The sequence below is a fragment of the Gadus macrocephalus genome, chromosome 18 (genome assembly GCF_031168955.1).
Source record: "Gadus macrocephalus chromosome 18, ASM3116895v1".
Classification (NCBI taxonomy): domain Eukaryota; kingdom Metazoa; phylum Chordata; class Actinopteri; order Gadiformes; family Gadidae; genus Gadus; species Gadus macrocephalus.
This window is the reverse complement of record NC_082399.1, coordinates 15,637,519-15,698,466: the sequence shown is the minus strand read 5'-3', so window position 1 is coordinate 15,698,466 and position 60,948 is coordinate 15,637,519. Positions and strand designations below refer to the sequence as shown.

The 60,948-nt window shown below is 44.9% G+C and overlaps 3 protein-coding genes across 6 annotated transcripts; 1 reads left to right on the top strand and 2 right to left on the bottom strand.

Moving 5' to 3' along the window:
* Positions 1 to 447: 447 nt before the first annotated feature.
* On the bottom strand, positions 448 to 28,908 carry LOC132446223 (integrin alpha-X-like). Of its 3 annotated transcripts, none has more exons than XM_060036388.1 (30): positions 28,764 to 28,908; positions 27,474 to 27,588; positions 18,810 to 18,907; positions 18,202 to 18,272; positions 17,906 to 18,020; positions 17,541 to 17,668; positions 16,951 to 17,096; positions 16,499 to 16,649; positions 15,944 to 16,094; positions 15,418 to 15,488; positions 15,153 to 15,276; positions 14,455 to 14,633; positions 13,730 to 13,882; positions 12,713 to 12,925; positions 12,481 to 12,614; positions 9,090 to 9,235; positions 8,576 to 8,715; positions 7,251 to 7,376; positions 6,910 to 6,977; positions 6,193 to 6,334; positions 5,584 to 5,682; positions 5,253 to 5,332; positions 4,996 to 5,082; positions 3,765 to 3,834; positions 3,128 to 3,226; positions 2,521 to 2,601; positions 2,180 to 2,290; positions 1,592 to 1,705; positions 1,401 to 1,511; positions 448 to 884 (listed from the first exon to the last, which is right to left on the bottom strand). In XM_060036388.1, the coding sequence occupies exons 1-30, from the start codon at positions 28,798 to 28,800 to the stop codon at positions 774 to 776; spliced, it is 3,471 nt and encodes a 1,156-aa protein (XP_059892371.1). In that variant the 5' UTR covers positions 28,801 to 28,908; the 3' UTR covers positions 448 to 773. The 3 variants fall into 3 exon arrangements, with proteins under 3 accessions (XP_059892371.1, XP_059892373.1, XP_059892372.1); XM_060036390.1 differs by having other exon boundaries at positions 14,488 to 14,633; XM_060036389.1 differs by lacking the exons at positions 448 to 884; positions 1,401 to 1,511; positions 1,592 to 1,705; positions 2,180 to 2,290; positions 2,521 to 2,601 and adding an exon at positions 2,922 to 3,054 and having other exon boundaries at positions 3,089 to 3,226.
* Positions 28,909 to 33,589: 4,681 nt separating this feature from the next.
* Positions 33,590 to 38,483, top strand: LOC132446156 (fructose-bisphosphate aldolase A). Its single transcript, XM_060036300.1, has 7 exons — positions 33,590 to 33,740; positions 34,938 to 35,056; positions 35,371 to 35,637; positions 35,889 to 36,049; positions 36,258 to 36,516; positions 37,556 to 37,755; positions 38,248 to 38,483. The coding sequence occupies exons 2-7, from the start codon at positions 34,945 to 34,947 to the stop codon at positions 38,338 to 38,340; spliced, it is 1,092 nt and encodes a 363-aa protein (XP_059892283.1). The 5' UTR covers positions 33,590 to 33,740; positions 34,938 to 34,944; the 3' UTR covers positions 38,341 to 38,483.
* A 2,212-nt stretch (positions 38,484 to 40,695) lies between these two features.
* LOC132446157 (chymotrypsinogen B-like) lies at positions 40,696 to 55,193 on the bottom strand. Of its 2 annotated transcripts, XM_060036301.1 has the most exons (6): positions 54,851 to 55,193; positions 54,655 to 54,669; positions 53,533 to 53,710; positions 52,855 to 53,123; positions 51,179 to 51,315; positions 40,696 to 41,406 (listed from the first exon to the last, which is right to left on the bottom strand). In XM_060036301.1, the coding sequence occupies exons 1-6, from the start codon at positions 54,903 to 54,905 to the stop codon at positions 41,107 to 41,109; spliced, it is 954 nt and encodes a 317-aa protein (XP_059892284.1). In that variant the 5' UTR covers positions 54,906 to 55,193; the 3' UTR covers positions 40,696 to 41,106. The 2 variants fall into 2 exon arrangements, with proteins under 2 accessions (XP_059892284.1, XP_059892286.1); XM_060036303.1 differs by lacking the exons at positions 54,655 to 54,669; positions 54,851 to 55,193 and adding an exon at positions 54,193 to 54,223.
* Between the last annotated feature and the right edge of the window lie 5,755 nt (positions 55,194 to 60,948).

The following is a 60,948-nucleotide window of genomic DNA, read 5'->3' as shown; positions in this document are numbered from 1 at the left end:
AAAAGATGGGGTCCTTGAATGATATTGACTAAGATGGTGTTCAAAACCCGCCCCTTTCTTTGACCTTTTCCAATCGCCACGAGGTCACAAAAAACCCTGTGGTCAGATGATCGTCATGACGAGTGGCAGCGAATACACACTGGTAGACGAGGTGTCGTGGCAAAAGGATCGAGGATCGTGGCAAAATGCTCCGTGATCCACGACCAGAACTGCTGCTCTTTCGTCATTTGCTTTAAAGGTGACATCATACCACCAGGTGTGAGTGTGATTAGCCGTTACAAGCCGTTATGAAAATCTGCCTCTTCTGACCTCCCAAATGGGTGTGTCCACCTAGATGTATGCTAATGCTAGGGCTAATCACACTCATACCTGGTGGTATAATATGCCATTTTTAAATCGTATTGGCCCGGGACCAAATGAGTTGTCAATCAACATTCAAACAGGCAATAAAATATATATTTTTATTCCATTTATTAACACAACAAATGTATTAAATGCGGGGGATGATTTATTTTTTGTTATAGTGTATTTACATTTGGCCAATTATTTGTTGACCTGTCTGGCCAAAAGGAACGAATGGTAGTTCTACATGTAAAAAGAAATAGTTCATAATTACAATGGTTTTCAAAAAGAGTTTTATCCTAAAGGTGTAATCATTAGGTTTTATATGTGTACAATAAACAAAATCATTAATAATATGGGATGTGGGGAGGGAATCATGGGACTGAAGCATTCAAATGAGCATCTTAGCATGGAAGGGTGGTCTGCCTGGTTCACGGTGCTTCGCCACCATCTCCGCCACCATCTCCGCCACCATCTCCACCTTCCCCAGAAGCGCCAGCTTCTTCAATCATCTGTTTGTATTGACTCTTGAAGAAGCCAGCCTGAAAACAGCAGACAGAATCATTCAGGTACCCATCAAGAGAGGACCTCGTGATGACAACCCAATAACCCTCTATAATCCCTCAAAACGACTCAGAAGATGATTCATTCCCGTCTCATTATCACATTGGATGATCATGGCCACTAGGGAGAAGTGTTGTGTAAATACAACTGTATGACAAGCCCTAACATAATCAACAATAATCTGCCCATAGTTAACCAACTTAATGTAAAAACTATAAATCAGATCTCCTTTGTATTCATAGTTGTATTTATGTAATAGTCGTTTTTGGAGCAGTTTATATTTACTAAGTAATTTAGCAGATCTCAAGTGAATTCGGATATTGGGCATTAAGGAGCAGGTAAGGGTTAAGACCTGTTGCTCAGGGAAGCCATGGTCATTTGGGATTACATCAAGTATCTTCCAGCTGGAAGTTGAACAACTTTCCAAGACTACTGTCCTGAACTCAAGCTCTTTCTGCTGGGATCGGCCCATCCACACAAAGTCTTGAGGTCACCTTATATAGAGCGGCCGTAATGATGGCCAGCAGGAGCAGTCCTCCGAAGGTGCCTCCAACGATCTCTTTAGTGAAATTTGCTACCGGGTACACCTCCACCTCAGTGACGATCTGAGGAGTCACATGACGTGAAGGTTCTAATCAGAGACCCTGGACCAGCAGGACTGAGTTGAGACCAGAGCGAGAGTTACCTTTCGGATGGGAGGGGTGTGTTTAGACTCGGTGGAAAAGAAAATGTATGTGTCCTCATCGTATTCCAGGGTGGCTGTGCTTATGAGGAGGAACTTAGCCGACTGAATACCGATCTGTAAAAAAAAGCATAGACCAGTGAAATAGTAAGCTGGTTCGGGAATAGCCAAAACATAGGAAGGAAAAGTCTTTATGGAAACTATATCTTCTATATATATACCTTCTTCAAACCCTCACCGTTCTCCATGACAAACCTCTACCTTATTCAATCTCTCCCCGGTCTCCATGTCAACCCTCCACCGTATTCAAACCCTCACCGGTCCCCAAGACGACCCTCTACCTTATTCAAACCCTCCCCGGTCTCCGTGACAACCCTCTACCCTATCCAAACCCTCCCCGGTCTCCATGACAACCCTCTACCTTATTCAAACCCTCCCCGGTCTCCGTGAGAACCCTCTACCCTATCCAAACCCTCCACGGTCTCCGTGACAACCCTCTACCCTATCCAAACCCTCCCCGGTCTCTATGACAACCCTCTACCCTATCCAAACCCTCCACGGTCTCCGTGACAGACTCCTCCCCCAACCTACCTGTGCGATCCACCCAGAGCTGAGGTTGCCGTTGATGGTGAAGGTGCTGCTCTGCGCCCGACCCATGAACATGTTGCACCTGAACACCAGACAGCTCGCCACCGAGCAGTCCTGACACACACATCACCAAACCACACATCAACACACAGAATAACACAAACCATGCACAACCACATCCACAATGCCATTATCACAACCGCACACAACAGAGCGTAAAACACACACAACCCATCATGTACAGAAACAACACACTACCAGCCGCGACCTGCGGCGCCACGGACAAACACACACAACCCGTTATTGACAGAACCAAAGACGCCAGCGCACAGGGACATACATACCACTGTGAGGCTCTGCTGAACCTCCGCCAGAAAGTCTGGACGGGCCGCCGGCTCCACGCCGTCTCGCCGGCACTCTGGAACCTAGAAACAGCTTCAGAGTCAGAGTCTCTCTAGGAACCACCTGCTCACCCGGGGGGCGACTCAAGCTACTTCAACACAACACCACCTTCTAATGGATTTAACTTTGTTTGAGCCGCCTGGTTGAGATGAAAACATCACGTCGTCATCAGGGGTGAACTGGCTGAGGGGGCAGCATTAACAAACCAACCACCACATCAAGGTTCAGAGGAGATAGAATCACTTTCTGAATCCCTTCAGGGATCACAGCAGCAAGTAATACACACAAAATAGATGCGTGTGTGTATGTGTGTGTTTTGAAGAGACTTTTTCTTTATAATTTTTATGACAATACTTAATTTTAAAGTTGAGTTTGACCTTTTATATTTATCAAGCTAAATAATGTAATTGTATATTGACATATATGGCGTGTGTGTCTGTAAGTATATATGTGTGTGTGTGTGTGTGTGTGTGTGTGTGTGTGTGTGTGTGTGTGTGTGTGTGTGTGTAGGAGTCTGCTGAGTGGTGGAGTCTGTGCTCCGTCAGCCACCTGGAGGTCTTCCCTCTCCTGCCAGATGTGTTTGCCTCCGAGCCGCACAGGAACCTTGATCAGCACCGTCACATTAAAAGCCCTCGCAAAGTTTAACACCTGAGAGAGAGACAGAGGCAGACACAGAGAGAGAGAGGGACAGACAGAGAGAGAGACAGAGGCAGACACAGAGAGAGAGAGAGAGGCAGACACAGAGAGAGTTGAGAGGGGCAGACAGGTAGAGAGAGAGAGAGAGACAGGCAGACAGAGAGAGACAGAGGCAGACACAGAGAGAGAGAGATAGAGAGAGAGACGGACAGAAAGACAGACAGAGATACAGACAGACAGACAGACAGACAGAGAAAAGAGAGAGAGATAGACGGATAGAGAGAGAGAGAAGCAGACAGAAAGAGAGATAGAGAGGCAGACATGGATGAAGGTGGAGAAATGATTAACAGAGAGAATGAGAAAGGGAGAGGTAATATGGAGATGGGTTATGAGGGACAATGATGAGAGAGACAGCGGTAGATGGAAGAGAGTGATAGTTGAGATGAAAAGCAAAGATCACAAAGCGATTGCATGTTAAAGAGGATCAATTATCTGAAATAATTTAATCTTAATTTCATAGTGCTTTAAATAGTTTTACAGCTGCGTTTACCGTTACTGGATTCACCACTGGTTTGTGTAAATCCTTTCTTCCGAAGGTGAAGTTGGTGTAACTGAGTGAGCTAAATAAGGAGAGAGTGAGTCAGTTAATACACAGCCCTTGGATATTATTCTGCAGCTACTCCAATCTGTACTGGATGGTATGTTCAGTAATGTTATGTTCAATGACATATGTTGTTAGTATGTTCAGTGATGTATGTTGTTAATATGTTTAGTGATGTACTGTATGTTCGGTGATGTTATGATCAGAGATGTATGTTGGTATGTTCAGTCTGTTCAGTATTTTCAGAACATAACATCACTGAACATATTAACATCACTTAACATAGGAAACACATGTATAACCGAACATAGGAACAACATACATATGTTGTTCCTATGTTCAGTTATGCATGTTGTTAATATGTTCAGTGATGTTACGTTCTGTGATGTATGTTAATACAATGTTCAGAGATGAATGTTGTTAGTATGTTCAGTGATGTATGGAGGTTACTCCACATGTTCAACCAGATGTTTGGAAGGATAGGAGCTGAGGACTTTCTTTGTCTTTTTGGTATTATTCTGTCATGGAAAAATGTTTTTCATAATATCACAAATGATATGACTTGACTGAATACACCTTGGTGGCTTGACTGGAACATCAGAGAGGAAGAGAGCTACTTCCCCTCTCATGGACCGGTACAGATGGAAGTAAAAGTACCTGTGTGTGAGCACAAGACTGAGTGTGTGTGTGCATTAGTGTGTGTTGGTGTTGGGTGCCTGGTTGTAATTCATAAAGGGGGGTTTGTTATTTATCTTTAACGGCTTTTGCTGTGTTTTACTGTTGTGTCAGTGGAGCCACAGCCTCCATTAGACATCGGCCTATTGCTTGTGGAGATGTGAGAAAGACGCGACTGCTGTGCACATGCACAAGCCCAGTTATGAAATACATAACTGTATTTGCTACATGCTAATTTGTTATCTTTGAGATGGAATTATCTTTTATTTAAGGAACAACTCAACACACTCCACCCCATAATTTTGGTGACCTTGGGTGTCTTGAAAGGCGCCTCTAAATTAAATGTATTATTATTATTATTATTATTATTATAATGTGTTAACATTAAAGCTGACTTCTTGCCCGAGCTATCTTCAGCTATGGTCAATTCTTCCCTCTCAAGATCGGTCGAGCCCTTCGTCTTTGTTTCATCCAAAAAACGTGTGTTGCATTCGTGCAAACCCACCTGGCGATGGAAAGGAATATGCTGTACTTCACGTCGATCTCCTCCATCTGGTTCAGTACACTCTGCTGTGAGTGATCCAGGTTTCCACTAAACAGACCCCACAAAACGTAAAAGAAAGGTTACAAAGTAAACGTGCTTCTACGGCCCTTGACTCCTCATCTGCTGCCATCAGACGGGGGACTCAGTGCAGGACCTGAGGAGGTCTGCGTGGCCTGGAGGGCGGAGGTTGGAGGTGAGTGTGCGTGTGTGTGAGCTACCTGTTGGCCTTGGCTGTGATCCGAATCTTGTGGCTCAGCCGACTGTTGGAGTCGATGCCGTAGGACACGGTGAACACAGCCTGATGGGCAGACAGTCTGCGTCAACAATCATGTGAATGAATCAGTAGCATGATCCTCCCATGACCAGAAAGACCCTGTGAGGATCAGCCTCCACACTAACTAACACAATAACCACCTAACTAGCTAACTGACGTACTCACTGACCGGCTAATTATCCAACTGACTGACATACTCAATGACAGATCACTCAATGACCTAAGGGACTAACTGGTGGATTGACTGGGTGGTCGGAGTGATGGCGGCGGCGGACCTTAGCGTTGGTCTTGAGGATGGGTCTGTAGACCCAGCAGCTGCTCCGTCCGGGAGTCAGGCCATTCTCACTGTCCACCGAGCTGCACTCCACCCGCCCCTGAGGGGGAAAGACACATCAGCCTCCTCCGGCCCACGGCTTCCCCTGCACTCTGATGGTTCATACTGAGTGTACATGGACATTTAGGGTTTGCTTTTAAGACCAGGGCTGATCACAGGCACACACTGAGTGCAGTATGAACACATTATTCAGATCTACAAAAAGAAATGAAACACATGACCAGCTCAATTTCAGTTCAAAAAGACACACACACAATTACAAGCCTTTCAAATCCGACCCCAATAGTAAATCTGACCCCATAGTGAATTTTAACAGGCAAAATGTTACTTTTGAACTACGTTCCAATGTTGTTATTTAAAATCACCGTGATCTGCCGCAGTTCTTATTATGTGAGTACAGAGACTTGTTTAGATGATGCCGGATCAACTTCTACTTGTTGTGTTGCTTGGTGGGCTGTTTCTGTCTACGGTCTCATGGCTCTTTGCTCTCCTTCGCTGCTCATACAAACAGAGGGATGCTCAAACCAGAACCAAAATGCTATGCACGCACCTGCAGGGTGCTGAACTTCCTGAAGGACAGTCCTGCGGGGTAGGTCAGAACCACCTGGCTGTTGTACGAGTCTTCTCCCAGGTTGGTGAGGGACGTCGTCACGTTCAGTAAGTCATCGATGCCGACCCGAACGGCAGAGGAGCTGGTGTAGGGGAGAAAGGAGGATTACGAAACAACTACTTAACCAGCTATCAAGCCGTCTTGACCATGCTAGCCAGCCTACTGTGTGAATGGACCGCATTTATACAGCGCTTGTCTAACCAGGGGCCAGACAAAGCACTTTACAATATTGCTTAACATTCACTCATTCAAGCAACAGACGGCGGTCTCAGACATGAAACACAGCCAGCTCGTCGGGAGCAGTGAGGTGCCTTGCTAACTTGGGACACCTCCACACACACAGGATCAAACTAGCAACCTTTCGGTTACCAGCCAACCCGCTGTAACTCCAGAGCCACATGCCGCCTTAGCGTGGGTTCCTTCACAGACTGGATTCAGCGGGATGTGCCGCACAAAACAAACGTTTCCATGTCATTTTGCAAGAGAATTTTGATAGCCGTTTAATTTCTAAGGATCTTTCTTCTCTTATTTTGCTTTTGAAAATGTTCTCTTCACTTTGTGTTTCAGATCTCAACACATTGTCTTCACCTCGCCTACATCCTCTAAACATCACACATCCTTCTCACCTACACGTTATAACAGCTCAGGTTGACTCACCCACTGAAGTTGAAACCGACTTTGAGTTCATCCACACACGCATTTTCGCAGTTGATCTTGAAGCTCAGCTGTGTGAGATTGAAGATATTAGAAGATTAGAAGATATGTGTTGGTATGAACCATGGTCACACTTCTGTTCTTACGTTGACAGTGTTAACCACGGGGAACCAGGCGGCCGTTTATCTAAAACACCTCATCTCCCACGTAATTATGCCCCCGTGTGTTCAGTTCATGGGTTCAGAAAACAAGAGGACTTCAAAATGTTAGGGCCACCCTATCTCATACACGGAACCAGTCAATAATGAGACAGAGCGTTGGAATGGAGATGGAGAGGAGCCTACTGGATGGTAGCTGGTGGTGAGGGCTAGCTGGGACAGACTGGGCCTGAGGTTGTCCTTTGAGGGGAGGCCGACGAACGAGAAGGTCAGCTCATTGTACAAGTCGTTCAGAGAGTCATCGGGACAGGGCTGCAATATAAGGGACAATACACAGTTACAACCTGCTACTTTAGACCGCCGCTGGAACCATTCACTCTGCTCCCGCCCTCCCAACACTTTTCTGCCACTCAGAAGTGATGCATAACACGCACTGTGAGTGACAGGCAAGATGGATTCCCCGAACCAATAAGGGAAGAGATGCCCTGATAGTCCAGAATTAGTCTGGCATCAGGATCTCCTACGGAAACTCAATTCCTTTGGAGTCAGTAAAAACATGTTGCTCACTTTCTATTGCCCCTATCGAGAGCACCTGTACATTCTCCATAACCTGTTGGTTCCACTCCATTAGCCTCCAAAACAGAAACCGCCTGGAGAGTACGGCCAGGGTCTGCTCTAAGATCATTGGACTTTCAACAAGAACTCTCTCCTCCATCTATGACCAGCAAACACTCCGGTTAGCCAACAGGATCATGCAGGACCCCTCACACACTCTACACTTGAGTGGCTCCCCTCAGGTCGCTGACTTCACTGCCCCGGCTGCAGGACACAGAGGGGAAAAGCAACCTTTGTTCCCAAGGGTGATCACCTCCTCAACTCCTCCTAAACCCCCCTACCGGGCTTGTGCCCGCCCCACACCGACTGTTGAAGCCGTAGACTCTGTTTTGCCCTCTCCCTCCCATTAACTGTTCACACTATAACTACCTCGCTGCAATTCATCTCATAATTGTATTCTCACCAGTATGGTATTCATTAATTGATTGCACTTTATATTTCTGTCATCTGTCACACTTTTTACACTTTAAAGAGTCAGTTCTTCATTTATAAACATACACTGTACATATTTTATATTTTTGTGTATTCTTCTGTGTATTCGTCTGTCGTCTGTTTTGTTTTGTTTTTATGTTTGGACCCAACCTTGTCCTTTTTAATACTGCTGCTCTATGTGCCTTCAATTGCCCCCTGGGGACAAATAAAGTTTTTTGAATTGAATTTACTTGAAATTATATACCCTTTACTTTACTACTGCTCAATTTAAAATGTATTAAGAGATTTATTACAAAAGGTATTACACAAGACAGCACAGAGCAGCCAAGTACCAATTGATTAGCTTACCTGATTGACCTCTAAATAGTTTAAATAGGTCATTTGGACCAGTTTCCCCTGGTGCTCCCATTGCACCTCACTAACTAACTACCAGTTAACAGCACGGTGCTTAGGGAACCACGTACCTCAATGACCACTCGGTAGGTGTAACAGCTTCGTTGCTGGTTGAGAGTGAAAGACTCGCCCAGCGCGCGCACATTCGGGAAAAAGTAGGCTCGCTTTCGGGTGCCGTCCAGTGACAGAGTGAAATTGATCCCGGCTTGTACTGGAAGACCAATTTGATTGTCACTACGTCCTAGATGGCATTATCAAAGTTAGTTAACAAGACACATTCCCCCTTCACCCCTCCTCCTTTTACCTCATATGATTTGAATTTGAAGTACGTTGGAAAAGTGTGAAGATGTGGCAGATTTATAGTTTGTGTGTTTCTGCCAATCCCATGAGTGCATATAATCTTGCATGAGAAATAAATCCATGGGAAATAAAACAAGGGTTAACGCACAAATCCCTGGCAGTGTAAGGGCCAGCTCTACCAGGTGAGCTAGACAGGGAATTTAACCGCCATCCCTGGCAGTGTTAATGCTTGCTCTACTAGCTGAGCTACAAACTACCACAGGTTTAGATGAGAGGTTCAGAAACCTGTCTGTAGGACCGAAAGTGGGCCGCTCATTGTGAAGCAGACTTCAGCGGAGACGTTCACCGGGGTGAGGCAGTCAGAGGGGCTGGGTGGTATCTGGGCCGGAGTGAAGGTCACTTGAGCTTCCACCATCACAATGGGTTTGGACCTGAGAGAAAGGAGGCACAATTTTTTTTTCACATATTTCAAACAATATTTCCTACAAATTAGATAATCTGGATCACGTTCAAAATCAAATTTACTGTAAATAATTTGAAGTGGCAGTCCAGCGATTTAACATTTCATCAGAACGAGGTTCATCAGAATGAGTCTACAATAGTTTCCCAGATTGACATGTTTTGCATCACCTTCCTACGTCATCAGTGGGCAGAAGGAAGAGCATATTGACCACAAGCGTTGTGCACAAGTACGGAGGTGTTATGCATTCATTTGAGAAAATTAGTTAACTATCTTTTCTGAGATAAGATTTCATGGCGATACAAATTCTGCTGTTTTTTCTGAATTAACGCGATCCCTTACTTTTCTACTTCTAATTAGAATTCTAATTTATTGACGCAAACATGTCCCGCCTGTTTATTTTAATCCAGTTCTATTTTGGTTTATGTTTGTGACGTTGGGAGATACTCGTGTCCTTAAGTAATATTGATGGTATTGTTATTAGTTTGTCGACTTTGCACACCTCAGGACTTTGGGGTTGTTCAGACGGAAAGCCTGTTGTGATCTGATGTTGTGATCTGACGCTCACAACAGTTACACAACAACGTTGCAAAAAAATTAGTTGGAGTGGGTTGTAACCATGGCGATAACACCTCCCCCCCAACTCTTTCCTAAACTCTCAGCCCTAAACGCAGTTTATTTTTGGATTTTGGGGGGTTTCAAAAAGACGTAAGGTCTGCCGCAGAGTCTGATCTTTGGATTCTAAGATCTGAACTTTGCATCACTGGCATGATCTGGTGTGTAAATAAACCGAGGATTCTGAATTCAACTCAGAATTATTTGTTAGAACGTTACAATACTATCAGAGCTTTGTTTTGCAGTGTCTCATGAGAGAAACACAGTGAGAGTAAACATGTCATGTTGGTGTTGGGGACGTATATTGTGAGAGACAAGAGCTGTATTGAAATGAACGATTTCACACATAGCTAAATATTACTTTACTGTTTTAATACAAACTGCGACTTTTGACACTTCCAAAATGATCTTTTAAATAATATGTTATTTGTTATTTGCCATTGATTACAGTACATACATTTTCCTAAATAATTTCCCGTGAGGGAAACAAAACTGGTGGACTTGGGCTCACTATGTACTCTGGCTCTGAGTGTGCTCCTCTGCAGCGCAAGAGAGAGGATCTTGCTGGGGCTCAAGGCACCTGCACTTTAAAGGAGACATATTATACCACCAGGGCCCTGTACCACGAAGCTCGCTTAGAGGGTTAGCGAGGTATGTTGAGCTCCAAGCCTGGGTTAGTTGTACCACGAAAGTCGATCTCTTTTAGCGTCGCTGTATCACCATGGTGACTTATGCTCGCAACCAAACCTGGTCGGGAGCAGTTTTTCGGCTTAGTCTAGCCGGAGATCGGCTACTTAAATCGGCGTGCGCAGCTTCCTAGCCCCTCCTCTGACAATGGCGTCACCATTTGTGGGTGTTCCCGTGGACCCCGGCGCACTTCTCGTACAGGCGTCTCTCCGGAGACAAGGGTTTTACGGGACAGAACCGATCCCTTGGCATTGTCTGACGATATTCAGATTTCAGACTTTATTGTCATTGTGCAAACAACGAAATTGGGGTTCTACATGAGAGATACAGATTCTCATCAGAGGGTGTTCGTTATTTGATCGTCCTTTTGGACCTTATGTAGACAATGATTACTGTTGCGCATTGTGTCTCAGTGACAGAGTGCTAGAGTGGAGGTAGCGCGTCAGTCTTGAATTTCTGCGCGGGGGGTTCGACTCCCAAGTGACGCGAATTTATGTGAAGCTTAAAAAGTCCTAATTCTCATGCATATGGAATACTTATTCACTAAAGCTTATGGAATTATATTTTTGTGCTTATTTCGAACTTGAACCCATATTTTCAAGGCCGTGCTGGCACCACATCTATGGGGGTAAAATGCATGATGATAGACCGGAGAATTTGAACCCCGGTCGCTGGCGTTCGGGTCTTATACTAATCCACTACGCTACAGCCGCTACCTCTCAGCGGTCGAAAACATGCGATACATTTCTTAAATAGGGTGTATTTAAAGTGAATTCCCTAAATGATAGAATAAGGCAGGATGGACGTTGCTTATGCATTTTTAAATCATCATCATTCTATTTGGATTAATGGCGAACAATTCTGCATTTGGCATAGTTATTTTACAGACAATATGCAGAATCTTTTCACTTATACTCATATAGACTGCTTGATCTATCGTAAAGGTGAGAAAAATGACGCAAAAAACGCCCCTTTCACGTGAACGCGCACTGAACCTAAAGCGGAAAACCTGGTTCTACTAATTTAATCTAAAGTGAGCTTCGTGGTACCATTTAACTCTGATTGCGAGTTGCGGCTCTGTCGAGCCAGGTTTTCCCAAGAAAGCCTGGGTATGTTCAGCGAGCTTCGTGGTATAGGGCACAGGTGTGAGTGGGATTAGCCTTACAAGTCGTTTTGAAAATCTGCCCCATATGACATCACTAGTGGGTGTGTCTACCTAGATCTATGCTGGATAGATCAGTCTACCAGCCTACCCAGTGTACTGACGTAACCGTTGCCCATCTATCAATAACAGATCTAGTTGGACACGCCCACTAGTAATGTCATAGGGGGCAGATTTTCAAAACGGATTGTTAGGCTAATCACACTAACCCCTGGTGGTATAATATGTCCCCTTCAACACGCTGTATCTGAATGCTACCAATATAGACACCACTGGGTGCAGAGCAAGAGGGCATCTGGTACAGCTCATTAAAATGCGCCAGAACGAGTTGTTGGGTGTAGGGTGGAGCCTTATGCAACAGATGGAGAGTTATTTGACAGGGTTGGCCTGTAAAACCATCTCCAACACTTAAAGTGATACCATGTTAACCTGCCGCCAGGGCTCTCTCCATCAAATCCATAAGAAAAGACAAAGTTTGGCGGCATGATGAAGTGGTATGGAATCAGTTTTGTGTCGGGGAGTCTTTCAGGCGTAAATGAGGCCCCCCTGAGTGGGCAAATTTATCCTGAATCCCATTTTACAATCATAAATAACAAAAGATTAAATAATAATAATTTCTTAAATATAAAAGATCCCCCCCTTTCCCGCTACCTCAACGGGACCTTCATCTGTCGACCATTTAAGGTGCAGAAATGACCAAACTCTTTTTTCTATTATAATCATTCAATGCAAACACACAAGACTGAAAGTACCTGAGTAGGAACACTTTGCCCTTTGACCCTACGGCTAAATCAGGGAGTCCGTCCCCACTGAGGTCAGAGGAGGACTGGCTGATGGACAGGCCGAAGAACTGCAGTCCCGGCTGGATGTCTGAGCCTGCAACCCTCTACAGAGAGACCGGGACAATCCAGTAGATATTACCAGAGGGAAGGGTCACATTTCAGAAGATGCACGTCAGAACATGACAGAGGTCTGGGTTTCCACCTGCGAGATCCTGGGGTTTATGGTGCCTCTCATGTCGCCGTGGAAGATGTACACGCTGCCTTGGCCCTGGTTCTCCAGCGGGGCCCCGACGGCCAGGTCATAGACCCCGTCCTGGTTGAGGTCAGGGAGGGGAGCCATGGAGGATCCGAACCTCCCTCTCTCCCCCGCTTGTCCTCGCAGGACGACCGGCTCCTCAAACTGGCAGTCCACTCTCTGGCAGGGACACACGGGTCAGACTGAATCTAGACTCCCATTGGCTGATGGTAATTAGACTAATGGCGCATTTCCACTGCAGGGTGCGGAACGGATCGGATCGCAAAGGTGCGGGTCGGATCGCGTTTCCACCGCCAAAAGTGGGCGTGACCCGGACTTTGCCGTACCCGTTCCGACCCCATTCTAGGGACTCCTCCGTTGCGGTACCCAAAACGAGACCAGACGCCTGAAAGGGTACCCTGGAATTCTAGCTACACCCCCCCTCCGTTGGTTGGTCGACAGAATCGTCACTTCCGGGTGACGCGGGGATAAAAACAAACAAACAGTAGCCTCGAGGTATTATTCTTTACAATTAACATGTCGCGTAAAAAGCTTGCTTGGGCGAACAAGGAGGTGGAGACGTTCGTCTGCATTCTTGCGGAGGAAGACGTTGTTTACGATGTTTACGTAGCTGCCGCGGCGATCGACATCCGGGCTACCACCAAGGGTACTGTCGGCAGTGGAAACGCGACCTCGGAACTGAGCTGGGCTATACCGCCCCCTCCCTACCGCACCTTTGCGATCCGATCCGTTCCGCACCCTGCAGTGGAAATGGGGCATAAAGCCCCATTGGCTGATGGTACTTAGGCTATACAACCCCCCATTGGCTCATTGTAATAAGACTACACCCCCCATTGGCTTATGGTGGCTTATGGTAATTAGACTAATCACCCCATTGATTGATGGTAATTAGACTTTACAACCCATTGGCTGATTGTAATTAGACTAAACAGCCCATTGGCTGATGGTAGGGGGGTTACTCACAGAGGCGGTGAGGGGGCAGACGTACACCCGGCCCTCCCAGTCCTCCTCCATGTGCAGAGGGGCGGCGATGAGGACCACTTTGGTGAACATCTGACGGGTGGGATTCACTGCCATGGTCACTATCTCCGCCCCAAAATACTCACCAATCTGAGACTGATTGAAACCAAGCAAAAGCAATAATGATGTTAATAATAATAATAATAATAATAATAATTGGGAGCAATATTGTAGCGACCGTGGTGTTCAGGGTTCCGCAAGGGATCCTGGGGGGGGGGGGGGTTTGGACCAATTCAAGTTGGGCCTCTGGCGCCCTCCTAGGTCATTTGCGGCGGAGACATTGTGTGGGGTTTGTTTATCTCTGTGGGTGGGTTAGCGTTGCTGTTACTGAGTTGTTGTTCCCGACACCGTGACCGAGACGTTCATGTTGGTTGGTTGTTTTTGGTGTGTTTTGGTGTGTCATGTGTGTGTTCAATGAAGGTGTCGGAGTCGTGCGGTGTAAGGGGCGCGAGAGTCGAATGACCGCTTAACTTGGGCTCCCGTCTCATCCTACCCGCGCTGCTCGTCGAAATAGTAATAAGCTTCCCCATTGTATAGCCCTTGTCAAACACCGGGATAACACAGATTACAGTTAAAAAGCATGAGACTAAATAAAAAAATATTATAAAGGTTTTCTAAAAGCATTTGTACTTGTAAAGTACAAAAAGTACAAATGCTGCATGCTGGACCTTTGTTTGGACAGAGATTTCCTGCTGACAGACCTGCCATGGAGAGGGGTCAACCTTCTGGCCTTTAGAGATGTCCAAAGATTTAGGATAGACAAACACTACTCCTCTGTGAAGGTATCTCGGCGCCCCTACAATGGTTAGAGGTCCACTTCTGGTATGAGCAACAGCCATGGAGTAGCCTGGATGGACCCCAAAAAAATAAAAAAGTACCAAACATTAGAACAGCCGGCTAGCTCATTAGGACAGAATGCTAGCTTGTTAAGATAGCTTGCTAGCTCATTACGAAAGCTTACTAGCTTGTTAAGATATCTTGCTAGCTTGTTAGAATAATCTGCTTGTTCCTCCAAGAAAAAGAAAAAAGATTGAAATTGGAGATATGAGACTTATTTTAGATAGAAATCTGAAATAGTCCCATTTCAGAGTCATTGTAAAACGAACACAGGTGCTACATCCCTTAACACTAATTATGATCTGCTCCTTTTTTGTAACAGGGCAATAGTAATAGACTTCAGGGACGGGATTCAATAGGTATATCTACAGTGATTCGCCTCACGCTTCTTACTTATTCTCTAGCTAAGAACCCAGAAGGTCATGATTGGTCAGATCCTGAACAGCCTTGAATGGCGCTGAAGAAGCTAAACTTTCTCACTGGTTCAAACTCCACATTGATCCTTTCACTGTTTCTTAGTGTTTCTTACCTAGATAGCTGTCTTTCTCCACAAACTGTTCGTCCTGTGGAAATGTAAGCTGACCATCAGATGAGTAGCCCTGAAAGCCCCCACTCCAATCATACGCTCCGACAGATGCCATCTGAAACCCACCCTGGAAAGTATGAAGAAGCATTAGGTCACTATTCGGGACATACTCTATGTATAACTAACCTCTCAGCAATGTGGAGTTGAATTAAGGTTGTTAATGTGTGGAAAAGATTCTTAGTGTTGGTCGATTGAAAGACTTGTTCACCCCCGGGACGAAGGCTGCGCTGTACCCTTCCTGGGCCATCTCCATTATCAAAGAGTCACCTGTCTGAGTTCCTAAAGGGAAGACGTATCAGAGTCATGCACCCTCTGGCTTAGCAGCCTTTGAAAACATAGGCCTTCCTGGATGTTCCTCTGATGATCAACATTTAAAACATCTATGATGGCCATAACTCCAACCAACATAGGCCTATGCATCATGCATCAGATGTCTTTGGTTCTGTGTTATGGACTGTATCTTATGGACACACATACTGTAAGTCTTGATGGGACTCAGTAAACTACTCTCATGACCCTCTCTGGCATATACCAGAACTGTGACTGATGGATTTCTTTGTATCATTTTTCCTCACCATTTCTATCATCAGCTCTTCATCAAAGAGTTTAGTTGGTGTTAAATAACTGACATGATGAGAATTCGGGAGAATGATCACGCAAAATTATCATCAAATATTGCAATTTTAATAAATACCTGAGATGTATTTTGAGTTTTAGGTGGAGAGACTTCGTACCTTCAATAGAGAAGATGCTTTCCTCCAGTGTGTCCCTGATTTTGTCCAGGGCGTCAAAGTTGCTAACGCGGAACACGTGTGTTTTGGGTGGTCTAGACGCGATCTTCTCCAACTCTGCTTTTGCACGATACTGGTCGAAGGCTCTCCCCACCTATCCATAGAAAACAAAGATTAGAACTTTATCAGCCACGCAGAAAAATGTCATTATCATTGCATTATTTTTTACTGTCTTGATAAAAATAGACGTTAGAAACTGTCTTTTCTGATTGGCTTGTCCAGGCTCGGTAGGCGGGGATACAATCACAACCCTAAATAGCTGTTGAGGCACCTTTAAGGATCCCCACTCTCAGAATGTGTACCGCTTCAACTGTTAACGCTGCATTAGCCACTGAAGCCCCCCATGTTTTAGCTTCCCGTCCATCTACCATCAGCGCAGTGCTGAAGTGCCACTGAGAAAGGTAGGGTGTGCAGTGCAGCCTGGTAACATCACCCATTATGCTTTTGTTTCTGAATGCTTTGCACTTATTAACAATAACCATTTTAAAAGTGTCTTACCCCGATTGTAAATCGAACGATGCCCTTTGCCTCCGCGCCATTGACTGCGCGATCTAAATTTGAGAAGTCCTGTGACGCGCCATCGGTAATCACGATCAAAACCTTCTTTGAGCTTCTCCTAGACCCTCTGGTTGGTGAGAAGACTTGTGTACTTTGGAAACAAAATGACCAGTGGAGTGAATATTTGTTACCATACTCAAGGTTTTCCATGTTAAATGTAACCTTAACGTTGCCAGGATGTTACATTTCAACAAGTTAGAAGCCTAGAAGTTTCTTGTGATTTTTCTTCTCAATTCTTTTAACGCATTAAAACACAATATTATTACAATATTTATAAACAATGTTACTTTATTATTTTTGCAAGATCAACCAATGAGTGATGGCTGCACCAGGCTGTGACATCGGGTCCAATGGTTCTGTTAAGATAGAAACAATGATGATGATGGACTTACACAACATGCTCGATGGCTCGTGCCGTGTTCGTTCCTCCACCTTGTTGTGTTATTGACAGGATTTTACTTTCCAAAGACTTGGAGAGGTCAAAATTATCAAAATGATAATAAGTTATAGGAGTTCCTGAGTACTCGGTGATGGCGAACTGAAATGAAGACATAGACATTTATTAAAAATTAAAGCTATTGCCATACAATGACAAAGCCGTCCCTGGTCCACTTATTTCAGGCTGATATACAATGCCGAAAAATTGTCTAATAATATTATGCCCATCAAAACTAGATAACAATATTGGCAATGAATGGTGGGAACTGGGAACTGAAAAACCAATAGTGGAAAGTAAAAAAACAATAGACTCCCTTGACACCACCTAACTCAGAGTAGGTAGCCTATACTGGTCGTTGTAGGTGCACCATTAAAGGCAGAGTGATCCGATGCAAGTATCTCTGCAGCACCAAGCCTCTCTGGCCACCCATAGATTCAGGGCTTGGATAATATCACGCTATGTAATACATGGGTGTCATTGTGTGGTTACACATTGACACTGCGGTGGACCTCGAGAAGTGTTCTTATAGACATCCGTCCCTACCCGTGTGCCTCCAGCGCGTAAGGAGCTGACCAAACGCTTGACAAAGACCTTCATGGCGTTGAAGTCCCGAACATCTACGCTGCCAGAGCCGTCGAGCAGAAAGGCGATGTCCGAAAGGCCAGGACAATCTGTCAATCCAATGAAACCCATGAAATGTGAATGATTCATTTCAGTTTACTGAATTTAATTATGTTTAATTGTGGTATGTTTGTTGAATAACAATATGAATATTTTGCAATGGACAATTCATAAGAGAACATCGTCCTAAAGTGAGCCTCAAATCATCCTGTACACATCATAAACCTTTCCTCTATGAAGCGCTTAATGCTAGGAAGTTTCAGCATCAGCATAGCTGACATGTTTACCCTTTAGAATTGATGGTCTTTGCAATGCAGCTCTATTTTGAGAGTTAATCTTCAAGCATAATCCGTTGTATGTGTTGATAGTCTTGCATTCTCTTGTAAGGGTTGGACCGCATGCCTAAACAAAGGAGAAATACGGTTACAAATAGTGTGATCATTTTTGGAACAATTAAACAATACAACAATGTTTCTTCTCTAAACATCTAACTGTAGACGTTTGAACACTTGCCAATACTTTTTTGCCATCGATGGTTGTTTTTTAAAACAACCATTTAATGTTTAATACATGGACCCCTCACCAAAGTATTTTCAGAGGCTGGGTCCTTCGTCAACGTCAAACCAAGAGACATATTGACGGCGAACACTGGAACTGGAATCAAAAGCACAAGGATAGAAAATTGAAGCTGTGATGACTAAGTGATACCAACATAGGATTGACAGAGAAGAGGTGGAGCAGAACATTAACACTGCCAGGGTGCAGGGTCGAATCCCGACTAGCTCAACTGGTAGAGCATGGTATTGAAACTGCCAAGGTTACGGGTTTGATTCTCATGCTCAGAATGCATTCACTTAAGGTATTGTAATATACTTTGGATGAAAGCATCCACTCAATACCTTTTAATTAAAAAAGTTGTATAAAGTGTAGCATCATGTGGATGTTGCCTTGTGATAAGTTTTTCCGAGGACCAAGATGATAAGCAAGCCTACATAACCTGAATGACAGTAAAAGTAACAGTTAATTAAGTATTGAGACCTTCATCAATAACTCATTTCACTTTTAACTTTTGACCCAGGTCCTATTGGGTCCAATTTACATACAGGCCGCACGTAAAAACACCACTTTTTCATTCAGTCCTGTTCAACAAATGAAAGGTAGCATGTATGATTGTGAATAGAGTGTGATTACCTGAGAGAGGGATGGGTTGACAATTCTTATTAGTGCATTTGTAGATTCTGCCTCTTTGCGTTGGGGATGTCTGCAACAGTGGCTCGCTCACCAGTAAGCTTATCAGGGAGAGGGAGATGTTAATATGTTACTATAGGACCAGTATAGAACATATAAGTTGAAAGCGCATGTGGGATTAGTTTAGCTTGATATGAACAAGGGCGTGGCGTTGCAACCCTCAACACTAACAGGGAGCACCGCTGCTCTCGCCCTTAAACCTCTACGAAGAACTGAACAGGAACCTTGCACCTCTAGGAGCCTTAAACCTCTAGGAGCCTCAAACCTCTAGGAACCTTAAATCTCTAGGAGCCTCAAACCTCTAGGAGCCTTAAACCTCTAGGACCCTCAAACCTCTAGGAGCCTTAAACCTCTAGGAGCCTCAAACCTCTAGGAGCCTTAAACCTCTAGGAGCCTTAAACCTCTAGGACCAAAGTCCCCAGGAGCACGAGACTGACTGAACAGGAACCTTCAATCTCTACCGCAAAAAACTTCAGCATGATAAAGTAGGCCTACAAAATCTACATTATAGGCCTACAATTGTTTTTATCCATCGGGCGTTTAACCTTGACCATAAGTTATAGCCATGGGAATTTCGGCAACAAACTTTTGGAGGCTCGATTAACTTAATATGTATCTTTTGACCAGTCCAACGGGGAGATATAGGTGTTATCAATCCAATATAAATATAATACCCAAACCCTCAAATAACGCTAGATATCGACTGACGGACCGTGAATAACTAACGAGATCCAAACATGAGTATGTAGAACAGACTATTGCTTATTTATCAGCCTGTTCTCCAACCTAAACGACAGAATAGACTGTTGGTGTGACCCAAAATGGTCCATATGAGCTCTCACTTGTACAGCGCCCCTATCGCCTGTTTGAAGAAACAGCAACATGAATGTCACGTATGTCAAGGTTTTGCCAAAACAAAATGGATGACATTAGATTTATTCTGTGGACATTTTTAGATAGTTTCTAACTTTGCTATTATAATTACAATTACAATTAGGGCAATTAGCAGACGCTTTTATCCGAAGCGACTAACATCGTTTTTTCTTGCGATAAACGGGTATTTTCATTTGGTAATCTTCAGTGAATGTATACAATGTCTAGCCTGTTAGTTAATGCAACGTGTTCTATCGTTGCCATGGTGATTCAAATGGATGCCGCTATCCCTGAAACGACTCAGCTTCCTGTTGATTAAATCAACGTCTTTGCGTCGATGAGTCGGCTGAGCTGAGTTGAGTTCAGTGTTATTATATGTAACTGGTGATGTTCTTTCAAATATTTTTCTCGAGTAACCGGGGGGGACATTTATTCTTTTTGGGACAGACTAGGAAGTGTTTTTGTTCCTGGCACTAAAAATTTACTTTAGGAGGTTTTTCTAATATTAATATGAGTTCCCCTAGCCTGCATATGGTCCCCCAGTAGATAGAAATGGCATTAGGTGTAAAACTAATTTGCCCGTCATAGGTAAAATAATTGAAAAAGTTGTTTACCAACAACTCAGCAACTATTTAACCGTAAATGACCTCTTTGATAACTTTCAATCAGGCTTTCGCCCCTTACATAGCACTGAAACGGCCCTTATCAAAGTCCTAAATGACATCCATTTAAATACAGATTCCGGAAAAATGTCAGTTTTAGTTTTACTAGATCTTAGTGCTGCTTTTGATACTGTAGACCATAATATTTTAATAGACAGACTCGAAAATTGGGTTGGGCTTTCAGGCACTGTCTTAAATTGGTTTAGATCCTATCTACAGGACAGAAACTACTATGTCTCCATTGGCAATTTTGTATTTAGTCAAATTAAAATGACGTGTGGAGTTCCCCAAGGATCAATCCTGGGCCCTCTTCTATTCAATCTCTACATGCTTCCATTAGGACACATTCTAAAAAACAACAAAATTGCGTACCACAACTATGCGGATGACACTCAAATTTATATAGCCCTGTCACCAAACGACTATAGTCCCATCGACAATCTCCGTCAATGCATTGAACAGATAAACAGCTGGATGAGACATAATTTCCTCCAGCTTAACAAAGATAAAACTGAGATAATTGTCTTTGGTGCAAATGACAAAAGATCAAAAGTCAGTGCCTACCTTGATTCTCTCTCTCTTCAAACTCAAAACCAGGTTAGAAATCTTGGTGTAATTCTAGACTCTGATCTAAATTTCAACAGCCACATAAACTCAATAACCAAATCAGCCTACTATCACCTGAAAAATATAGCAAGAATTAGAGGCTTCATGTCTAAACAAGACCTTGAAAAGCTCATCTATGCATTTATTTCGAGTAGGCTTGATTATTGTAATGGTCTTTTGACAGGCCTTTCTAAAGGAGCTGTTCGTAAATTGCAACTTGTTCAAAACGCTGCTGCTAGAGTCCTAACAAAAACAAAAAAATTTGAACATATTACACCTATTCTCAGATCTCTACACTGGTTACCAGTCTGTCAGAGGATTGAATTCAAAGTACTCCTAATAGTCTATAAATCGCTAAATGGTCTCGGGCCAAAATACATGTCAGACCTCCTTTCACCTTATACTCCAGCTAGACCCCTAAGGTCAGCTGGGACCAGTCTATTAATCACTCCAAGAGTGAAAACAAAACACGGTGAAGCAGCTTTTAGTTATTCTGCCTCGTGCAAGTGGAATAAACTCCCTGATGAACTAAAACAAGCCGAAACTCTAAGTACCTTCAAAACCAGGCTTAAAACCTTCATGTTCTCCAGTGCCTTCGACTAAACACTAGCACTTTGTTTCACTCTTTTATTTTCGACTACAACACTAGCACTTTGATTCACTCCTTTATTTTGAGCTATATTCTTATTTATTTTTTATCTTTTATCTTTATATACCCTCTATTTTTATTACTTTTTATCTTTTATGCTCATTTGTATTCTCTTATCTATTCTCCCTGTTTTGTATTTCTTATGCTCTATGTAAAGCACTTTGAATTGCCATTGTTGTATGAAATGTGCTATACAAATAAAATTGCCTTGCCTTGCCTTGCCTAAAACGAGCACTAGCCATCCTGCTCTGCATTTGAAAAAAGGAATTGATCGCGATTGTCCCCCGCCGGAGCCACGATGCCGGTTGCCTCAGCAGCACTGGCGGGGCACCCTCCCGCCGCCGCGGGGCACCACCGCCGCGGAACAGGCCCCGCGGCTCCGGCGGGAAACAATCGCGGTCAACAATCCCTTTCTCCTCCATGTCGCGGTTCAGTCTTCTTCAGATTGATGTGGAAGTGGAAGAACCAGAGACGTCGGAGAACCTGATGCCGTCGTTTGAGATTCATAATATCGTCTGGAGGCGCTTTAGTTCGTCTGGAGGCGCGTACAGCTTTATATATATATTTATAATGCAATGTATAATATGATGTTATTTAGATATAGAGCTCCAGGACTCCCGCTGGAGTACGGGAGTCCTGTTGTAGAATATTTACAGAACACGGCAAAAGATGTGTGTGCCTCGCCATTGCGATACATCCACTGTAAACACGCATGGTACCGTGGCCGCAAGCTGCTCTGGGCAACACCCCCACCATCCACCTTGACCGGCTCTAAAAAACGGCATGTTTGTGGAAAGCTCCTTGTGGGACTGGCTGTTATTCTGCACCAAGGCTGAATTTCTTGAACGTCTTCAAATACTGTATTAAGGGCCCACTAAAGCTAAGGCCACACTGCACGCGTTACTCGGGTTAAAAAACGCGCATAACGCGCCTAACTTGACGCTTGATCATTGTGTGTCACAAAAATGGTTCAACGCGCCTGTGGCTGCGCTGGATTTAGGAGTGTGTGTTTGGGTGCATGATAGAGTTTAGATCAAGTTAGATTAAATAATCTCGGATGTAAATAACAATAATCGGGTTAAATAACTTCACATGGTGTGTCTGGTATGTTTCCAGCATTCGTAGTGTTGATCAGCAGAGAAATAGTCCGCCAAGACGTTGAGGTTGCTTAGCAACCAGAGACGCTGTCCATGCAAGTGAATGGAGCGTTCACTCTTTGTCATAACTATCAAACCAAGCATCCTTCACATTCACCGAGCGAACACTATGAAAGTAAAATGCACATTTCTCGCTAAAAATGTTTACATAAATGCTTTTAATGGCGTAACTATGTTACTATTTCCACCCATAGAAGAAAGAAGTCCGCCATATGCTTCAGTGCAAGCGTCACTACTCTCTGCCAGTGACGTTGGGTCAAGCTCCACACTGGTTGGCTATCGTGGCTAAGCGTCACGCGTAGGCACGTCAAAAGTTAAAAATGTTTAACTTTGCGCGTTGGTGCGGTGGGCTCTTTGGTGCGTTTACGTGCGTCATTATGTGCGTATGCCGCGTCTAACGCCACTAACGCGCCGCTTTAACACATGTAACGCGTCTACGCACCTACTCCAATGGTTGCCTATGCAAAAATGCAGATTTTCAACGCCAACGCGCGTGCAGTGTGGCCTTACCTTAACACCAATAAATAAGCATCCATAAAGTAGCATGCCATTGGACCTTTAATGTACACACCTTTAATGTACACGCATCTTATCCTAGCAATCTTTGTTGTATACAGAGGATGGGTTAACCTAGCGATTGTTAGTGCTTGGCACTTGGTTCTATGAACATCCTTACTGTACCGACAGCTGCTTTTGTTTCCCTTTCTTCTGAAAATGTACTTTTTGTAAGTTGCTTTGGATAAGAGCATCTGCTAAATGCCCTAAATGTAAATGTAATCATGTCAGAAAAATCCAACTTCAAAGGTTTTTGAAGCATGAATGCAATAAATAAAGTTAAAGGCAGAGGAAAAACATTCTAAAAGGCGTCTGCTATTAATCAGATCATTAATTTTTTTTCTTTACTAAAATATTTAAATAATAAACTATAAATCGAGCCCTACAGGAATGATTGGTCTGCGACCTTGGGGTCAAGGACACATGGGAGTGAGCTAGGGTCTCTTTTATATGAACAAGGAAACCTGGAATTTTAAATACTAGCCCTACAGGAATTGATTCATTCCTCAAATGCGCCATTGAAACACATTGGAAATAAAAGGAGTTGCAATAAATGAATCCAAAGTCATTGAAAGAGATAGGAACTTGGCCATTAGACCTATTCACCAGGGGGCGCTGTGGGGTCGCTCTGGGAAAATCTTGAGTAACTGCAAATAGCGGATCCGAAGTCAAACCCTAAACTGAGGATTCTGTGGTACAACAAATTGGTTCTATAAAATCTGGAATCTCTGGGATGGACATTTTCAGAGACATTAACTTCCGGGTCGGCCCACAAAAACACGTCGGTCCAGTCCGTCGCAGAGAATAAGAAACATCATCCGTGGGTCGCTCTAAAATCTACGTACTCATCTGAATAGAAAAATTCAACCTGATTTTCAAGTTAAACTAAATGTTTTCATAACATGTACCATTCAAATATATTTTTTGGCGGAAGCAAAAAATAACATAAACTTCTGTTGTTCCCCACAAAAACACTTCTGTCTAGTTCGTCCCAAAGAAGAATAAATGTCCTCCCTGGGTTACTCGAGTATCTACGTTTATATTGAAATTAACTTATATTACTTAAAATAACACTGAACATAACAGCTCAGATAATTCCACAGCGCAACGATTCAAGTAACGTGCAAGCTGCGTTGTTTCAGGGATTGAGGGGTCTATATTAATGACCATGGCAAGTGGCAACGATAATGTTGCATTAACTAACAAAATAAACATCATATACATTCACTGACTGAAGATTAACCAAAATAAAATGCTAATTTATTGCCGGCGTTACACCGAATTCTGCGACCCACTGAAGAGTGTGACCGCAGGGGGCGCTGTTGCATATTTTTTGCAATATGCACGAGTTTGAAGCATAGACAGGCATGACAAAAACATAAATAAAACATAAGATCTCCCCCCCAACCAATTACCTTTTAATTAAAGGTGCTAATAAATACATTTATTTTGATTTGATTAGCATTTTACAGACCCATACAATGATAGGGCGTTTAGTACGGTCCTTCACCGTTGCTACTTTACCCATAAAAAACTTCAGTCAGTGTTAAATTGTGCTGATTTACCTTTGAGCATTTCCTATTATAGGCTACTGTGTAAAACGCTGCTTAGAATTAATGTTAGTATCAAGAAAAGAAAGACAAACCGGTGGGGGGGAGATCTTATGTTTTATTTATCTTTTTGTTATAATGCAAACTTGCATGTTGCAGAAAATGTGCAACAGTGCCCCCTGGGTTCACACTTTTCGGTGGGTCGCGGGATTAGGTATAACACCGGAAATGTTGCATTTGAATTCCGAAACTATGATACAATTTACCGTTTTCCACTGACAGTGTAAAAAAAGTCTTCCATTTTGTTTGGCGAAGAGCACCTTTACATATGTGACGTGTTGCTGTTTACTCGGCCCGGTGATAGGGGTCGCTGGACCAGCGGACTCTCACATTGGTAGTTTTGGGTCGTATTGACGAACGGCTTGTTCTGTCATTTAGGTTGGAGATCAAGGTGTTATACATAGGCTAGCTCTAAGTAGGGAGGCAGACAAATGAGGAGGAACATTTATATCTTGGCCCCTGCACTTCTGAAATGATCCCGACTGTGTTTTTTCCATTGCCATATTGTAACTGTTTTTTCTATTGCCATTTGTTAAGTGTTTTATTTATTGTCATAATAATTGTCACTATTATGAAATAAGGTTAAATATCTTTGATACTCAAAGAACATCGATGGGGCACTTTTAGTCTGTGTATCGTAGGCCTAATTTAAAAAACAACAACTAAGTTACCTGATATCAGTCATTCAAAAATAAAGCGGTTTTACAAGGATGTAGTTGTATATACAGTACATTTCTTATTCCTGTGTGCAAAGTCAGCCCGCATGTGCTTCTGGGTCCTGATCCTTTGGACACCCAGGGCCTGCTCTCTGGCCCCGGGGCCCTGACCCCTGAGGCCACTTGATACGCTACAACTTCAACAACGCCAAACCTCCTCAGATGTATTTACTTTCTTTCCTTTAGTTTATATTTACACTTACAATTAGGGCATTTAGCAGACGCTTTTATCCAACGCGACTTACATCGGTTAATACACCCATTGACACACCGACGGCAGAGTCAACCATGCAAGGCGACAGCCAGCTCGTCAGGAGCAGTTAGGGTTAAGTGTCTTGCTCAGGGACACATAAACACACAGCTAGGAGGAGCTGGGGATCGAACTAGCAACCTTTCGGTTACAAGACAACCGCTCTACCTCCTGAGCGAAGCCGAATCTTATACCCTTATAAGGGTATTCCTTTATACCCTTGTAAAGAAATAAGAAGCTTGATTTATTCTCTGAAGTAATGATCCACTATCCTCTCTACTGCACTTATTCACACAGGTTGGAGGCAGGGGGCTTCACGATCATGTGTGGAAGGGGACACACCCTACTTTTAGATTTCTGATTCAGTGATCGGTGTTAGAACATTTTCACTAAATAATTGGATTAGACCTTCGGACCCTACATCTTATGTCGTTCCTGTACAATCACAAATAAAAAACAGAAACACGTTGAGGCTCACTACCATGTGTAACTTATTATTAATTTATTGGAGGACGAATTGAAACTTTTGATATAATGAATCAAGATTTTGGGGTTGGCTTTAGATAATCAGGTGATCCTGAACACCATTACTTAACAAACGCCCTAGCCTACAGATGCCTTCATCATACCAATTACTACTTTGACTACTGTCCCACTTATATTATTCACAAAAAACCCATGCTCCATGCTTTGGTTGTTAACAGCCCATGTTTGAGAAACAAACCTCATTTGACTGTATTGAAATGCAGGGGAATAAATAGTACATACATCATATTTTTTTTGTTTTGATTATGGTTCAGCATTTGTTCAGTGTTTGGTTAATTAGGGTTAGGGTTAGCTTAATCTAAGAGATTCAGACATATTTCGACAAGGGTAAAATCTTTAGACCAGGGTTAGTTCTATAGACAGGGTTAGATTTTTAGACCAGGGTTCGATCTGTAGACCAGGAAAACCTTAGACAGGGTTAGATATTTACACCAGGGTTAGATTTATAGACCAGGATTAGATCTTTAGACCAGGGTTAGATCTGTAGACCAGGGTTAGAACCTTAGACAGGGTTAGATATTTAGACCAGGGTTAGATTTATAGACCAGGATTAGATCTTTAGACCAGGGTTAGATCTTTAGACCAGGGTTACAACCTTAGACAGGGTTAGATAATTAGACCAAGGTTAGATTTATAGACCAGGATTAGATCTTTAGACCAGGGTTAGATCTGTAGACCAGGGTTAGAACCTTAGACAGGGTTAGATATTTATACCAGGGTTAGATTTATAGACCAGGATTATATGTTTAGACCAGGGCTAGTTCTTTAAACAGGGTTCAATCTTTAGACCAGGGATAGTTCAATAGAAAGGGTTATAGTTGGATCCTAAAACAGGGTTAGATATTTAGATCAGGGTTATATGTATAGACAGGGTTATAGTTAGATCTTAAGACAGTGTCAGATCTTTAGACCAGGGTTAGTTCTATAGACAGGGTTAGAGTTAGATCTTAAGACAGTGTTAGACCAATATCATCTTCTCTCACCCAGATCCTATCTGGACGACCTTGTATCCAAACCATCCAGAAGGATCGCCAGAATTTGTAGTCAACGTTCGCCAGGCTGGGGATTCCACGTTAAAGGCTTGGGACGCCTGCAAGCCTGAAAAAAAATGAATTATCTGTGAGTGTGTGTGTGTGTGTGTTTGTAGTGTATGTGTGTGTTTGAGTCTCCAGTGTGTGTGTGTTTGTCTGGATGAATTGTGTGTGTCTGAAGTAGGGATGTCCCGATCCGATATTTGGATCGGATCGGCCGCCGATATTAGCAAAGAAATGCATATCAATATCGGATCGGCCTGCACGGGAAAATCCCGATCCGGACTCCCGATCCAGTTTGTTTTCAAATCTCCGGTCCGTGTTTTTCGAGCGCACCAATGTAGGTAATCCATTCCAGTTTTTTTTCAGTTTCTCCCCCTAAATCCGGTCCGCGTTGTTCAGCACACCTAGCGCACACCTAGTGTTGGCTTTTTAAGCCTTGGTTTACACTCTTGTTGTTCAAGAGCAGAGCACTGATGCCAATTCAGTGTGTGTGTGCGGTAATTTGAATATTTTCTACTCAGGTTTTGTGTGTGTTGCTTTTATATATAATGTTATATTGTTTACAATATTGTTTACACTCTTGTTGTTCAAGAACAGAGCACTGATGCCAATTCAGTGTGTGTGTGGTAATTTGACTATTTATTATTTTGTCTATTTTGTGTTTATTTAACCCTGAATAAACAGGTCAGCTTCTCATTACCAACTATTGTGGATTATTCAAACTAACCTAATTAAGTTGGCTAGTTGTTCTTAAGAGTAAAACCCTTTTCAACATGAGTAGTACAACAAAATAAGTAAATATCTTTAATCTTTAATGCATGCTAGGATCGGCCGGTATCGGTATCGGCCGATGCTAAAAGCTACAATATCGGTATCGGATCGGAAGTGCAAAAAGCTGGATCGGGACATCCCTAGTCTGAAGAGTCACACACGAGAGAGAGAGAGAGAGAGAGAGAGAGAGAGAGAGAGAGAGAGAGAGAGAGAGAGAGAGAGAGGATTAGATGGAGCGTAAATGTGGGTATGAGACTAAGTATTAGGTCAGTTAGAACTTAGCAGGATGTGTTATTTCCTCTAAATACAGACATCACAGCACACAACGAGCCACACAAGACAATAGTTCATGCATCATGAGCCCAAGAATCACATAGGCAACACAATAATCAACTAAAGTCTTAAGAATCAAGACAGAATAAGGACTAAAATTACAAAATAGCACACTGTTTCACGCGTCTTTGTTACCTGAGAAGCACACTGCAAGAGTGATCATCCAGTCCATCACGGTTGTATTTTCGCTCCCCAGACTGTGTGCAGGGAGAGAGAAGTGGGAGCTGTAGAGCGCAGAAGGCTGAGCGGTAGCTGGCGCTGGGCGGGCTTTCTGTTACCACATGACAAAAGAGACACCCCCTGTCTGCCGCCAGGTCACGGCTTGGATGCGCGGGGAGCCCAGGGGCTGGGCTGGGAAGAGGAAGTGGGCTGCTATGAGAAATAATAAGTGACACTGCAGCTGAACTGGGTCCCTGGCCCTGCTCACAGCTACAGGCGCTGTCAGAGAGCCTCGTATCTGATGCGAAGGGGACATTGCAAGCAGAATTGTCCGGCCCTAATGTAAATACATTTATACTATTCCCATTGCATTAACATTTGGGGGATCTTGCTGCCACTTTATTCAAAGCGACTTGCAACCAATCATTCAAACATTAACACACCGACGGCGGAGTCAACCACAGGAAATGGGCCTGAGCATCCCCGGAGGAGCTGGCGACCTTCCGGTTACCAGTCAACCCTGCTCTCCTGAGCTACTGTCGACCCGCTATTAGCTTATTAGACCACACAAGTCTCACACACACATTTACGCTCTATCTAACCTTCTCTATATCTCCCATTGTCTCTCACTCTCTCTCTCTCTCTCTCTCTCTCTCTCTCTCTCTCTCTCAAAGACATTAATGTTTCACTTTCTTTTTCTCCCATCCCACACAAATACACACACCGACTCTTCAGACACACGCAATTCATCCAGACAAACACACACACACTGGAGACTCAAACACAAACATACACACACACACACTCACAGATAAAAAAAAAAAATTCAGGCTTGCGGGCGTCCCAAGCCTTTAACGTGGATTCCCAAGCCTGGCGTATGTTGAATATAACTTCGGGCGATCCTTCTGGATGGTTTGGATACAAGGTCGTCCAGACAGGATCTGGGTGAGAGAAGATGATATTGGTCTAACACTGTCTTAAGATCTTTACTGTCTCTGAGTTGAACCTTGACGCAACACCGAAACCACGATACCAGAGGCATCAAGATGACTCTACATCAGCCCTTAAAAGGAAAGGTGTGTGTGTGTATGACGTCTGTTTCAAGTGGATAACAGTCTGGCTGTGTGCATGAGTGTGTGTTTTTTTTTTTTTGTGTGTGTGTGTGGGGGGGGGGGGGGGGGGGGGGTATGTGTGTGCATTGTGGTGCATTTTTTTGGGAACCACCTCGTTACAACATCTTTGCAAAAGGGTGTTTCGATAGCGTAATCAATCAACCGTTCTACATCAGTGGCAGCCATCTTTGTTGTTGGTGGTCGTTGGTGGCGGTGTCACATTAAAATTGTACCGGGGGCGAAAATTGTACCGGCCTACGTCATCGTTTGTTTACATCCTGACAACCTGCCCGGCAACAGACTACGCGATGCAGAAAACATGTTTCCAAACGACGAAATAACATAATACAGATAGCGGATCGCTATCTGTATTATGATAGATAGCGATAACAATTGTTTTTACTTTATATTTGTATTGTATTTAATTGTTTAATCGAAACAATAAAACAATTTGCCCGCGAAACGGCCGAACGCGTCAAATGACAAATGTTTTGCCCGCGAAACGGGCGATCGCGTCAAATGACGTAGGAAGGTTCTTGAAACATAATACAGATAACGGATCGCTAGATAACACTTGTTTTTACTTTATTTACTAGCTAAATTCGATTAAACAATTCAATACAATACAAATATAAAGTAAAAACAAGTGTTATCTAGCGATCCGTTATCTGTATTATGTTTCAAGAACCTTCCTACGTCATTTGACGCGATCGCCCGTTTCGCGGGCAAAACATTTGTCATTTGACGCGTTCGGCAGTTTCGCGGGCAAATTTTTTTATTGTTTCGATTAAACAATTAAATACAATACAAATATAAAGTAAAAACAATTGTTATCGCTATCTATCATAATACAGATAGCGATCCGCTATCTGTATTATGTTATTTCGTCGTTTGGAAACATGTTTTCTGCATCGCGTAGTCTGTTGCCGGGCAGGTTGTCAGGATGTAAACAAACGATGACGTAGGCCGGTACAATTTTCGCCCCCGGTACAATTTTAACGTGACAGCGGCCTCTACTCGCTCCTCTGCACCGCCATCATATTTATCCCGCCTCATGCTAGATAAATAACAAAAAAAAAAAAATAACTAGAATTGCAATCCCTGAAGGTATTGCGGTGTGAATGCTAACGCTGAAATGCTCCACTCTACTGCTGAAGCTGCACGTTGAAGAATCGTTACAATGAATCTAGGACATCTGCTGAACATTTTGAATGTAGAATGAAGTCTGTAGAATGAACTATGAATGAGTTGAATGGTTTTGAAGTCATACTGCTAAAGTCTGCTGCCGCTGAAATGCTCCGCTCTACTGCTGAAGCTGCATGTTGAATCAATACCCTGAATCTAGGAAATCTGCTGAACATTTTGAAGGTAGAATGAAGCCTGTAGAATGAAGACGCTGAATCTAGGAAATCTGATGAACATTTTGAAGGTAGAATGAAGTCTGTAGAATGAACTATGAATGAGTTGAATGGTTTTGAAGTCATACTGCTAAAGTCTGCTGACGCTGAAATGCTCCGCTCTACTGCTGAAGCTGAATGTTGAATCAATACCCTGAATCTAGGAAATCTGCTGAACATTTTGAAGGTAGAATGTAGCCTGTAGAATGAAGACGCTGAATCTAGAAAATCTGATGAACATTTTGAAGGTAGAATGAAGCCTGTAGAATGAAGACGCTGAATCTAGAAAATCTGATGAACATTTTGAAGGTAGAATGAAGTCTGTAGAATGAAGACACTGAATCTAGGAAATATAATAGCAACATGGTACTAATGGAGCTGAACGTTTTAATGTTTGGATGCTAACCTCAGCGCTAACGCTAAGGTCAACTCAAATGTCAGCGCTAACGCTAACGTTAACGCTAACGTAAGCGCTTATGGTAACGTCAATCCTAACTTCAGCGCTAACGCTAACGTCAATGCTAAATCAGCGCTAATGCTAACGCTAACATAAACGCTAACATCAGCGCTAATGCTACCGTCAGGGATAACGTCAACTCCAACGTCAGCGCTAATGCTAACGTCAATGCTAATTCAGTGCTAATGCTAACATCAGTGCTAACGCTAACGTTAATGTGTAGATCTGTTTAATTCTTTGAATGATGGTAAACGGTTGAAATTTGACCAAGTTATGAAGGTTTGAATGTTGGAAGGGTTGAATCGGATGAAGGGTGAATCAGCGTTTTTTGAATTTTGAATGGGAGTGAATGGGGCAATTTTCGGTGAATAAAGTTGAATATCTCGGGAAGTATGAATAATATCAATGAGAAAAATAATAGCATAATACTACTAATGGAGCTGAACGTTTTAATGTTTGAATGATGTTTCTACGTTGAAGTCTGTTGAAGGAGTTGCTTGCAGAAAAAGTGGCGGAAAAATAAAAATAAATATGTAGGATTTCAAAGCTGTGAATGCTACAGCATTCACACCAATAATTGGAGTATGGGAGGGAAACCCACTGCAGAGTAAATAAAACATGAGCTGGCGAGATTTGTGACTGGTGAGGTCTGACTTTAGTTAACGTTGATTGGTTGAAGAACGATCGTGTTTGCTGGCTGTGAAAATCAAGAGGAGCTCATTTGACTGGTATCAAAACGCGCCTAGACAGGCTACTTCGCGCAATAATTTGCGCGTCAAAAAGCAGCTGAAACACATCGGTCTGAACACAGTGTATGTTCATTTGTTTATTACAAAAGCATTGTGTATATCCTTCTGTGTGTTGACAGAAGCACACACACGCATGTGCACAAACTTCTTTATTATGCTTGCGTGTGTATGGTGTCTGTGCGTGCATGCGTGTGCGGTTTGTCTGAGAGTGGGCTTCACCTCTGATCCCAAGGGGATTTGCATGAAGAGATTGATTCCACCGGCCAATCACACAACAGGTCAGCCAAAGGTCAGTCAAAGGTTGCACAGCTGCACACACTTGGCTCCACTGGGTTGGATTTCTAAGGGTATGTTCAGCCAGTGGGCAAGGCCATCCCGTTTGTGCAGTGTGTTTATGTATCTTGTGTGTTCTATGCATGCATGTTTCAATGCATAGCCTGCACGTGTATACTGTATGTCTATATGTGTACATGCCTGGTTACTCTCTTCTGAAGTCGTTTTGTGCTCATCGTGTACACAAAAGTATTCATAGATGCGTAAATCTGGATTTAAAAAGTGTTAATATGTGCAATTAAATGTTTATCAACCACTCTGTGAAGACACACACTGTGAAGACACACACACATACACAAACACAGACAGTTAAAAAAAACAACTGCATTTGAGTGAATGTTTGTGTGTGTGTGTGTGTGTGTGTGTGTGTGTGTGTGTGTGTGTGTGTGTGTGTGTGTGTGTGTGTGTGTGTGTGTGTGTGTGTGTTTGTGTGCATGTATGTATGTGTGTGGTCGTGTGTGTGTGTGTGTGTGTGTGTGTGTGTGTGTGTGTGTGTGTGTGTGTGTGTGTGTGTGTGTGTGTGTGTGTGTGTGTGCAAAGCCTTAGTTAACTAATAACCACCTAATTGTTTATTACCACCTAAATCCTCAAAATAAACCGATTGGAGACAAAGCAAGAGAGAGAGTGATAAGTCGTTAGTCCTTTCTGTCCCATCTCTGTCCCCGTCTACCTGGTGACTGGACCCCTCTTTGCCCTTTCCAAAGGTTCTGTACTCTGGCCCAGAGCTGCTGAATGTCACCGGGCGTCTCCTGTTGCATGCTGGGCTTTTAATAGCCGGGCGGTTGAAATGTGAGGGGTCACAATGGACAGATAAATAGTAGGGGTAGGGGAGAGAGAGCGTTGTCGTGGACTAAACCCTAGATCCTTCTCCTCTCCTCACAGCTCTCCTTCGGAAGCATCCACAGGTAAATGATCTTTTGAATTGCACTTTCAGACACGGCATCAGTAGGATATCAGCAGCTCGTCAAGGGCCAACAAGCTCTGCTGTTGTTGACGTCTTCTGATATCTTAGTGATCGGTCAACCAATGCATGAGAATTCTTTTGTAATAATAATGCGGTGTCAAGTGGATGAAAGTGGTGTTTTGAGGACAGACTGATAGAAATTAATGTGGAATTTTGTATGGAATGGGACCAGTGCTTAACTTTTTAAACTTTTAATTTCAACGTCACCAGTCTTTTTGCAGTATAGTGTTTGGTACTTGCTTAAGTAAAGCTCAAAAAACCCAAAGGTATTAAACTTAAACTTGAATATCTTCATATGGCTTTATATGTTGGTCATGCTCTTGAATGAAAAAGCCAAATACAACTTTAATCGCAATCTCTTCTGTGTTAGCGGTTTCACCATCTTGGTTATCTGAGTAATAGCATGCTTCCTCTTTGGAGAGTCAGAAACGTTATCAGGAACCTTTTTGCAGAACTCTACTGGTCGGTCTGACTCATAGTTCCACCACAGTGCCGATATTTCCTGCTTCTAGACAGCCAGTCTATATTTATCATCTGCTCTTCTGCGTGTTGAAGTATATTGTTACGAAACTTCCTTCTCCAAAGTCCTACAAACCCAACAGCAGCTGACAATGCCTGCATATTTATCTGCCTATAAATAGTATGACCAGGCTTTACATAGGGGGATAGAGAGGGAGAGAGAGGGAGAGAGATAGAGGGAAATACAAGGGGAGAGGATAGAGCTAGGTTGTGATATCAGGGGAGGGGTTGAGGTCAGGATGTGAATAGAAAGGTCAGGGCTACGAGGAGGGCGGAAGGAAAGGTCGTCTGCACGCTCCTCCATTCCGTCCACAGCTGCCGGCTCACGGCCTCCATATCTTGGACTAACCCAGAGTAAAACAACTCCAATAAAACCATACGATTATTTTGAAATTGATCAGCCTTGTATCCTCAAGCAAGATATATCAAGTAGTAAACTATTCATTTTAGAAGAATGTGGTGTAGGAGTACAAAGCAACCTAAAACATAGAACTGACTGGCGGTCAAGTCGCTAATACGTTGCACAATAAAGGTCTTTAATGATTCAACACAACGTTGGGGTTAAGTCATCAGTGTCGTTAACTGCTATGGGTTCAATCTCAACCTCCTCTTCCTCAGCAGTCAAGATGCCTCACGCCTACCCATTCCTCAGCCCGGAGCAGAAGAAGGAGCTCAGCGACATCGCTCTTAGGATCGTCGCTCCCGGAAAGGGAATCCTCGCCGCAGACGAGTCCACCGGTAAACAAAAAACCTAGAACAAAATCCAGTTAAATCCAGTCTAATCCACTCCTGTGTTGTTTAATTCCACTAACGCCTGCCTAGTTTGCTCTAATCCAATCACTCCAGTCCAGACTAGATCAGTTTACTGTACTTTACTTTACCAGAGACTAGTTCAGGACAATCCAACCCTCCAAGCTCTTGGCAAAAACGGAGCAGGATGTAAAACCTTGCTTGATGTGGTGTTTGGCAAAGCTGGAGGCAAAGTCATTGAGAGAACAACTATGACCTCCACCCCATCCGTGAGCCGGTTCTGTTCCCCTGTGTGACCCCAGGTAGCGTGGCCAAGCGCTTCGAGAGCATCAATGCTGAGAACACCGAGGAGAACAGGAGGCTGTACCGCCAGCTGCTCTTCACAGCTGACGAGCGCGTCGACCCCTGCATTGGAGGCGTGATCCTCTTCCACGAGACCATGTACCAGAAGACAGACGCCGGAAAGCTCTTCCCCGAGCACCTGAAGAGCAGAGGCATGGTGGTCGGGATCAAGGTGGACAAGGGCGTGGTGCCCCTCGCCGGGACCAACGGCGAGACCACCACCCAAGGTTAGACGCCAGACCTGCAACCCTCAGGACTCTGTAATAGACCGGCCCTAAATCCTTTGGACACGGCCAATGTCGTCCACAGATGTTTACAAATCCAAATCTACTTGACTCCAATTGACATACTGGGATAACATCCAAGACAGCACTGGGATACCAACAATGTGACTGGTCCCACCGTGGGAATTCATTGACAACCCAAAAGATTTGTAGCGTTTTGTGTTAATGAGTACCTGTGTGCATCTCTTGCGCAGGTCTTGACGGTCTGTATGAGCGCTGTGCCCAGTACAAGAAGGACGGCGCTGACTTCGCCAAGTGGCGCTGTGTGATGAAGATCACCCCCACCACCCCCTCCAGACTGGCCATTATCGAGAACGCCAACGTGCTGGCCCGCTATGCTAGCATCTGCCAGATGGTAAGGGGATCGGACTCAAAAACAAAAACTGTTGACAAACAAGTGGTTGTCAACAGGTCAAGCGTTTAAATCTCCTCAAAGCACCCGGCTGTGAGTTCGCGATGCCAACATCAGTGTGTTCATTGTCTGGTGTTTGTTTGACGTTAGCGTCGGGGTTAGGGGTGCTATCAGTGAACGAGTCAGATGTTAACGAGCGGTGTTCCCCCAGCACGGCATCGTGCCCATCGTGGAGCCCGAGATCCTGCCCGACGGTGACCATGACCTGAAGCGCTGCCAGTATGTCACAGAGAAGGTCCTGGCCGCCATGTACAAGGCCCTGTCCGACCACCACGTGTACCTCGAGGGAACCCTGCTCAAGCCCAACATGGTGACGGCCGGACACTCCTGCTCACACAAGTACACCAACCAGGAGATCGCCATGGCGACCGTCACCGCCCTGCGCCGCACCGTGCCCCCAGCAGTCCCTGGTGAGGCCACACGTACACACACACATATGGTCCCATATATCCCATATATATATATATATATATATATATATATATATATATATGTGTATGTATGTATATAACATATAGGGCTGTGATGATGATACGAATCATCAGTCGGGAAACCCCGCAGTCGACTCGAGTCGAGAATCTGAGAGAATCTGAATCAAAGAGAATCCGAGTCGACTGCGGGGTTTCCCGTCGTCTTCCTTTATTTTTTTATAATACTGTTAATATAAATTGCAAACTGCACGTACAGATGCCACCGCAGGCTTAAAATTCCCCATTTGCATCATAGCTCTAATGATAACAATAAAGAGAAGCTTTATTTAGACACTGTCCATGTCACTGCGGCAATTGATTCATTTTTTATTTTGTTTGCTAGACAGAATCTCGCAGAGGGAAGCGGCTGTCTCCCCTTACATTATTGCTACATTTTCTCTTGGAGCGCAGTCAGTGTGGCGACACAACGCTGTGCATTCTTTCGGGCTCAATAAATGCAATCACATCGTGAACACTGGGCTCATATAGTGGATTATCCACTGGCCTATACATGAGCCCCGTGTTCATTATCAGACTGCATTATGGGCAGGAGCCTAATTAAACCCGACAAGAGTAAGTTGACTACAATTCCGACGAGTTTGATTGACAGAAAACTGTTCAGGTGAGAACGTAATGAGCGCAACGCATAAAAGGCCTAGAGCCTACCACAACAGAGTGTTAATAGAAAGAAAACTAATTTTTTAAACTTCCAAAAGACTTGCCCTGCTCAGCCGCCGAATAGTCGAATCTCTGGACTGAAAAGGCAGATCTGATTCGACTCAGAAAATTGTCGGAGACAGCCCTAATAATATACATACATATGTATGTTGTTTTAGGGTTTCCACACACCCACACACGCACACACAAGCACACACACACACACACAAACACACACACACACACACACACACACACACACACACATTCCCACAAACACTCAGGCACACAGCGTTCGTTAAGCTCCGCCCCCTCCTCCTAGGCATCACCTTCCTGTCCGGTGGTCAGAGTGAGGAGGAGGCCTCCATCAACCTGAACGCCATGAACCAGTGCCCCCTGGCCCGGCCCTGGGCCGTCACCTTCTCCTACGGCCGTGCCCTGCAGGCATCGGCACTCAAGGCCTGGCAAGGCAAGAAGGAGAACGGCAAGGCCTGCCAGGAGGAGCTGATCAAGAGGGCTCTGGTAGGTGGCTGGTAGATTGCACGTTGGTCCGGGGAGGCTGCTGTCATTTTCTACAGCACAAAAGGCGTGAACAACGGGCCTAGTTCAACTGACTCTGTACGCAAATGGCTGCTTGCCGTCGCTTCGCAGTTCTCATTGAGTTAAACCAGCCAATAGCGCGCCAGGGGGAAAAGCCAGCTTGGTGATTGGCTCCCGCAAAAACGTATCAAAATTAGAAAGAAATGTATTGCTCTTCTCCAGACCCTTCGGTAGGGCGAACTCAAATCGCCGGCAGAATGGGCGGGGCTACCCAGTCTAGGCTTCCTGCAGAGGCGGGGCTTTTTATTTTAGTGGCATTAATCATTTTAATACATTATTACTTATCTTTATTACTTTTTATGTTTGTATGTTTGTGTGTATTTAACGAAGATGCTAAAATCAGCATGCTATGTTAGCATGCTGTAGCTGTTCCTTAAGGAACGTTCTAACTCAGGTTGTTGTTTTGTTCCCCAGGCTAACAGCCAGGCCTGTGTGGGTAAGTACGCGCCCGGCGGAAGCAGCAGCGCCGGCGGGGAGTCCCTGTTCGTGGCCAACCACGCCTACTAGTGGATCTCTATTCCCATCCGCTCACGTTCTGCACCTTTGAAGTCAAAGATTCCCACCTTACTGTTTGTATTCATGGAACCTGTTGATTGTACTTGTTATTGCCGGTTCATCCTGGTACCGAACAATAAAGGACTTTAACAGAGCTTGTTCGCCTTCTTCCTCTTCGTTTACTCACATTTAGTATACGCTACACGTGAACCTCCTAAGATGGCGCAATTTTATTGGTTCGCTATCTCGGGATAATGAGAAATATCCCATGAATGCGATCTCAAACTCTGGATATTGAGTGATGGTCATCTCGTCACGCTAATAAAAACAAATAAATCCCAGAAAAAAGTGTTATCTTGTTTATATTTGGAGTGCTCAAGTGTAGTACATATCACCTCAGGATCCATGAATAATTGTTAAATGTACTATTTACCATGTTTTCATTAAGCAGCGGCTTTTACGTGGCCAGGAAAGGTCATTAAGGAGCAGGTGGGGGTTAGACAGTGAATACAGAGACAGGTTATTAAGGAGCGGGTGGGGGTTAGACAGTGAATACAGGGACAGGTCATTAGGGAGCAGGTAGGGGTTAGACAGTGAACACAGAGACAGGTCATTAAGGAGCTGGTAGGGGTTAGACAGTGAACACAGAGACAGGTCATTAAGGAGCAGGTTGGGGTTAGACAGTGAATACAGGGACAGGTCATTAGGGAGCAGGTAGGGGTTAGACAGTGAACACAGAGACAGGTCATTGAGGAGCAGGTAAGGGTAGCACAGTGAACACAGGGACAGGTCATTAGGGAGCAGGTAGGGGTAGGACAGTGAACACAGGGACAGGTCATTAAGGAGAAGGTAGGGGTTAGGACATCTTGCTCAAGTATGCTCACAGGGTAGGCTGCAGAGTTAACATTTGGGTTCAAACACAAAACCTATTCGGTTGGGAGTGAAACACCCTTCCAACAATACTTTCCTTCCCCTATAGGATATATTGGAGGAGACTACGGGTGCAGATCCTATTTCAAATAACGTCATTTGATCTTTCAATGATCAGACAGTGATGGTTTGTGTATCGTTTTATTCACAAGTCATTGGTGGAAACGTTTTCTAAATGAAGGAAAGAATAGAACATCAGGCATGACTTGACATCTTGTCCATGTGTATTAAATAATGTTCTGATCACAAGGAGAGGACAACACATTGGGACCAGGCCCTCGTTTCCCGATAACGATGGATCTTCGCTCGTACGATCATTCTCACGATGGATCTTGCGAACCATCGTGAATTTCTTTGGAGCGTTTCCCGAAACTCATGAACGCGCGTTCACTGCACTCACGACGTTCGTAGGATTGTACCTGTCCACTGACATGGTGCTGAAACGGGCTATGACGCAGGGGGAGATGCAGGAATGTCGCAGGAAAATGGGGTTAAAAAGGGTTAAAATATCTCCCCTTCAATACCAACAGCAGAGTAGCCTACGAAAAGAATAGACTGCAATAATATGAATGCTAAAGATATTAAAACACAATTGATTAGGCCTAGGCCGACATATGCGATATCAGTCCTAATCCTGAACGCACTGTGCATAAATATTTTCATGGCATTTCCCCCCCTGAAATAATTCCATATTACAAAAATCCCAAATAGCTTGTGTGACAACTACATTTATCTTAATGTGCTGATATCTGAAACATACTTTGCCCAGCAAAGAGAGCTGACTTTATCTGATTCTGCATAATTGATTGGCTCTCTAGTCTACAATATTTGTAGACATAAAAAATGCAACGTTCCATTCATTCATTATCATTCAAACGCAGAGGCTAGGCATTGACACACGGCTATTGCTGACCCGATTAGGAGAGCTTGGTCTAGATCCTGCCCATATTCTTGGTCAGGATGAAGTAGGCTGGCAGGGTTTGATTGTGGGAGACTCTTAAAGTTGTTGACTGGGGGGGGGGGGATTTAGGACTTAAATATGGGCTATTAAGACTATGGAACGCCCTCCCGGACCACCTGAAGGCCCCACAGAATACAGATAGTAGTCTGTAGTAGACTATGGAGTCCTCGTTAGCTACGAGCGTTTTCACGACGTTCGTTGCCAACGATGCTTTCGGGATACGATGTGAAAACTGTACGATGCTCATACGACGCACTTCACGATCCACGTAGGCTAACGATGCTTTCGGGAAACTGGGCCCTGAAGTCCTCCTTTTATCCCATCCAGCGTGGGTATTATAATTCGGCATGTAGCTGACGCTTTAATCCAAATCGAGGCAGAGAAACAAATCCAATTCGAAGTTCAATGGCCACATAACCTTGCCTCCACCAACCAGCAGACAGAGTAATATAGGAATTAGAAGGACGAGGCAAGCTGATTATGTTTTTTATTAAATGGCAATAATGATAATAATAATAATAATAATAATAATAATAATAATAATGATAATAATAATAATAATAATAATAATAATGATAATGATAATAATAACATATGGATTTCAAGATACAATATTTGTTCTAAATACAACAGATGAGCTTAAATCAAAGTAAACAAGATAATTCACGAGGTATTCTCACAAGAGATGAGAACACCTGATGAAGACCTCCCCCAGAAGAGGCTTCTTCTGAACAGCATATAAGGGCGTGTTTCATGTATTTATAGACAAAGCCACTTGAAGGTCAAAGCCTAAAGGACAGCTGCTCATGGGGAACGAAGACCTGCGCTCCACTGAGAGGTGGAAACACAGCAGAGTAGGTTCTCTGCTGTCCTGCACCTCTGCCCCCTCAGCCCAGAAGAGCCATCATCAGCAGCAGGGAGGAGAGCGTGACGTGACGGAGGCCCGCCGTGGCGCTGCTGCTGCTGCCGGTCGCCCCGCCGCCAGAGACGAAGGTAGAGAAGCCGATCTGGGACACCTCGGCCGGCCCCCCCCCCGCCGCCACCTGGTCCCTGATCCAGGTCTGGTGCGCAGAGACCCGGGTGTACACGTCAGGGATCCCCTTAGCACAGATATCCCCGAAGCTGACCACGCCCGCCTGGATCCACGCCGAGTTCTGCTGACAGATGAGGGGACTCCCAGAATCCCCCTGGAGAGAGAGAGAGAGAGAGAGAGAGAGAGAGAGAGAGAGAGAATAGATGGTAAGAGAATGTTAGTTTAATGCACTAAGTGGACAAGGGATACAAATCAAACATCAAAGATATGATGTGAATCCTAACTAACAAATAGAAGGAAAAACATTCAATCAAAATATAATGATATATAATAAAAAATGCAGTAGAAAAAGTTGTATTTTACAGTTTTTCTCAGTTTTCTCAGAATGGAAAATCTCAAAACTGCTTGTTCAATTTTAACACCCTTGTGTCACTTCTGCACATCAAAAAAGCAGTTCCTCATTTCTTTGAACAAAGTTGCAAATGCTTTGGTACATTCATGCAAATGATTATGCACAATTCTCTGCTCTTTCCTACATTGTCAATTGCTTATGTCATGTTGTTCAAAATGTTTCATAATGGGTCACTGTCGAATATTCTCACCCCCCACAGAATTTAGGCATTAGCTCATTGCATAAGACTTTACATTCAAAATGGTCTGATAAGATAAGCCTTTTTTTCTAAATCTGTCCTGAATTGGTAAATTTTTGCCAGCTAAATCTTGACTTTCTCAAGCAAACGGAAATGTGTGAAGGGTTAGATCAACCAACGATCATCCAGTTTACTGAAATAGTTCAAAGGTGCATCTCATGAACCATCAACTGGCAAGCATATAGCTGGAACACAACACAATGTTACAATGTCTGACAATGGAAGGACAAGGAATTGGATGGAGTCAACAGCCAGAGAGATGAAGAAGAGGAAGAGGAGTGAGGCTGCGAGAGAAGAAGAATTTGACAGACAGGAACGTCAGGAGGTGTAGGAAGACTGCACTGTAATTCCTACAGCACTGCATGTACAGTTTTCCCTAAGGAGACAGCAATTTGACTGTCTTATTAGTACACAATGACATAAGGACTTGTCATTCTGATGGCACTGACATGTTCATTGACACAGATATTTACTTTTGAGAGATGAACTAAGGATTTTGAGCAAGAGACTGGCTTTTGCAGGCAATCCATGGTGTTTTGGTATTTGTAAATTTACCAAAGCGAGTGAGAAGAATTTTAACATCCTGTTTTGTGTTTTACTTCCTGTTTTTTGTGAATTTTTGTCTACCTCATTGAGAGAGAGAGAGAGAGAGAGAGAGAGAGAGAGAGAGAGAGAGAGAGAGAGAGAGAGAGAGAGAGAGAGAGAGAGAGAGAGAGAGAATAATCTCAATGTTGCCATTAGTGTTGACCTGAGCAGGCGGTAGGAAAGACGTGGAATGCTAAAGGAGGCTCTTTTTCTTTGGTTTAAGTTTCTGCTTAAGGCCAATCAAGATAAATAAACAAGTAATAAAGAAGTAAGGAGCAAGGCCACTGAGCATGTGTTGAAAGGTGGTATGTTGACAACACTGTGGATCGCTGCAGACATGGCAGTTAGTCTTCTATGATTCTGTTTGACACCTTGTGTTTTATCCGTTCTCTGATGGTTCTCGTATGTAATCTTGTATTTTTTATATTCAATTGAATATAATCTTATTTAATACTTTAATCATAATACTTATAGACCCAACATGATCCATGGGCTTGATATTGGTGGAGAAATCGAGTGGCACATTTCTGATGTAAAGATTTCTCCCCCTTTGAGGTCTACTAAAAGACTGCCGGTCCTTCAGTATGAAGGTATTATTGTAGCAAAAGTCTTTAGCACCTGTAACTGCAGAATTTGAATACGTACATTAAAGTCACAGTAAATTTGAAGTCGTATATATTTATTTTGCATGTGTACTCTAAAGTCACAAATGTGTAACAGTACATTTGTAGTCGTAAAAAAAATATAAATATTTTTTATACCATTGTAAACACAAAATAGGGTCTACGAGTACGCTAATCTGTGTTACAGGTGCACAAATCCTTTTGCTACAATTATTGCAGCGCAGTTGGTGCAAAACACATTCGCACACCCGTGTTTCATAATCTGAGAACATGCCCAAAAGGTGTGCATTCGTAAACCCAAATTTGAACAAATGCATCAGAAGTTGCACATCTGTGAACGCTATGTTAATTCAGCATTTTAATGAGCGAGCACAAAACCATTTTACAACTGCTCGAATCTGCTCCTGCAAGTCTCAGCTGTGGGTTTTTTTGCAGGTTGTTTTGCAACACCCCTAGGTGGTAAATGTGTAGCAAAAGTATTCGTATCCGTAGATGACAGAGCGTCCGTGAGCGGGACAAAATAGTCCCGCCCATAATTTCCTAATCCAATGAAAATCGCCGGCAGGGATGCATTTCTCAAATTACACTGGGACCCACCCCGTGCCAGCCATGGAGCTATAAAGATCGCAGCATACTCAGCACGGGATACGTTTATTTCTGGAGAAGTGAAGAGGGCGTCCTACTGAACGGAGATGGGTATCCTACATTATGTTAAATGAAATGACTTAGTTCAAGTGAATTCCCCCCAAAGTATTTCATTAACATGCCGCAAATGTCCTTGAATGTATTTTAATGTAATGTAAAAGGACCCCTACATGTCCTTCATGATTGACGGCGACACAGACGTTTCTACCAAAGAGTGTGTGATCGTCTACAGCCGCATTTTGCGCAAAGGGAGACCAGTTAACATTTTAATTGTGTAATACTTTAAGCACAAAAAAAGTTTTATTTTGCTTAATGGTTTAGTTCGAAATGTTCAATTTCAGCTCAGTGAAGCACTTTAAACACCTTATTTTTCTTTTTATTTATAATTGTGCTTCAAATAAAGAAATGCCTTTCTCTACACCATAATCTTGTTTAAAAATCATTCACATTATATGAAAGTTATGAACAGAGATATAAAGGTGACCTCATGGCGTCTGGAGCCCTGTGTGAAGTATTGATAAATGTAATGCATTCTTTAGCCCACCCACCCAAAATCACCACCAGCCGTCACTGTAATTTGAGAAATGCATCCCTGCCGGCGATTTTCATTGGATTAGGAAATTATGGGCGGGACTATTTTGTCCCGCTCACGGACGCTCTGTCATCTACGGATACGAATACTTTTGCTACACATTTACCACCTAGGGGTGTTGCAAAACGATAGTTACGTATGTAACTACGGTTCTATGAATTCCGGATGACCGCCAGAGGCGGTGCTTTAGCACTGGATGTTCCATCTCGCGCATGCGCAGGTCGAGTAATTATACCAAAAAAGTCACCTGTGACACCTGGGTGACCCGAGAAAGTCTATATATTCCGGAGTCACCCGAGGTTCTGTTCCAACTGGATCTTCTCGCGGAATCTGAGAAGTCTGAGTGACAGAGAACTCTGGCGGTCATCCGGAATTCATAGAACCGTAGTTACATACGTAACTATCGTTCTATTTCATTCCTACTGACCGCCAGAGGCGGTGCTTTAGCACTGGATGACTAATACCAAAAAGGTCACGAAGAGTGCTCACTTCAATCAAGGGCTCGAAGCCGCCGACAGGACAGCCGTCGCCACAGGATGAGGAGCAGCGACATTAACCCTGTAGTATCGGGCAAACGTACATGATGAGGACCATGTAGCCGCGGAGCAAATGTCCTGAAGTGGAACCCCCTTCAAGGCAGCCCATGAAGTAGCCATACTCCTGGTAGAGTGGCACTTAACGGCCAAGGGCATAGGGAGCCCCTGTGCCCTATAGGCATTCAAGACCACATCCACAACCCAGTGGGAGAGTCTCTGTTTAGACAGGGCAGCCCCCTTCCTGCAGCCCCCATAACAGACAAAGAGGTTATCTGTCTTACGCAAGCTGGTTGTCGCTTCAACGTATGCCCTAAGCGCCCGCACCGGGCACAACAGGTCTGACACTCTTTCTGCACCCCCTAGAGAGCCTGGGGGATTGAAAGCAGCCAACTCGATTGGTTGGTTTACATGATGGGGAGACAATCGTTTGGGTAGGAAGGATGGGTTCGGCCAGAGCACCACTCCTGACCCATCTGCGTGCCAGCGCAAACACGCCTGGCTTACTGACAAGGCATGGAGTTCACCGACCCGTTTTGCAGTTGCAATGGCGAGGAGAAATGCCGTCTTCATGGACAGCCGCGTCAGGTCTGCCTGACTTAGTGGCTCAAATGGGGGTAGACATAAGGACCTCAGAGCTACTTTCAGGTCCCATGATGGTGCCCTCAGGGATCGCGGCGGTTGAAGCCTCTGGGCTCCCTTCAGAAACTGCCTGATTAGGTAGTGGGACCCTACCGTCTGGTTATCCACCCTTGCGTGTGTGGCTGAGATCGCGGCCATATAAACACGCAGGGTAGACGCAGCTCTTCTGTTGTCCAACACAGACTGCAGAAAGTGTAGTATCACTACCACTGAGCAGGTCTCCGGGACTTCACCCCGCGCCACGCACCACTGTGAAAACAACTTCCACCTGTTTGCATAAAGCAACCTAGTGGAGGGTGCCCTTGAACTAAAAATAGTACGGACCACTGACTGGTCGCAAGACGTCAGCAGTGGATCCTGGCTCTCAGGGGCCACACGCACAGCCGCAGGCGGCCAGGATTCGTGTGCCATATGCGTCCGCCTACCTGAGACAGAAGGTCCTGTCTCTCTGGGAGGCACCAAGGCTCTCCGTTGAGGAGTTTCAGTAATGGTGGGAACCATGGCCTTCCTGGCCAATGTGGAGCCACCAGAAGTAGGCTGTGACAGCCACGCTGGACCCTGTCCAGCGTTGCCAGTAAAAGGGGAATTGGGGGAAATGCATAAAGCAGGCTGTCTGGCCAAGCATGAGCCAGAGCGTCCTGCCCTAGGTGACTGGTCCTCTCCGTCAAGGAGAACCAAAGGGGACAGTGGGTGGTCTCTTCGGAAGCAAAGAGATCTGCCACTGCCCTGCCATACCTGTCCCAAATCATCCCCACCACCTCCGGATGGAGTCTCCACTCTCCGGGGGGGTGGCCCTTGGCGAGAGAGAAGGTCTGCCGCTGTGTTCCGGACACCTGGAACATGGACAGCCCTCAGGCTTAGAAAATGGGGGGAAGCCCACGGAAGGAGCCTTTGCGTGACCCGCAGGCTCTGCCTCGATCTGGTGCCCCCCTGATGGTTGACGTGGTAGACTGTGGAGGTGTTGTCTGTCCGGACAAGAACATGTCGGCCCCTCAGAACTGGAAGGAAGTGCCTGAGAGCTAAGAACACCGCAAGGAGTTCCAGCACATTTATATGCTCCAGTCTCTGCTGGGCATCCCACTGGCCTCTGACAGTCCTGCACTGCCATACTGCACCCCAGCCGGAAAGGGAGGCGTCCGTCTCCACAACCTCCCGCCGGGAAGCTATCCTCCCTAAGGGCGACCCCGCAATCAGGTATGCCCTCTCTCTCCAGGGTCTGAGGGCCCGAAGGCACCGCCCAGACACCCTGACCATCTTGTGTCTCTGCCACTTGGGGTCCAAGTGGAGACCATTCACCCAGATCTGAAGGGGACGCAATTCCAGAAGGCCTAGTGGGACCACCATGGATGCTGAGGTCAGCATACCTATCAGTCGAAGGAAGAGGCTGTATTCCAGCAACTTCCCCCGCCTGAAGCGCTGTAGCAGCTGCAGAATGGTAGCTACGCGCTTTGGAGAGAGGCAGGCTCGCATGGCCACCGAGTCGAGCACCAGCCCCAGATAGCTCACAACCCGACATGGTGTAAGGTTGCTCTTGGTAAAGTTGACCATAAGGCCAAGCCGGTCCACATGGCTGAGGAGCATGGCTGTGTCCCTGACCGCCTGCTCCCGAGTTGGGGAAATGACCAACCAGTCGTCCAGGTATGGCAGTATCGCCATACCTGTGGCCTGTAATGGTGACAGGGCTGCTGCTACACACCGTGTAAATATACGCGGGGCCAGAGACAGCCCGAACGGAAGAACCCTGAACTGGTAAACCTTGCCCAGAAAAGCAAAGCGGAGGAACCGCCTGTGACGTTGGGTAATAGGGACGTGAAAGTAAGCGTCTTTCAAGTCTATTGATACGAACCAGTCCCCCTGAGCGATAGCCTGGAGGACGTCCGCAACACGCAGCATGTGGAAGGGAAGAACCTTGAGGAACTGATTCAGCCCTCTCAAGTCCAGAATGGGGCGAAACCCGCCATCCTTCTTCGGTACCAGAAAGTAGGTTGAGTAGAACCCATCGAGCTGTTCTTGTGGTTCTACTACTTCGATAGCACCCTTCCCAAGGAGGGTGGCTACTTCCTGTCTCAGGACCAGGGATCTGTCGGGATTGGTGACCACGGTAACCTTGATCCCGCTGAAAGTTGGGGGCCGGCGTCGGAATTGTAGTGTGTACCCGTTGGATAGCGTGGACACTATCCAAGGGTCTGTGGTCTGCTCTTGCCAGTAGCTCAAGTGCTGCTGAGAAAAGCGTCCGACAACCGGCCCTTGGACTTCAGTACCTACCCCCCCTGCCCCTAGGGGCCCTGGGGGGGCGGCGGCTGGGCGCCGAACCTCTTGGCGCCTGAAATGCCACCCGTGGCGCAGAGCTACGGCGCTGGCCAGCCCGTGCTGAGAAGTGCTGGCCCCTCGATTGTCCACCTGAACGTGGTTGAGAGCTATAGGCACGGGGTACCGCAGAGGCCCCCGGCCTAGAATGAAGCAGAGGTGCACGCCGTAAGCTAGCAAACTGCTGGCTAGCCTGGCCAACCTGTACACTTCGCTCCAGGGCCTGAAGAGCAGCTGGCCCAAATGTCTGGCCTGGGACCACTGGAAGAGAACGGAGGGTCCGTCGACACACCTCCGAAAGTGGTGACTGCGCCAGCCAAACCTGGCGGCGCGCCAACGTAACAGTTGACATTAACCTGCCTAGCTCCCTAGTCATGTAAGCAAAAGTTTGCAGTGAAGCATCATTGAGGGTCTGTGCTGAAGGATCAGCACCTGACCCACGTATAGTCTGAGACAGCGGCAGAACGATGTGAGAGAGCGAATTCCCAAGACGTCCCACACGGGCAGCAATGTTGTAACTCCTGGTAAGGAGGTCATCTGTAATCCGGCACTGGGGCCGAGGGCAGCGCGCATCGGTTCTCAGAGCCTCGTCCGGGGAGACAACCAGGGACGCTATAGCAGGCTCAATCGGAGCCAACCGGTCCAAGCCATAAGAATCAGCATTGGCCATAGTTGCCAGGCCTCTGCTATCACTAGAGTGATGGGAGAGAGCCCTTGAATCTGGCCAGCATCTATGAAGCTCTGCGATGTACGGCTCAGAGGGGGGCAAAGAGAAAACGGAAGGTTGAGCGGCCTGTGGAAAAAAGGCGTTCACAGGTGCAGATGAAACAAGAGCTTCATCCAACCCCAGTCTTGCCAGGGCCATTCGCACGGCTGGTCTAACAGTGTCGCAGCCGGACACTGACCCTCTAGCCGAGCCGCCCAGAGACCCTTGAGAGAACGCCTGAGAGGCAAGGGACGCTTGCTCCTCCTCCTCTGCAAAGAGGCTACAGGACGCAGCTGTAGACAGCATGTCATCCTCTGTATAAGTGGGTTGCGCAGCCGCAGGGGCCGCGGCTGGTACACCCTGAGCTGGCTGGAGGTTCTGTAGGAGGGCTTTAATCTGAGCAACCTCATCCGAGAGCTTATTCACTTGGTTCGCCAAGTTTTCGACCTTACGGGACTTCCCGGGGGGTCCCCCAGCTGCCGAGGCCCGGCGCCTGGTGCCACTAGGACCAAGACCCGAAGGGGGCAACCCTGGTCTGCCCTCCACCTCAGCCAACCTAGCTAGCCTCAGTGCATGAGGCATGAAACTACAGTTCATGCACGGGTTATCTGACACTGCTTCCCTGAGGTGTTCAACCCCCGAGACACGCAGGGCACTGGTCATGGCCATCCTCCGCCTGCAGGGAGGCCATGCAGGTGACACAACTATGGGCGCTTAGCATGTCGGCAAATTAATTGCAAGCAAATTAATCAGTAGGCTAGGCAATCGAGCTCTAGGCGAGAGCACCCGAGCAACGACGCGACACCCCGACAATAACAGTGACGGCAAGCTACAGGCGAGAGCACCCGAGCGACACGACACCCCGACAATAACAGTGACGGCAAGTCTTGGAAACCCAAGCAGCCCACTGGAGAGCAAATTAATACAGGCTAGGCAATCGAGTTCTAGGCGAGAGCACCCAAGCAACGACGCGACAGCCCGATAATAACAGTGACGGCGAGCTACAGGCGAGAGCACCCGAGCGACGCGACACTTGACTCCGACAATAACAGTGACGGCGAGCCTTGGAAACCCAAGCAGCCCACTGGAGAGCAAATTAATACAGGCTAGGCAATCGAGTTCTAGGCGAGAGCACCCAAGCAACGACGCGACAGCCCGATAATAACAGTGACGGCGAGCTACAGGCGAGAGCACCCGAGCGACGCGACACTTGACTCCGACAATAACAGTGACGGCGAGCCTTGGAAACCCAAGCAGCCCACTGGAGAGCAAATTAATACAGGCTAGGCAATCGAGCTTTAGGCGAGAGCACCCGAGCAACGACGCGACACCCCGGCAACAACACAGTGACGGCGAGCGTTGGTAATCCAAGCAGCCCACCGGAGAGCAATCAGCGCAGGCTAGGCAATCAAGCTACAGGCGAGAGCACCCGAGCAATAATGCGCCCGACAATAGAGTGACGGCGCCAGGAAAATACAGTGACGGCTTTTGGAAACCCAAGCCACTCACTGGCGATTAATCAAAGAGCGCAACTGGCTAAATAAATACAGTGACGGCGGCTTGGACCCCAAGCCGCGCACTGGCGCATACAAATGAGCAACCGGGCTTAGGCGAACGCACCCGAGAAACGGTGCGAGACCGAAAGAATAACACAGCGACTGAAAAACCAGCCGCCAATTAATGCTCTGAGCAAATTAAAGCAAAGGGTAGAAAGGTGAAATCAGCTGCCGCGCTAGCCGACGGATAGTCGACTACGCGTAGCCTACACACTTTACTCACCCCTGCCGAAATCAAACTAATTGCAAGTCGCAGCCCTTGGTGGACGAAGTTAAATCGAGGCACCAACCCTTGGGTTACAAGGCTACTTGCGACAAGCTAATATGGTATCTCTTACAACAAACAATGTTTGTGCGTCCTGCTAGTACGCTACCGCGAGAAAATAGAAGGAACAGAACCTCGGGTGACTCCGGAATATATAGACTTTCTCGGGTCACCCAGGTGTCACAGGTGACTTTTTTGGTATAATTACTCGACCTGCGCATGCGCGAGATGGAACATCCAGTGCTAAAGCACCGCCTCTGGCGGTCAGTAGGAATGAAATAGAACAACCTGCAAAAAACCCCACAGCTGAGACTTGCAGGAGCAGATTCGAGCAGTTGTAAAATGGTTTTGTGCTCGCTCATTAAAATGCTAAATTAACATAGCGTTCACAGATGTGCAACTTCTGATGCATTTGTTCAAATTTGGGTTTACGAATGCACACCTTTTGGGCATGTTCTCAGATTATGAAACACGGGTGTGCGAATGTGTTTTGCACCAACTGCGCTGCAATAATTGTAGCAAAAGGATTTGTGCACCTGTAACACAGATTAGCGTACTCGTAGACCCTATTTTGTGTTTACAATGGTATAAAAAATATTTATATTTTTACGACTACAAATGTACTGTTACACATTTGTGACTTTAGAGTACACATGCAAAATAAATATATACGACTTCAAATTTACTGTGACTTTAGTGTACGCATTCAAATTCTGCAGTTACAGGTGCTAAAGACTTTTGCTACAATAATACCTTCATAGACATGACCAACGGTAATGGGCCACTTCCCAAGGCTTCTCAGTGGGTCTAACAGTGGCTCACCTGGCAAATGCCCTTTCCCGGCTCTCCGGCGCAGAGCATGGCTGCGGTGATGTTCACGCTCGGGAAGTGGCGCTGGCACTGCGCCCGGGACACCACGGGAATTAGCGCACGCTGGATCACGTTGGAGACGGCGTTGGCTGTGGAGGAAGAGACAGAGAAATATGAAACCTGTTTGTCTGGTTTGGTACGCTCCATGTGGGGCCCATCTACCCCGCTACAGGGTATTCTGGTGGTGGTATGAGTGTCTTGTGATTAGGGGGTCATCTACCAGCACAAAAGGATAAGATTCATCTAGACATCTATGGTAAGCAGTGTGTACCACTCCAATTCAGCCCGATTCCCGAACCCATTTTACGTCGCAGGCAATCGATCAGCATCACAGGGATTCATGAACGTTTGACCAGTTGGGCGGTATTTCCCTGCAGTGTGTAGTGTGTACAGTGTGTAGTGTGTACAGTGTGTAAAATGTAGTGTGTAAAGTGTGTAGTGTCTTTCCGCAGTGTGTATAGTGTGTAGTGTGTTTCTGCAGTGTGTACAGTGTGTAGTGTGTTTCTGCAGTGTGTAGTGTGTTTCTGCAGTGTGTACAGTGTGTAGTGTGTAAAGTGTGTAGTGTGTTTCCGCAGTGTGTAAAGTGTGTAGTGGGTTTCCGCAGTGTGTATAGTGTGTAATGTGTTTCCGCAGTGTGTATAGTGTGTAGTGTGTTTCTGCAGTGTGTACAATGTGTAGTGTGTTTCTGCAGTGTTTATAGTGTGTAGTGTTTACAATATAGGGTGTACAGTGTGTACAGTCTGTTGTGTGGACAGTGTGTAGTTTGTTTCTGTAGTTGTGTGACATGTAGTCCAGGGTGTTTCCATTGATGGTTAGTCAAACTGTCTGGTATCTCCTAGGTATTAGTATTAGTATCGTATTATTAGATTGTTCATCTGCCCCAGATCCATCTTGACCCCTTCTTCCTGATCATAGGTGACCATGATGCCCGTTGGCATCTATTTCACATGCAAATGTGTAGTGTGCAATTCTAACCATTTATATGGTGGCCACTCTTGATGGGGGTTGACTACGGGCATTGGGGTTTGATCCCTATTTCAGACAGTCTAAGATTCCAACCCTGAAGCTTCAGGCTGGGAGTCAAACAATATGACACTAGCTAGTAAATACCCTGCCCCTGCTATTAGAAAGCCAGTGTGCTGGGTTTTAATTTCAGTCTTTACACTGTGGCTGATTGGTCAGCAATTTGCCAGAGATGAAAGGAACTGGGATTGTTATCTTTCAGCAAAGACAAGCTTCCTTGTTTTGTATGGGCGTTAAATGAATGACCATCTAGTCACTACCCAAGAATGAGAAACACATCATTTAGCAGAAGGAAGGGGTGCGGTCTTAGCTGTGGGTTTGAATCCAAAACCTTTTGGACCCCAGTTGAACACCTTGGTACTATAGTGGTTAGGTGGTGGAGTGGATAATCACTACCCTGCCCTCAGCCATCCATAATATGCTACTATAGCAATCGTGTGGTTTCTAAATGTTGTCAGCAACTAATTATATCTTATTTGTATTAGTCCTCAGCCTAATAATTATCCTTTCTGTTCACATAACCAACCCTCCCAAAACTGTGTCACTCGAAAGGTTTTTTTAACTAAAGAGGAACAAATCGACCTTTGCTTTGACTCTTATCTTACCATTTTGTGTCTGCTTGCCCCAGCCTGTCAAATAACAGAAAGTGTCATTGAAAGTGCTGGCACTGTCCGCGAGGCAGACGGGTCTGATGTAGTTGCTGTACTGGACGGCACTGTCGAGGCGCAGGAGGGCCAGGTCGCTGCCGTTCACGGGGCTGACGTTGTAGCTGGGGTGGATGAAGATCTGACGCACGCTGCGCTGAATCTCGTTGGGGTTGGGTCCCTGCTGGGTCTGCCGGCCCAGGAACACGGCGTAGTCGCCCACCGTCATCCTTGTGGGGGACGAGAGGATTACATCAGGGAGGGTTACGTCTGATGCTTAGGCTTAGGTTTTAGGTTAGACATGGTTATGCTTAAGAATAGGTTAGAGATGTAACCTAACCTAAGTTTAGGGTTAGGTTAAAGATGGTTAAATTCAGGATCAGGTTAGAGATGGTTAAATGTTGGATTAGGTTACATATGGATTCATTTAGCATAAGGTTAGAGATGGTTAAGTTTAGGATTAGGTTAGAGATGGTTTAGTTTAGGTTCTGAGGGGAAGGCGTGCCTTGGGGCTGCCTTTCCAGCTCTCAAACCTCAATCCGCAGAGCAGCTTCAAGTTCCCGCATTCAGTCAGAGGTGGTGAAGCGTTCAAATCAGGGTATTATGGCGGTTATGTGCCTCTGGGTGGCGGCAGCTTACGACTGTATGCAGTGGGCGGCGGTCAGCACCCACTGCTGGTTGAGCAGGGTGCCTCCGCACGTGTGGAACCTGGGGACGCCGGCGCTGCCGATGTGCAGGCTGGCCAGCCAGGGCCAGCTCCCTTGGGATGAGGCCCCGCCCCCCACCACCCTCGGGTTGAGGGGGGCCATTCCACAATCTGGCGAAACAGACCACCACATTGGGCATGACGTCGATGTTGAAGAGGATACCAGAGCACTGTTGAACTTGTTGGTTCTGGTTAGTGAATTGGGTTCCAAGGACTGCTCTGCCTTTCCCCATCAATGCGCTACGAATCTAGGGAACTATCGACATCATTTCTGCTTTACAACATAAAAACATTATGCTGAAACCACCATATGATAATTTAATTTTAGCTGATTGTGGTGATAAAATAAATGCTATAATTAAAGAACCGAGTGAGTGGTTCCAGTAACGGCCTACTGTGTACTCCTCATCATGTATCCTTCCCTGTTGCCGGAGACAGTTATGCAACCCAACACAGGTATTATATTCTGCGTTTCTTGATTCTCTTACATTAGCAAATCAGATTAAGAACACTCGGGTAACTCAGAAGTAAAGCAAAAACAACTCCTCTGAGCGAGCCACCAGTGCCAATTTGCAGCCTCACTGAATCTTTACCTTTACAATTGGATGTGAATGTACGGAACGGGATTAGGGACACATGTGAATTTAGTTTGAGTTCTGATTTTTTTGTCAGAATTCTGAGAAGAAAGTGAGAATTCTGAGATTAAAGTCAGAATTCTGACTTTGAAGTCAGAACTCTTTTTATTCAGACTTTAAAGTAAGTAATCTGAGAATAAAGTCCTAATTCTGAGTTTAAAATCAGAATTCTGAGTTTGAAGTCAGAATACTGAGATTAAAGTCAGGACTCCAAAATAATCACATATGGCCCGAATCCTCTTCTGTAGACTGTAAAACATTCAATGTAATATATGTCTGTCTCTAGAATCAACTTTTCCTTCCTCTGAGCATGTGATAGGGAGGTGAAAGAGAGTAGTTAGCTGCTATGCTCTTGATTGTCTCTTTGTGTTTAGGATACTTCATGCATTTTGTAAGGCAAAAAAACACAATTTCACTCACCCTGTGCCTGGATTTCTGTTAGACAAACACAAAGAAGAACACTGTTTTTTTATATATTCATACAAACATAGACCGGCATATTTCTGTTCTATTTCAATTTCATTTGTCGCAATTATTGCAATGATTCAAAACCGAAATAAACTGTGACTCAAACATCAAATTCAGAACATTAACCCAGTACAGTATCTAAACATACCTTGCCCATTCCATGCAAAGGCCAATAGCAGGAGTCCTAGTGCCCATGATGCCATCGTCAAAACTGTTGGATAAACTCTTTAAGCACTGAACTCTTCACACACTCAGGTTCAACCGTCTGCTGTTCACTGAACTCTTGACACACTCAGGTCCAACTGTCTCCTGTTCTGCTCTGTAGGACCTGCCCCTCTTCACTCTTCAGGGCTCTACTAGTAACGGATGTATAATTGATAAAAATGTAACAAAACAGGTTTGTGTTTAAATGTGAGACGTAATTAAGGGAAGAAGAAAGCAATCCTACGGCTGAGTCACGTCACAATAACAGCACTAAAGACGTATTGACAGTCGGTCTTCAAATAGTTTCTGCCAATAAAGATGTGCCTGGGTTCTTCAGTTGGTTTTGGCTGCAGCGTCCCGCCAGCGCCCTAACTGGGCGTGTGTTGTTGTTGAGGTCTCATAATGCAGCTGATTGACGTGAGGAGGACGCAGCCGTCACTTGGGATGACGTGCTCCTTTAGAATTGATTCGGGTTGGGCTCTTCTGTTTTGTTTCTTACAATGCGTTCAATGAGGGCGTAGGTTTGGTTTGAACACTGGTAGGGACACATCTTAAAACATTGTTGCTCATCATTCCATGGGCAGATTAGGAGTCTGCTCATCTCCAAATTGAACGGCGTGGCCATATTGTGGGTGTGTGTGTGTGTGTCCAAGATTAATTTATATTTTAGGCGTATTGATGTATTACTGTAAGATTTCATAACAATAGAATTCCATTGTTAACTAGCAAAAGGTGCACTAAACCCTGGACAACAGGGCAGGGCATCAAGCATGCCAAGTCAAACTTAAACTAAAGGTTTTAGTAAGTAGGATTCCTTTGCAATCATCCACACGTAGCCAGAAATTCACCCTGAGTTAAACCGGGTGCACATCGACTACATTAATACCAGATGGTATTATTAAACCATCAACAAATTATTTCTACCTGATTTCTATTACCGCTTTAGGCTATATTGTTTATTTATTTGTATTAAAAAAAGTATCATCACTAAGGGATATATGTTAAGATGTCATTGTATTGTTGACTACAATGTTGACTGCAATGTAACAGTGGTGTTAAAAAACTCAATAAAATACTAATTATAAAAAAAGAAATACCAGATGTTATCATTGAACCATCGACTACATTAACCCGATGTTGTCATTGAACCATCGACTATATTAATACCAGATGTTATGAATGACCCATCGATTACATTAATACTAGATGTTGTCATTGAACCATAATACCAGATGTTATCATTGAACCATCGACTATATTAATACCAGATGTTATCATTGAACCATCGACTACATTAACCCGACGTTGTCATTAAACCTTCGACTTTATCAATACCAGATGTTATCATTGAACCATCGACTACAAAAAATAATTGCCAAACCCTTCTCATATAGCAGGGCTGTCTCTGATGGCTTGAACACGTGCACTGAAGTCAGGTGTATGCAGGTGTTAATGAAAGTAGTTCTGTATCTGGACTTGTTATATTTCATCAATAAGAAGGTTGAATGACACTTGGTAAACAACCACATGCTCCTCATCGCGATCACGCACGTACCAGCAGTTTATACAATCAAAGTTTAATCAATAAATAAATAAAAAGTTTCTTTTTTATACCACTATTAATTCTATTACCAAAAATGGGGGTAATGCAGAGCAACAAACATTTGTATTGTGAAACTTGAGTTTGGTTTTATATGGATCCTTCTTTGGGTTGATTGTAGTCTGAATTAGATCACTGCGAGATCACTGGGCAGTGATAACCCCAAAAGGGGGGGCACCACGGTACCATATCTGGCCCATCTCCAACTCCTTCTTATCTCGCGTACAACTCTTCACTCATGGCATGTGGGAGAGAGAGCGCTTCAGGCTAACTTCAGGGCTTCTTCCCGGGGCTAGACCAAATAAGCCAAACCTCTTTTAGGCCATTAGCTCAGTGACTCCCAATCGATTTGTGTTTCTATATCCGGAATTAAGTGCGTTAATTAGGTGAAGTGTGTATAATGAAGTGGCCTGCACCGGAACAGACTGGGTATAATTGGAATATCATATTAATAAGTATGTTTTATGGGCGCCCCGGGGGCTCACCTGGTAGAGCTCGCAACATTAAGGCTTAGTCCTGGTTGCACCGACGTGGGTTTGATTCCTGCACGTGGTCCTTTGCTGCATGCCCTCCCGTACCTTCCTCTCTATCATAAAGCATATAAATGCAAAAATATATCATAAACAAATAAATAGGTATGTCAAATTAGTATATTTTCAAAAATTAGAATAATTGTGTATGCCATAACATAACCCAACATCACCCAATTGACCTAACCCCAACTTGAACAAATTCCACATCCCCTGAATGTAGAAGGTTGAAGTAAACATCATGTCACATTATTTTTTTCTTTTACATAAAACCATCAAAACCAGATTAAGATGCTGAATTCTTCCTCTGGAAATATAAATAACCTGGCCATATCCTGCTTTACAGTGGTTGGCTGGGCCAATGCTAGATGTGGCCCTTTATAACATGAATGAGGTCTCTTGTTGTGGACACATCAACCCCGTCTGTTGCTGTCTTGACAGTGAATTTATCACCACATCCAACTAGAGATACACCACTGCTTAAAATGAAGTAGATCATGAAATCGAGGTAATCAGAGGCGCACTGAACCCAAAATATTTTCTGTTTCTGTTTAAAAAGTGGTCATGTCTCATATGATCATCAACATAGTAAGCCGTTTTGTCACGTTACTAATAAAGGCACATGATATTGAGATAACAGGATTCAAATCCTATTTTGTTGCCAGTCGCTGCCAACAAGTTTTTGAAGTTCCATTTCACTCTGAACAAAGGCAGAATAAAGTTATGTTCATGACGTCAAAGTAAGAACGCTCTTCAACGCCACAACCAAGGGACACCGGCAGCGAGGTGTGTGTGGATGTGTTCAGCTCTGTCTTGGCTCTGTCTCAGGCTGTCCAGTCTTTGGAACAGGTCTAATCTGAAATAAATCTTTACATTTTCAATCAGAACAGAAGCTCAGGAGATTCTACATCTGTGGGCCTGTATAAAACCCAGTGTCTCATTGCGTCATTCCTGTATATCCCTCTAGATGTCCTCCTACTCTATGGTCCCCTTGGTTTTCCACACTTCTATTCAGTCGCTAATCGGACTCTGATTGTATCTAAGCTTCCTGTTTTCTTTGTTCCCCAGCGAGCACACATATTCCTATCAGCCTCTATGTCTTTCTGTTTGATCTTCCTGATTTTTGATCTTCCCTATTGGTAATAGTTAACATTTGACCTTTGGGAGTTTGATTATCTGGATGTTTGAGTTTGTTTTATTCAGAATTACCTTTGTTAATTGTGACTTTGATTTGAACTTTACCTTGCGTCCTGAGTGTCTCTGTGTCTGGGTCTCTACTGACCACATCTGTCGCGGTGCAAGGGGTGTTGGGGCTCAAACAAGGTTGAGGCAGGGTGTGGTTCTGCTATCATGCTAACCATTTCCTTACCATGGCTGCTGACAGCACTTGGATCAAATCCTACCTTTCTGACACTTTCCTGCCCAGCCATTCAGATACCAGTTAGCTCCACTTGATCAAGAAGGACAAACGGTTTCATGAGGGGAGGAGGAAGAGAGACTGTTCAGGGAGTCCAATCCCCCCTCTGGAGATAGTCAAATACACGCACCATCACAGTCTGCCTTCCAGAGCCACGGGGGTTACTGGTTTCGGGGTTACAGGACCTTCTGGGAGTGGGGAGGAGCCCAGGCAGCAAGGACGCCCTCACGTCTCTCTGGAGGAGCATCAGTGTGAGGGAGGGGGGAGACGACTTGGGCACTTCTTAGCATTGTGTCTTGTAAAAGACTGGGCACATAGTCCGCATCAGGGAGGGAGATGACTGGAAGACAGCGTTCAATAATATTAGTGCTCCCTATGATTTGTTTCAATAATAATATGTACAATATGACATTGTTGAGATGAGAGTGAGGGAGGGAGCATTTACAGCACATCCCACGGGTTCTCCCGTAGCTGTTAGAGAATCAGCTTTATTTCAAGCTAGATGTTAGTGCCGTCAAGGAATGGCCTGTTTCCTCAGATTGCAAACAGTTACAGAGGTTCTTGGACCTTGCACATTCAAGAGACCTTCTATAAGAAACAGCAGTATGGTGGCTGCTCATTTGCGGCCTCTGACTGGGCCCTCAGTTGTTTATAGTTTTTGAAGGGAGTTTTGAAGACCGTCTGAAGATCTGTTCCACTGCTAGTCTCTCTTCTGGCTACCATCCCAGTGCCACAACCAGATGCTAGTGACAGGGCTCCTCTGTCTGATGCCACATTGACATTACCCATCCTGCATGGGTCATCATTTGACTTGGATTGAGTATTTGCATCAGTTTCACACGGTTTCAGCCAGGGATGTCTGCTTTCCAGGTTGTCTACGGCTGTCAACCACCGCTGTTCCGGTAGCTGGAGGATGGGGTTTTGGGGCTGTCCACAAAGAGGGCCCCTGCTGCTCTACTCAGGGCACCTGGCCGCCTCAAAAGGGTGGCTGACAGTGGCGGTTTTAGGCACGGGCGAACCAGGCAGCCGCCCGGGGCGCCATATTTGTGGGGGGCGCCAAATCACATGGGGGGTGCCACGAGCAGAAAATAAAAACGCCGCGAAGGCAGTTTCCCCTCTCTACTGGGTGGGACAGAAGGTCTGGTTCTCCCCTCAGGACCTTGCCCTCAGTGTGGAAGGTTCTTGGTCCTTTCCAATATCCAAGGTGGTCGACTTCGCGGCAGTCCAGCTACAGCTCCCCAACACCATGAGAGTGCACCCCATCTTCCATGTCTCAAAGGTCAAACCCACAAGGAGCAGTCAACTAGATCCCCCCTCCTGACCTCCTCAAACCCCCCCGGGTTTTCAAGGGTGGTCCGGTCTACCGGGTCAACCATTGGTGGGCTGTTGGCGAGGTCCCCTCTTGGGACATTCAGGACCTTACCAAAGCTACCCGGACCAGTGTGTAGTCGTCTCTAGAGAGGGGGTAATATCACCCCTGTTATTCCTGTTTTCCACCTTAATACCCTCCTACTCTTTGTAAACCTTTGTTTTCCACGCCTGTTTTCAGTTACTCATCAGCCTGATCGGACCTCCCTGTTTTCTTTGTCCCCTGGCCAGATTGTCCTTGTTCCTCAGTGTGTACACAGTGCCATTCAGCCCTGACATGTTCTTGTTTGATCTCCCTCGTTTTTGATCTGGCCTGTATCCCAGGCTCTGGATGTTGCCTATTCAATGTCTTGATTGATTACCATTGGACCTTTTGGACTGTTTTTTGAAGTTTCACTTTTGTTAATTGCCTAGACCCCCAGTAAATACTTTGATTTTAATTGTTGGTTTGAATAGTTGGTAGGTTAATCAACCGTACATGGTGTAATAACACTTGAAAAAACATTGGCGTGTGCCAATGGAGTTCAGGCAAACAAAGCAGATGCATATCGAGCCATTGATGCGCATAAGCGAATGTGTGGCACCCTGTCTGATTTCAGCTGAAAAATGCATGAATAATATTTGTATCCATATATATATTTTTTGGAAGAATACTGGAGCCTTAGTTTTTATCACTTGGAGAATAAAAATAACAAAAGGTTTATGTTTATATCCCAAATTAGAAAAAAAATACTCTGTTGAGTAATGCTAGGTAGCTTCAAGGAGTTAAAAGTCGAGTGGGGTGAGGGCCCCAGGGCTAAAATCACGTTCCTTTCTTTCCTTTGGCACCAGGACGCCGCCAGCAGAGTGCACTGAAGAGCCTCCTTCAGAGGAGGATCAGAAAATTGCCTGGGGAATCGGTGGTGTCTATTCCTTCAAATAAACGGTAACGCTTCCACCCAAACATCCATACCAAGAGAAGTTTCGAACAGAAAAATATGATGAATTCAATGCTGGCATTTTAAATTCTTAAGCTCACAGTTTATTTGGGGTCCGAGCAGCGAAGCTGCTTGGCCCCTATTGTTTCTGTAACGTTTTCTTTTCCCCCTCAAATTCTGTATAAGTCGTACTGCTGCCTATACCGTAAG

Coding starts and splice junctions, on each gene's coding strand:
- LOC132446157 (XM_060036301.1), bottom strand. CDS start 54,905: ATGGCATCATGGGCACTAGGACTCCTGCTATTGGCCTTTGCATGGAAT. Junction 53,124..53,532: donor GCCGCCCACTGCATACAGTC/GTAAGCTGCCGC, acceptor GTCCCCCACAAG/GATGACGGTGGGCGACTACG. Junction 51,316..52,854: donor GGGCAAGCAGACACAAAATG/GTAAGATAAGAG, acceptor CTTCCTCCACAG/CCAACGCCGTCTCCAACGTG.
- LOC132446223 (XM_060036388.1), bottom strand. CDS start 28,800: ATGGACTGGATGATCACTCTTGCAGTGTGCTTCTCAG. Junction 15,277..15,417: donor GCGCAGCCTTCGTCCCGGGG/GTGAACAAGTCT, acceptor CATACTTTCCAG/GGTGGGTTTCAGATGGCATC. Junction 7,377..8,575: donor CCTACCGAGTGGTCATTGAG/GTACGTGGTTCC, acceptor CTTATATTGCAG/CCCTGTCCCGATGACTCTCT.
- LOC132446156 (XM_060036300.1), top strand. CDS start 34,945: ATGCCTCACGCCTACCCATTCCTCAGCCCGGAGCAGAAGAAGGAGCTC. Junction 36,050..36,257: donor ATGCTAGCATCTGCCAGATG/GTAAGGGGATCG, acceptor GTGTTCCCCCAG/CACGGCATCGTGCCCATCGT. Junction 37,756..38,247: donor AGCTGATCAAGAGGGCTCTG/GTAGGTGGCTGG, acceptor TTTGTTCCCCAG/GCTAACAGCCAGGCCTGTGT.